The sequence below is a fragment of the Physella acuta genome, unplaced genomic scaffold (assembly GCF_028476545.2).
Source record: "Physella acuta isolate Inbredline_101_S28 unplaced genomic scaffold, ASM2847654v3 ptg000443l, whole genome shotgun sequence".
In the NCBI taxonomy this organism is placed as follows: domain Eukaryota; kingdom Metazoa; phylum Mollusca; class Gastropoda; family Physidae; genus Physella; species Physella acuta.
The window spans coordinates 238,187-310,275 of record NW_026731962.1 but is presented as its reverse complement, the minus strand read 5'-3'; the positions used below and the strand labels follow the sequence as shown (position 1 = coordinate 310,275).

Genomic DNA, 72,089 nt, shown 5'->3' with positions numbered 1-72,089 from the left:
ACAACGTGACCTGGGTGACCTCGTTAAGAAAAAAGAGTAATGGCGCGAGGGAATGAATCAGGCATGCGGAGCGTGGGCTAAGTCCACTCCTTTGGCCTGTGTTTTGGCTAAACGGAATTTCCCACTTCACTATTTTACATCATGGGTGACTGGCGGTACCAGTCTGCCTTGGCTTAACTTAAAGTTAGATATAGATAATAAAAGAGGATAAACATTAAATGTAAATTTCTACCTAGATCTAGATATCTAGATTAGATTTTAGATCCTTCTCTTTATTCTATCTATAGTCTATAGTATTCTATTGGCTAGTTTTGAGTTGTGCAAGTCTATTGTTTGCCGTAAATTTTCTTTTGGATTATTGTAACTTGACTTGATCATTGGGAACTTTCAATATTTGTATTCACTTAATTCTATTTGTATGTGAGCAATTATTTTCTATTAAGTAGATCTATTTCTACTTTTTGAATTGTGCAGCTGTGTCTACTCTACTAGATCTAGAATCCACTAGGATATGCCTAGATTCTATTAATTTAAGACTTAAGAATACTGTTGTGTTATGTACTGTACTGATAAGGATTTGACTATAAATAATTAAACTTCGGCTTTACAATACAGTACTACTAAAAGTAAAACATTTAAAATACAATGGATTTACCAAAACTTTCTCACAACTTATTGCCACTACCGGTTAAGGAAGTAGTTAATACACTACGAACTTCATATAAATTAAACAGACAGCGGTGAGTTGTATAACATGATTTTCTGTTATTATGATTATATATACACGTATATTGGCTATAGGGTAAATATATGTATTTAATATACATATATATATAAAGTATAGCCTATAGGGCCTACCTATCTTTAATAATAACCGAGCAAACACATCAACTTAGATTCGAGGGTGAAACATTGCCATCAGTTGGCACTTCGCAGTTAAAAACTTTAATGAAATATATGCAGTTTAAGATAAACAGTTATGGCTGTTCATTTGTACTTAAAAGTATTTTATAGTCATATTTTGTGTCGAAATAGATTATTTACCCATTTCTATTCTTTCCATAGCCCGCGAAGATTATCCAACATCTATCCTGAGTATTCACAGAAATATCCAGTCATTCCATTAAAATCAAGATTGGCTCAAACTCCGTCAGGTGTGAACTCGTCACAGCCATTCTTCCCACCTGATTATGTGCCTATGACTTTAAAAGTGAGTAATGAAATTTGTTAAGCTGTTTTATTTAAAAGATAATGGGCTTAAGTTGTATCTGTTTACTTCAACTTAGAATTTTGGTTAATAGTGTGAGGACAGTGAGTTGACATTTTAAAACTGGGTTGTGGGGGGGGGGGGGGGTGGAGATAGACTGTGAACTATATCTGTTTTGAGAAATATACCTTGAATATATTTTAGATTTTCTAATTAAAGAATGAAAAATTGATCTAATTCTATATTCATCTTTCAATCATCAACAGAAGCCTACAGCTACAGTAACAAAAATGGATATGTTTGTACCAAGTCCTGGGCAGATAAATGTTACCAGCCCAAATACATCAATCTATGAGAACGACAGAGTTGATAGAAACGTTTATTGTAGAAATACCAGACCTTTTTCAAACCCAAGTGTTGAATCTGCACTTTCAGAAGATATGGGTAATCTTGATGACAAAATAGAGGACAGTACACTCCAGAATTTGTTGACACCAGATGTCATGAACACACTGCAAGCTGGTTTAAACTCTACGTCTGAACTGTTTTGGTCAGAAAAACTGGAAAATACGCCATTACATGAAGGAACTGATGCCTTTGGAGCAAATGCCACCCTGGCTCAGCTTAACCTTGAGCCGGACTTGTCTTTTGTAAATGATGTTTTGGGATTAGACCAAGATGACAGCAAAATGGGCTATTCACCTTTAGAATTTTTGTGCAATGAAGTGAATTCAAGTAGTTGTCATTCTGTGTCGTCAAATACAGCAGATTGTTCTCCAATAAATGTCATGTGCCCATCTGATTCAACAAGGAGATTTACCGCGTTAGGTAGCTCTAGTGTTGATCATCAGAAGGATTTGAACAATGTCGGACAGACTTATGTCACAAGCATTGGTCCAGTTAAACACAACTTCCCACCTCGGGCCTCACAGCCCCCACTGATTGGTGTTGTGGCGCCTGTAAAAAAGACAAAAGAGGAGAAATATATTTCCACAAACGATAATGACGAATGTCATAAAGATCTCCAGTCGCAGTCGCCAAATCTCCACAAGCTTCTCTGTAACCCTTTTTCACAGACAGTCAAGTTAGAGCCCCATAACTCTACAAAGTCCACTTACACAACCCTTGTTGAGGTACCTGCACAGATTGTGCCATCCTCTGGTGCCCCGAAAAGAACTAGCAGTGGTCAGATCAAACAGGAACCACTCTCACCTGGAATAGAGTTCAGGCCTATGTTTAAACAGGAACTGTTGGTAAAGGAGGAATCAACTGAAGAGAAGTGGAAAGACATTGAAAACTTCATTCACAACCCTGATGAAACGCATTTGATGAAAAAGAGAAGACGTTTTGGTATGTATTTCCCCCAAATATTTTTCTAGATTTTAATATAAGTCTTTAAAATGTTGGTAGTGTAACCAGCAACTTTATTTTAATAATTTGTCAATCTGGTATTGTCAAACCCAGAGTCTAATATAACACACTATCACTGGTTATAAACATGGGTTTTCTCATGTTATATATGCATTTAATTTTTTAGCACTTATTAAGGATCAGTTTCTAGGAACCCCCTCAATGAGACTTATTTCTCTTATTTACAAAGAGTTTAGTTTACCATCATATTATTTTTAACCAAGTTTTATTGGAGGTCAGATTTGTGTTCTATTACTATTGTATTAACAAAATTTTAATCAATGGGATAACCTCATTCCCAATGGAAATGAGTAAGTTGATTAAATCATGTAGTGACTCAGTCACTTTAGAGAACAGTGAGTCAGTACTGTCTTGGGGTGAGTATGGCTGTATTGATTCAGCAGCCGGCGCTGGTGATGGAATCGTGAGCCTACTATTGATAGGAATGGATTTTTTTTAAAAAGACTCACAACAAGTTTTTACAATTTCTTACTACAATCTGCTAGTAGTAAAAACAAAGTCAATACCGGTTCGCGAACGCAAGGTCAAGGTGTCTCGTGTAATAAAAAAAAAAGGTTTCTGTCTGGTAACCTTTCGCTGTTTACAACATCCCACTTTTTGTAACCCTGACCTTGATTAGGTTGATTAGGTTTTCATCGATCTTGGCAGGTTTTATTGATTATCATTTGTTGACGTCTTGTTCGATTATTTTCTCTCCAAGAATAACAATTGATTTTGTCGGGCTTATACAGAGTAGCCCTACCGGTTAGGGAAGGAAAACACCAAATACGGTCACCACAGGTCATTGTCCTTACGTGATTCTAGGCTACTGGTCAGCCAGAAACATTTTTTCTCAAAATAGTTATTACATTCAGATTAGGCCTACTTTTTCTTAATACTATGTTTTGGCGATGGAAAAGATGGCGATAGATCTAGCCACTTCAAATGTTTTGTGTGATACAGCGGGAGGACAAGGAGTGGTGTGGTTAGGAGTAGACTTTGTACCCTAGGTGTTGATTCTGTGTAGGGTCGTGACCTCTGACCCAGTTTTACACACCAGTGTTGTGAATGATTCAGCGGAGAGTAGCGCCCCCTTTCCAGTTGTTTTGTAAGCGAGTTAACTACAAACGGTTAACCCGTCCACGCACGTTATAAAATGCTGCTTTATATTGAGTTTCCCTCCACCTTATTTTTTTCATTGTTCAGCTTAGTAACCAAGTTCATAAACAATTGTTAAAAAGGTTTAAACTCAGGTGTATAAACATCACCATGATAGATGTATAACAGTCACTAAAATGATCGATCTATAAAAACTGTAGATTGTAATAAAAAGTGATCATTTTAGGTCTACTCTACATATTAATTGTGACACAGGTAAATGAAATAACAAATATGGATATTTTTACAGGTTTGACGTTACTTAAGGCTGTGAGGGGGGGGGGGAGATCTGTTTTTTTTCTTCTGCCCGTTTTGCCAAGAACCTTGTAAATACATAGATGAACCGCTAAAAAATTAATTTAAAAAAAAAAGTCTTTTGTAGAGAGTAGCAATGAAACACGACCCCCATGCCCAACCCTTGAAGTTAGGCCTAGCGGTATGTTGTTGACTTGTACTGAGCATACCTAGTCATTTCCTCAATTTTACCACTCCCTACTCACAGCACACCCCACACTCTAGGATACGAGCTGTTTTTTTTTTCTTTCTTTTTTTTTTTTTACACAAACAAGTAGCCCATCTGAGTTTAGGGGTTTATTAATCAAGTTTTAAAACTTTAGCGAGAAGAGGATTTATGTGTGCTTTAGCGTTTAATCTAATGACAGATTAAAAGCTTTTAACGAAATAGTCTAATTCATCAGTTTTCCGTTAGTTTAATTATTTCGTTTACCGGCGAGATTGTAACAGATGGACGTTGTTAATTGCCCGATGTGTGATAGATTCAAGTATTTAGAAGCGATTTCACCCAGTACCGGTTGGGATTTAATTTGTTCTAGATCTATCACTCCTTTCGCTGAGACCTAGAATCTAGATCTTCGTTGTGTTTTTAGTATTTGCTATAAAAATTTTTTTAAAAAATATGAGCGATCAAGGAAGAACAAGTAGGCCTATGTATTTGTAATTAACATCCTGGGAATATATTCATATGTATATAGAGAATAGGTGAAAGGTCATTCGAGTTGACGGTAGTTGTACATTATTCGTGTAAGGATTACGGATGAACTATTCCAGTGAATACAATTGAGGAAGAGGAACTGATGCGTTGAGTGTTTGGCATTACTATAGAATTCCAGATTAAAATTTGTTCCTGGATATTAAGATCCGTTTTGGAAATTCTCCCTAGCCTTTAGAATTTCCCATACCGCCGTCGAGCTACATTAGATATAATTAAATAATAAATACGCTGTCATTTGTTTATGTTGTTAATGTGGCGTGGGTTCAAAAATTGATAGATTGTCAGATGAAAAAATAAAGCGGTAAACAAAACCAGATGGACACCGCCGCTACTGTTTTATTTGATACTTTTCCCGTTCTTGGGAACGATATTTTGTCAGTATTAAAAGGTAACAAAAGTGGTTATTTTTCTTATCAACCTTGATGCCCCCCCCCCCCCCCCCCCCCGCTATAGTCGCAGTAAGAAATAAAGCCTATTTTTATACAAGTAGACCAAACAACTAACCAATATTTTATTATACCTGGCATAGTTCGTACTCACGAACTTAACGATGAGGGGAAAAAATATAGCGAAGATAAATTTAGCACAAACCTTGATCTAATAGGCCCACATTCCAAGACAGTTTTTTTAAAAAGTTTGTGTTTATGTAAACTAATGCTTGGTTGCTGATAATACTTTTATATTATAATATTAAATTTATATTTCCAGATTCAGGCAGTTCTAGTCAAATATCTGATGATGATGATGAATGCTCATCTTCATATGGTGGTAAAGATGAAGATGGAAGTGATGATGAGTACTCAGATATCGGTAAGAATAAAATCACATAGAAAATTAATAATTCTGATATTTAGAGAATAGTGTTAATATTATGTATCTTTTTAAAGTTAACACTTGAACTAGGATTTATGGTTGTTGACCTAATTTTTTTGTTTGTTTAGATGCAGACATTGTGGACATGTCCCCTACTGAGTGTGAGTCCCTCATTGCCATGGGCAAAAAACAAAAACAATACTTCTGGCAGTACAACGTGCAATCAAAAGGCCCTAAAGGAACAAGGCTTAAGCTTTCAGTGGAGTCACCGGCAGACCCCCATGTTTTGAACGACTTTGAAGACCCAGTGTTTGATGAGTGCAACACATCCATCGCTGGTATCCGGCATGGCGGGAAGGCAAGAAAAGGTGACGGCAATGAGATTACACCCAACCCCAGAAAGCTGTTTATGATTGGACATCAGTTGATGAAACTCAACCGTCAGATCAACGCTTGTCAGTTGGGCTCAGACGTACCAACTGCCAAAAGAAACGAGTCACGGAAGGAGAAAAACAAGCTGGCGTCAAGGGCATGCAGGTTAAAGAAAAAAGCCCAGCATGAAGCCAACAAAATCAAGTTGTATGGACTAGAGCAAGAACACAGTAAGTTTATTTTTACATTCAGTTTGAGAGTAGTTTTATGTCAAGGAATTATAATCAAATTTTTTTGAGTTAACAGAAATACTCAGGAAAATAATCTGATACATCTGTGGTGCAATATCACAGTGCTTTTTTAATGTTAACGTTGTTTTAGTTTTAAAATTTTTAGTGGCATTTATTTAGTCATATCAAAGTAACAAATGTATGTGTTAGTAGGAACATGATTTTGGAAAAAAAAGTTTGAATAAAGAAAAGAAGTCAATAAAATTACTGATGATAATTTTCTAGTTTTGCTGCCTACAATGTTTCCCCTTGAAGTGATAAACTTGTTCATGATGATGATATTTTTCTTCAGGTCAGCTGAACACAGTGTTGCGATTTATCTGGCCACATATTCGTGACCGGGCTCAAGTACTACTTAATCAGGCAAAGCCTTTCTACCCATGTAGTCCACTGATGACTATGATTGAAGAAAACATTAACCAGAATTACAGTGAGTATTTATTTTATTAATTTTGGCTTAACTTATTAAAAAGATTTGTTTTTCTTTGGAAGTGACAAAATAAAATATAATTTTCAAATGATACATTTTTCTAATGATTTTTCCTTCCTTTCCAAATAGAAAATCTGATTGCTGGCAATACAACGGACTATGTCAACTCAGTCATTTTGAAAGTAGAAAGTGGTGACAACAATGGAGGGTTGACAATTAAAAAGAACAGAAAAACATGAATCTCACATGTGACATTTAATAAATAACAGCAACATAGCCATGGCTGTTTTGTAAACACTCTTATATAAACTGATTAGTTAAATAACTCTTGTCTCAAATTATGTTTTTAAACCCCTTTGTATTAATAACACAGTTTTTAATGTTTAATTACCTTTTCTTCTGAAGACAAAAAATTCTGTTTGGCTTTTGAAGCTTTTATTTTGTGCCTTACCAAAAGATTTAGGTTTCAAACCCTACCTTATTTGACTCTGAGGCACAGAATGAAAGTGCTCTCCATACATAATACATTTTACTGCCACCAGTTTTTTCTAAAACATCTGATAATATTGAAGAACTAGAGCATCCGTTTTATTTTGTCTCTGCTGTTTGAAAAGAAATTTTAAATTATGTTTTTATACAAATGACAAACTTCATTCTCAATCGTCTTTCAATTTTAAAAAATGACTCTTAGTTATTTTTCAAAGAAGGTTTTTTCAAAACTTTTAAAATTGGTTTATTTCTACTTGTGGCATCATATATGCAGCATAAAGACACTTGACACATACTAAAGCATGCATTTCATGTAAATACATTTACAGCTTTTTTTTTATACTGTGCTCAAAAGTATGTGGACAACTAAACCATATTGTTAATTTGATTGAAAATGATGGTTACTCAAAATATTTTTTAAATAGCCAACGCTATTTAGAAACTAAATGATCTGTAAAAAAAAATTGAAGTTTTCTGTTGATCATTTACAAAATTGTATTATTTCTAGTATGCATTTCTCAGGCATTTATCACTATCATTCCTTGTAATTTTCAGTTTATATTTTCATTATTTTGTTTCCTACAGTACATTCTTCACAGTAAAACATTCTATTTTTCTCCACAAAAGAAATCCATTTAAATCTATTATGTAAATATTAGTCTAGTTGCTGTGTGTTGTTTGAGTAGTTTAAAGCTGAACTTATTGTACATTGAGTAGTTCTGTGTTATTCAATGATAGTTGTACATAGAAAGCTGCTACTCCGTGTTAATACAAGTATTTTTGTAGTAACTGTAAGAAGCTGTTGTACAAATAATAGAGCTAATTTGTTAATTTTGTTTCTTCAGTATTATGATCATTTGTTTCCCAGTAACCTCGTAGTTATTTCCCAATATCAATGTCATAGTTTTTTTCCACATCACTTGAACAATGTTAACAAGTCCATGATTTACGTAAAATCTACATATCAGTGTTTTGTGAACATTTTAGAAAATTTCTGTACTGTCATGCAGTATCTTATTTAGTTATTAATCTTGGTATCTGTGATATCCTTTAAAACTGATGTTCACTGAAAATTTTACTGCCAAAAACTTGAATCCTACTCTGATAATTTTTTTATAGTGATTTTTTTTTTTCTATACTCAACTTTTCACTAAATACTTCTTTAAAATTATTCATTTTAAAATTTACTGTAAATAATTAACCATTATGACTTTTTAAGTATTGTTTGAATATTTGTAAAACAAAGTCATAGGTGTTGTTTATGCATTCATCAGAATGTAATTGAAACAGGTGTAGTTAAATATAGTTGTAGAACAAGAAGTTCACCCTGTATAATTTCATTCTCATTTGTCAATCACTGTTGAGACTACACATTGTACCTTAAAATTAAAAAAATTAAAAAATTAACTCAAACACGATTTATAAAAATGTTGAACAAAAACGACAGCAATACAATAATGATTTTGTTTATAAGTTATTACTGATTTGACATTTTTTTGCTGTAAATAAAGTCTTAATGAAATACCGTCATTGCCTTCTGGATAACCAGCCATTTTTATGACTATTTTTGAGTATTTTTAAAGTTTGCTTTGTGAATTACTATTTATTGAATGGCTTTAAAGTTTTTACTTTTATTATAACTTTAATGATTAGGTACTTGTGTGGTTTTAATCATGTAATATTTCTCGTCACCAATTATGTGTTTGTACAAAAGTGTAAATAGATGTCACATGCTGTTTTTGTAAATACAACAAATTGACTTAAGAATATGAAAAAGACTTTCTGAATTTTAATGTTTAATAATAGTTACAAAAAATACAAATTTTTGTGATCATTTTTCAGTTGTTATATTTAAGAAAACCTGATGTGATATTATATTGTTGACTATTTTGTGTAATAAAGGTTAAAAATTTATTTTGTCTTTTATGTATATTTCTTGTGTGACTTTGTTGTTCTGTTTGGAAACTGACCAGATAGAGTTTAAAACTAATCATCTCTATAAAAATTAGTTATTGAGTGGTAGATAAATATACAAGCTAAGAGTATTCAAATTACATCTATTCAGATAAGACTAACAGGTTAAACAAAGCATTAGGATAGAAAAATTATAAAATGGAACACTCCTAATCCTATATTATAGAAACGTCCAGGCTAAGTTAAAACAATGATTATGTAAGAGCTCTTGGACATAGACAGAATTAAACTGAGTGAAAGAACTCAAATGTTTTTAAAATGTTTTATTTTAACCCTATGTTAAGGTTAATCTTTTGTTTAAATCATACAAAAGTGAGCCAACAATGAATCCAGATTATTTTTGTTGCACTGCACTGTGTGGTCTACAAAATGAGACTTAGCCTATTTACTATTTTTAATTTACTTCCTACAACCTTGTATACAAAAAACAACATGCAAGCCAAAAGTGGCCTTGCTTATATTTATTGCTAGGCCTAGTTTGCATAGGTGTAGGAAACATGTCAAAGGGCAGTAAGCCATTTGTTGAACCTCACGTTTGGAAATAGTAATACTAATACTAAACTAAGTCAGTAGTTTTCCGTTTAACAATTACATAGTTAAAAAAAAAACTCTTTGAAAAATAACTACGTAATGTTTTAACAGCATAGATTAGAACCATGTGGTTTTGTAGAATGAATACTTATGACATCCCATTACATTTTGTTTTTAAGTAGGCCTATTGTTCTGTAGGCTTGACCAATAATAATAAATAAGATACACGTGTACAGGATGAAGTCTGCATAAATTTTAAACCAGAAATGTGGAGTACCGGTATCGCTATCTTGATAACGCTTCTTTAATCAAAATATGTTGACGAACAGCCAAAAAAAAAAACCCCCCACAAATTAACTACTAGCCAACCCGGCAATATAGGGAATTCCCCAGCTATAATAGAAAACAAACACAACAACCTTCGTGATTGGCTGTTAATTGTACCAGTCTCTTTTCGGAGGTTGAACCATTGTTGTTATGGGAAATTCTAACTTACCTCTTGGAATTTTTGCTATCATTCTCAATCCCTAAACTTAAAAGATATTTCAGTATAGTAAACAAAAATCTAATGGCAACGGTCTTGATTAGTCATGCTTTTCTATTATAATAGTTTATTAAATAATTGTCAAGATAATGTTCATGTATCCCCAGGTTATTTTAGTGTGACATTTAATTTGTCACGAGTGATGGATGCCTGTGCTTACTTAACTTATATATATATATATATATATATATATATATATATATATATATATATATATATATATATATATATATATATACGAAAAAAGAAAATATATTTTGAAATGATTAAGAGAAGGTATTGCAAAAAGTGATTAAATATCTTTACACTGGATCATTGATCGGCCTATATAGTTCTACAACTTACTATTTATTGTTCGATCGCTTCATTAGGCGATTTTCTAAATGGAACTTTGTGACCTTTAATCAACAACGATTTATTTTCGTATGATTAAAAAAATCCCTAAATAGATCTTATGACAGTGTTCATAAACTGATTACTATTATAAATCTGTGGAGCTTTTTTTTTATCCACGGGTGTGTAATCCAACTGTTACAAATATAATAAACGATGTTGTATATTGTTGCATGCATTTTTATACGTGAAGCAGCTTATATAAATTCTAGGTTATTGTGTATAATGGTGCGATAGACGCACATTACTATGTTCAAAACTTGCCGTGTTATTAACAACCACCAAGATTTATGTAGTGATTGATACATTCTGGGCCCGAATACACTTGTGTGTAAACAGACAGACCTCGAGTAACCGACCCACAACCAGAAGTACAACTCACCTTTGAACTAATACGTGCTATAGTTTATTCAGCGTTCAAGGACAATCGGGATGTGATGTCGGTATACGTTCAAACGAGAGGGGGTGGTTAAACTGTAACTTATAAAATAGAAACTGTAACTTATAAAATAGAGTGTACGTGTTTTTTTCAAGTTGCACGTGATGGATTATCAATTCTACCCGTGATAAGATGTATTTATTTAGGTATATTTTTAATAGAGATGACTGCTTTATTGGCTACAGTCCTTTAGAATGAAATAACAAAAACAACAACCCTATGAAACCACACGAATCACTAACTGGCAAGTCGACGCTAGAGGGACACTGGCCAAATCGAGATAAGCCATGTTATTGTTAGCTACGGTGACTAGTTTTAGGGGAAGAGACGAGTTGTGTACCTTGTTTATTTCAACAAAGGGGTCATGGTTCAAAATAAAATCTTCAAAATATGGACACATTCATCGTTATTCCATCCATACATTCATAAGCAAACAATTCAGCGTCGGCCCTGTTCCTGACTTGAATAAGTTGCCCATCAGAGCTGGGTGGACTCAGGGACGTTCTACTCACTTGGACCCGGATTTGAACATATAAATTAAAAAATAATTTAAAAAACATCTTGATAATCTCATAATAAGCCCGGTGTTGCCAGGGTAACAAAGATAATTGCAATCATAACCAAAGTGAGAATGTTGCATACTTTATAAACATAATATGATCAGTAATAGTAATTTACAGTGTCATTGACATTCGTGACAAAATCATATAGTCGATTGAACTTTTGGATTGCCAGTTGACAATCGTTTTTAAAAAAGCTCAAATGATATGGACAAGTAACAAGGCCATGTGCTGTGTGTAGTCCTAAGGGCTCGGCCTAGCTAACATTTTCGTGCACAGTGCTAGGCAAAAGAAAATGTATCAAGTAAAATAAAAAAAAAAGACATTATTAAAACTCGGTGAGACACTTAAGATGGTGGGGAAAAGAATGAATGCGTCTAATCGAGTAGCCAGAACATTGTAGGCTACCCCAGCTACGGAACAGATAGAAGTCGAGATAAAGGTAAAAATTAAATAATAATGTTTTAAAAGTCGAAAACATTTCACAAACGACTAACGGAAGTTTATACACAGTTACCGTTCCTAGGCCAAACGAATTCCACAACAATGGCTAGAATGGTAAATTGAATTAATTTAACTGTATCTTTAACAATCCGTTTGTAAACGTGATCATCGATCACTATATTAAAAGTTTTGCATATGACATTTATATAAATATGTTGAAAATGTATTTATTTGTTTATATTCATTACTATTTTTTTAAAGAAAAAATGCCGGTTACAGGCAACCAAATTCTAGAATATTCCCATAGAAATTAATGAATAACCATACAAAAAAAAAATCATGTTTAAACTACATAGAAAAATTACTGGCTGTGGGGTAGATCTATGTGTAATCTAAAGTTCTACTGCTCTAATATATATATAAATAAATACAACAGACTAGAAGTAAAAACTGGTAGAAGCTCATTTCATTCACTTCACTTTCCAAGGGGGGGGGGGTGTAAAAAGTTTGCAGGTGATAGTGATAGATCTACTAATAACTAAAACATGTTTAGGGTAGATTGTGTGTTATAACAGTGTCTGATAATCCCACAATAATGGAATCATGTTGAAACAAGCAGTAGTGTAAGTCGTAAGATAAGTAGTCAAAGGCAGAATAACCTCTAGAGTAAAGTTCCGCGTGAGATCAAAACCTCGGTGGGATCACATTCCTGTTTATCGCTTCGTATAATATTTGTTTGGATGTTTTATACGAAACTACCAATATCTGCTGTAAACATGTCCATTTCTAAATATATCCAGGTCAAATTCTTTTGTTTCCCTCCTTCTGGAAGACTAGTTTTTAAATTTTCAAGTTTCGAGGTATGACGTCGTTGGCCATTCTAGTTCCCCCCTATGAAAAGCACTAGGTCCCGGATGAGATGAATAAAACCAACCAATCAAAGCTTTTATAACTAGGTTAACTATAAATAGCTTCTATTTATGTGCGGGACACTGAAAATACTGTAGTTAAGGCTATTAAAACAATCTTGGAGGTGAAATGGGGGTGATCCCAGCTGGGGTAACGATTTTTGTGTTTTAACCTCGCTGGGTACACCTACGACTTGAGCTAGACTAGCCTAGATCTAGATGCTCTATATTTCAAGCTAAGCCTAGAATCTGTATACTTTCTATTTTTTTCTGTTGTTTTAAATTATTTCAATCATCTACCTCTTCTAAATCTAGTTTGTATCTCTCATCCAATCATATGTTAAGCAAATGTTAAGTTATGTCATGTTAGTGATTGTTACGTCCCTTTGTTATGATTGTTATAGTTGCGTCCCTTGAGTCATCACTGGGTCATCCGTAATGTGTAGTTAATAAATTTAATTAACATGTTTTTTATTTAGTTTTGCAATCTATTAATTAATTATACAATCAACAACACGTTTAAATGTGTAAAATGTTAATTCAATTGTTAAAATTGGATCAAAACGTAAAAAATACGCTAGTGATCCCAAGCAGGGACAGGTGATCTCAAGCAAAAAAAAAAGTGGGAAAAGTTGATCCCAAGCAGGTTCGTCACTAAAACATGAATATCTCAAATACTATGTGTATGAATACAAAATACTTCATGCATATTAGAGTAGAATGGCAGTGGAGTAATAAAGTACTTTCGGTTTGTTTCTGTGTGAAACGGTTACAAAATAGCGCCCGATAAAAATCGGGAGTTTGGAATTTTTCGCTATGTGTGATCCCACGCGGAACTTTACTCTAGATCTTGATCTATCCCTTCTTAACATAAGTATGATAAGATTAAGGCTCAACTTCTTACCCAAACCCTGAGCCAATGAAACACTAAATGATCTTATTAGATCTATTTTCGAATACTACTTCTAGCACCCTCGTTTTGTAAGAGTATTGTCAGACAAATAATAATTTTAACACTTTTAATGTATCAACTCCTTGATCACTTCTAAAGTACTGCCTATTACACCAAAAGAAGCCAACTCGCAGCTGGAAAATAGCAATATCAAACCATTTTGTAGCCTTGGTTTATTTCGTGGGGGGGGGGGGGGGGGGCCTCTATGAGTTGAAGGAAAACAATCTATGACTACTTGAATTTAAATAAATTGAAACCAGTGTTTCTTCCGGCCTTTTTGCTTTGGGGAAGGGGGGGGGGGTTGCTCCACCTGAGCTGCCTGGAAGAAACTGAGACTATAGAGTTGCTCTTTTATTCTGGCTCAACTAAAAAGTAATCGATTTTAAGACAAAAACATTAGGATTACATAATTAGCATGAACACACCAAATACAGACAGACTTTAAGAGCTTTAAGAGTAATTTTTTTTCTCTAGTTCTTGTTCATGGTTGGATCTGTTTTAAAAATTTTGTATTAGTGCTAAATTTTGGGGTTAATACAATCTCTTATATGTTTTAGAATGCTCCAATTATTCTCCTGAAAGAAGGAACTGACAGCTCTCAGGGTAAACCTCAGATACTTAGCAACATAAATGCTTGCTTGACTATTGCTGATGCTGTTAGAACAACTCTTGGGCCCAGAGGAATGGACAAGCTTATTATTGATGAAAAAGGTAACATTTTATAAAGCACCAGTATTTTAGTGCTTCCTTTTCCTTTGTCCTTTTTTTTAGCAAATAAGAGATGCCAAATAATTTATCTGTCATATTTTAAGATGAATGTTCAACATTATAAAAATATAATCATACTTCTGCATATTCTGATATTTTTTTTGTCATGCTGACATAGTTATAATGTCTTGTTCTACTTAAATATATAAAATAACATTAAATGATTTTGATCTTGTAACCAGGAAATGTTGTGATCTCTAATGATGGTGCTACCATTCTTAAAACATTGGACATCATACACCCAGCTGCCAAAACTCTGGTTGACATTGCCAAATCCCAAGATTCTGAGGTATTTATATCCTATTGCAACTATACTATTATTTTAAAATGAAAAATTTCTTTTACTAAAATAATGGAAATTAAATTTGGTATTAACTCATTCACTGCTAAACCCTATTTCAAAAACCTTCACTGGGTCCTAAACTAAGAGAGACAACTTCTGTTTCTTTGGGGATGAAATCTCACACATTCCTTTAGTATATTTAGTAAGTGTGAACAGTCTAGAAGCACTTTTTGCATGAAAATATAGTAGAAGCACAAACTGCAATAATGGCTTTTTGCATGAAAATATAGTAGAAGCACAAAAGGCAATAATGGTGGTGTGTCATTTTGTAATAGGTTGCATTAGTAGTGACAGGGGTGTGTTACATAAGTAGCAAATGAGTAAAATCATTGTCAGTTGTATACTTATATATTTCTTTTATGTAGGTTTATAAATATTTAAAAATAAATGACTGTATGAAGCCATTATCTTGTAGGTTGGTGATGGAACAACTTCAGTGACGCTTCTGGCTGGCGAGTTTCTTAAACAGTTTAAGCCATTTGTTGAAGAAGGTGTGCATCCACAAGTCATTGTGCGTGCTGTACGCAAAGCATTAGCTATGGTGAGCTGATTAAAAACTTGCAAAAAAATATAATCTTTTAATTTAAGAACTTTGATGTAAGTGTTGAATCATTTATCATTTGTACTTCCAACAGGCTCTGAAAAAGATTAGTGATATTTCAGTTCACATAAAGAAGGATGACACAAAGTAAGCCACTCTTTTATTTTAATAATTTGTATAGGAACAGATTTTCATAAATCTGTCTTTGTTTCATTTGTGCAAAGTAAATACTATAACTTTTTTTTCTTAGAGAACTGAGAGAACTTTTAGAAAAATGTGCTGCTACTGCTTTGAGTTCCAAACTGGTTGCTGGACATAAGGAGTATTTTTCTAAAATGGTTGTTGATGCTGTCCAAATGTTGGATGATCTCTTACCTCTCAACATGATTGGTATTAAGAAAGTCCAAGGTGGTGGACTTGAAGTAAGAACTTAACTGTTTTACATGTCTATAAAATGAAAATATTTTCTAATGTGTTGCAGGCTATACTGGTAAGAATAGATTCAATAGGTTTTGTTTGATGTCTGTTACATTTATTTCAGGAATCTCTTCTTGTTGCTGGAGTGGCTTTTAAAAAAACATTTAGTTATGCTGGTTTTGAAATGCAGCCCAAAAAGTATCAAAATCCTAAGATTGCTCTTCTGAATGTTGAGTTGGAATTGAAAGCTGAAAAAGAGAATGCTGAAGTTAGAGTAGAATCTGTACAGGTAAAAATAAAACTTAATAATACATTTTTTAGTTATTGTGGTTCTAGTTTTCAAAATAATTGCTTGGTTGTTCTTGGTGTATTTTGTAGATTTGAATCTTAACAAAACCCTCCTTCTTATCGAGGAAATCTTTGATAATTTAATTTCAGAAACAATAACTATTTTTTTATTTGTAAATTAATCATAATTTAAAATATATTTAACAACAGGAGTATCAAAATATTGTTGATGCTGAGTGGAAAATTCTGTATGAGAAACTTGACAATATTCATAAATCTGGAGCAAAGGTGGTTCTTTCTAAACTTCCAATTGGTGATGTTGCAACTCAGTATTTTGCAGACAGGTAAGGCTGACAAAGTTCAGGATAAGAAATAATTTTTCTTTTTAGTTAAATTGTATACATGGAAGAGCCCAATTACTAGCTCTAGTTATTAATAAGTAACTGAAATGATTTTAAACTTAGCTAAGGAATGATAAAGTGGTGTGTCACTATGATATTATGACTCAGATTTGGACTTTGGAGATTTTTTATAAAGTAATAAAATGAGTAGTATGCCTTTACAACATAATTTTTTTGGTTTAATTAGTTTAAAAAAATGTATTTAGCTTTGTTTCATTAATATCATTAGAGATATGTTCTGTGCTGGGCGGGTTCCAGAAGAGGACATGAAGCGTACCATGAAAGCTTGTGGTGGTTCAATTCAAACTTCAGTACAGAACCTTACTCCCGATGTTCTTGGATCATGTGAATTATTTGAGGAGAACCAGGTTGGCAGTGAAAGGTAAATGAAAGCTGTTTTATTCTTTTTTTTTTATAAGATCCATGGGTGGTGGAGATTATAAGGCTAATATTTAGTTCCACATGAATAAAATAGAAGAAATTCATTTTGAATAATTGTTGGCACATTTTTTTGTTTATTATGTTTGAATCAAAATATGTTAATTTGCTAATAATAGGGTAAGATCTTTTCTGCTATCTTCAAAATCATCCGAGCATCTGTTATGTGGAAATGAATGTATTATACATAGTTTAGGCATATCAGACTTACATATGAAATATTTTGGGATTGTAGGACTTGTGTAATGAGGAGGGTATACAGCTTTTGTGATAATACGATTTGGATTGTTGTCACCCACAGTTTTTTTTTATTAATCCCTGCATTTTTATTGTCTTTTTTTCCTTCAGATTCAATATTTTCAAAGGCTGCCCACAAGCAAAAACTTGCACTATTATCATCAGAGGAGGAGCTGAGCAGTTTATGGAAGAAACTCACAGATCTTTACATGATGCTATAATGATTGTTAGAAGAGCAATGAAGAATGATTCTGTAGTTGCTGGTAATTAAACAATTTTCCAGTGTACCTTTTTTTTTTTGAGTCCTTGAAAAATAGTTATACAAACCTGAGTGCAGTAGTTTATTTAAAAGCATGCAAATTACATTTGAGAGTAACAGTTCATTTTTGGGGTGACCATTTCTCATTCCTTTTTGACAGGTGGAGGTGCTATTGAAATGGAATTGTCAAGTTACCTGAGAGAGCAATCGAGAACTATTCAAGGCAAAGAACAGCTTCTCATTGCAGCATATGCTAAAGCACTAGAAGTTATTCCTAGACAGCTGTGTGACAATGCTGGATTTGATGCAACAAATATTCTTAATAAATTGAGACAGAAACATGCAACAGGTAAGAGCATTATTTTTAGTTTGAAAAATTTGAATAAGTTGGTACTTAAGTTTTTAAATAGAAATACATTAGTGCATTATTTTTAGCATTATGTTAATTTTTAATGCCACATGACTAAAAATATTTGTTATAAAACTTGATCAGTAGTAGCCATAGATCTTAACTTCTATTATTAGACTAGGTGTAGTTAGCTCTCTAGTGTGAAAACATAAGTGAACAATTCTCTTCTGTCAACTGGCTGTTGAAGAAAGAAGCAATTGCTAGTATTTAATCATGTAAATCTCCCCCTTTGTTATTTAATATAATAATCTTTAAATAAATATTTTTATAATTAATTTAATATCTAATTAAATAAAGTTTACAAATATAATGTTAAATCATTTCAGGATCAAGGTGGGCTGGTGTGAATATCTTGCAAGAAGATATTTCAGATAATTTTGAGGCATTTGTTTGGGAACCTGCTGTTGTGAAAATTAATGCACTAACTGCTGCATCTGAAGCAACCTGTCTTATTCTATCTGTTGATGAAACCATTAAGAATCCAAAATCTGCACACGATGCACCTATGGGTAGAGGTCGTGGACGGCCAATGTGATCAATTTTTTAATGTATTTAAATAAAATTAAACCTCATTAATATTGAGCAAACTGGCCAATTTTATTTAAACATTTAAGGAAAGCAAATTCATTCCTTGTTTTGCTGCATAGTTTGCTCATCATGCTATTTCCTTTTATAATTGCTGTTGCTTGGCTACAATTAAGTACATTTAACTTATTTCTAAATGAATGAAACCACTTTGTGATCAACTATTTCATTTTCATTGCCAAGTGCAGGCATTTAGAAAGGAAACATTTGTATTGTTTGGCTAATCTGGATGAATTTTTTTTAACTAAAAGTTTAAGTTCTATGCATGGTTGAGTATGTATTAAAGTCTGTTTTATATATTTATACATCTTCGTTTCATTTTCCATTTCTTAATTAAACAATTTTTAAAAACACCAAATTGAAGCCCTACAGAGATTACTGTAATTCTTTCAATGTTTTTTTAAAAAAAAATAATTGAATTAATTTAAAGGACTTGAACACCAAATAAAGTTTATCAATATTTAACTCATTTGCTAGCAATGTTGAACAACTTAGCAGTTAATATGAAACAGCAATAAATGATACTTTCTTTCATCTGATGTACAACAAAAAGTCCAATTATTATCAGGAGTTTTATTTTCTTCAAATCAACTTTTAGAACAATAACTACACAGTATGAATTATACAAAGGTATTATTATAGGAGGGAAAAAAACATAAAGTTATTTTTCTCAGGTTACAAAGACTTTGGCAATAGATAAAAAAATTAAAAAAAAAAAAAAACTCATCTTGGTAATATTAGCTTTTTATCCAGGTATGCTCAGCAAAGTTTAAATTGCCTTCTGATTCAGCAATGGAATGCTTTAAAAAAATTCTACTTTTTAAAATATTTGATGTTTTAAGCACAAAGGGAAAAATGCATGAATGATGTTTATAAACAAGGTGTAAATTAGGTTTTATATATATACATTGAACAACTGTCTTTAAAAATATCCACTTGCTTCCAATTGTTGTTGACAGAGACTAACTACATTTAGGATCCATGCAGTGACAAAGTATTAGCTGTAGGCTCATAATAGTTAATGTAGCTGTTAAATGCATCTAGTTCTAACATTCTGTAATAACCTAGTACAAGACAAGCAACAAACACAAGATTAATAACTTGCTATTTCATCACTTAAAGTGTAAATGCTCATCACAAATGTTTTTTTTTAATACAACATAGGCAGATATAACATTTAAATGTTTTACACATCCCAATCCAATTTTTAAAGTCCTTTTTATAAAAGAAATCAGTTTATATTTCTTTCATACTAGTTTAAAGGCCTACATAGATCTTAGTTGACATGGTGTATATAAATTCAACACAATTTTACAACTCACATAATCATAAAATATCCTTGTAAACAAGATGAATGCAAAGTGTTATAAATATTATATTCAAATACTGATAATTTACTAGACAAAAAACTATTCAAAAAATTTTTTTTTTTAGCTTTACTTAAATCACAGGTTATTAATTATACAGATTGTTTTACTTTTAACATAAAAAATTTACTAGCTCATTAAAAACAATCACACATACCAATAAAAAAAGTATATTTAAATTATAACTTTCATATTTCAAATTCATTAATAATATCAATCTCAACATAAAACAACATAATACCTCAAAATATTTAGAGAAAACAAAAGATGAAAACAATTGGCAAAAATACAAAACAATGTAAGGTTGATAACATGAAAAATGTGATCAAGATGAGTTAAACTTATTTTTACTCCCAGAAAAATCACAGTTTAAAATTTGAAAATTATACCCTGAATAAAAAAATTAAACCATCAAATATTACATTACAAGCATGATAATGATAGCAAATTTAATCATACAATTTTAACCTGAGGGCAAGTGCTGAAAATGGACATATAGATTTGAATTTGATAATAGGACAACCAGTTGCCGTTATGATTGACAATAATGCTTGTTTAATCAAATAATGTTATTGGTCAGATTTACAACATGAAATTTATAACTTTCAATAGCAGATGACTTAAACAATCAAAATTGTTCCAATTAATAAAAATAAATAAATTATCCAAATATTTTTTGCATCTTAAGTATTTTTGAGCTATTAACACAATGAAGTTAAATAGCACCATATGTGCTCATTCTTCTGTATTTAACTACATTGGAGCCCTGAACTCTTTTTCCTTGTATTATTAGTCCAACACTAACAAGAAGGAAGAGACAGAACAGAACCATCAGAAGAGCAAAAGTAATGGTATATATTGTGACCTCTGGATAGTCAGCTGGATAGAGGTTGCTCTCATTAAGGACAAATCCTAATGTCCAACCAACCTCTGTGGCAGAAACCTGTTAAAATAGTTTGATGTGAAAATTAAAAGTCATACAAAATTACACCAGCTTTTGGTATTGTAAAACTGTATTACACTACAACTGTACCAACTAGGATAAAATAGTTTTAAAGCTTGTGCTTATCTAATGCAGAGTAATAATACTTTGCTCAAATACATCTTTTTCAAAATTGACTGACAATCCCACCTTCTAAAACTGAATCTAACCAGATACACTAATGTGTATTTATGTAGAAACTTGTACAAAGATTTCAATTTTCAAAACCTACAAGTAAAATATCATTTATCTAAATTTTTCCCTTAATCATTGCAGAAACTTTTTTATGTAAGAATGTGCAAAATTGTAAAATTATGTCCCTTTAGTGAAGCTGATTAAAAAAACCTTTTTAATATAGTGGTATATAACACCATTTGGTTGATTTTTATAAAAAATAAACTATACAAAACTCTACCTTTTCAACAAAATTAATTCCCAGCCAATCAGAATCAGAAAATTTGAATCCATCATATAATAAAAGATTGATGTAGCTTGATTGCAAACAGTACCACATTAGATTTTGGAGTTCCTGCTTTGTCACATTAAGTTTTAGCAACTGAAAATAAAGTAAAAGATGTAGCTGCTAGTCCACACTTAATTTTGTGCTTCTAAAATTTTTGCTGAGACAAAAATAAATAAAATCATATCTGGTACTGAAATGAGAATGAAGAAAACTTAATTTAATTTTAGTGAAAGAAGTTAATGCTATATAAATAGATTTAAACACTAAACAGTAATGTTGATGGAGATCTGACAGGTATTAAACTAGTATCATACCTCATCCCAGGTTGAATTGCAAATTTTGTCTTTGGCACTGACAAATCTGCTATGTTCAAAGGATGATGAGTTACTAGTAGTAAGATTCAAAAAGCTTGAAACATAAAAGTAACTGGAAAATGCCTATAAATAAAGAAAGGAATATGGATAAATTACTAAAATTTAAAATTAAATTCAGTGAGCAAATCTACTGTTTTAATTTTTTAAAATACTGACAACTTACATAAAACGGGCCTGATATTTTAGGCTGGTAAACTTCATTAAATGAGCAGTCTGAGTAAGGGCAGAATGAAGTATTAAACAGTGTAGTATTTAGAATACTTTCACAAGCTTGTACATTGCTGCGTCCCATAAATGTGAAGTTCTTGAGAAACAATTATGAAATTTTGAAAAATAAAACACTGATAAAAACACATGATTAATAATAATGAATAATTTTAAAAGTTAATAGATAAACAGCATTTTATTAACACTGATAAATGGAACAGAAATATCTTATCAAAATAAAAACACTAATAATGTGTTTAAACCTCAGCCAGGGAATGCATTTAACAATTTTAATAGTTAGCAGAGTGAGCCAGTAATCATAGTTAAGAACTTTAGAAATTGAGTAATTTTCACATACCTGCACTGTGTCATAAAAAGGTAATCTAGTTGCAGCAGATTTGGTGCATGGAGAACCAAATATTTCATTATAAGACATGGTCACATTGTAGCCAGTAGGTAAACAAGGGTGCTCAATTTCTGTGGCATTTGTAGCTTTACCCTACAGGTATAATAATTATACAAACAGATTATGATTACAGTTCTAAGTTTAAATGCATTACACAAGCAGTAGCAGACTATGGTTGAAACTGACTATACATACAATAATATAAGAACGGACTGGATAAACAGAACATACGTTACCTTAACTAGTGCAGCCAAAATCTGGTTAGTTACTTCCATTACACCATAGCATAAATAACTGTGTGTGTAAACAGTATAGTTGTGCCCAAACAGCCTGAGACTAGTGTTGTACTCTGAAGGCATGCTTGCATTGCTATCTGGTACAAATGTTATTTGTGTTGAGGCTCCTCCCAAATCTAATGCACCAATGGTTGGCACAATTGTAAGTGAAAGTAGGTCTTTAATCCCTGGACGTTGCTACAAAACAAATGTAAAATTTATAAAAACTACAGTAACTCCTTAACTGAGATTTTTTTTAGGTTATTTGTATCATAATTAATTTAAAACAAAAATCAACTAACTTACAACTTTGAAAGCATTAGCAACATAATTGCTGGTAATCCAGGAGAACAAGCCTTCCTCTGACCCAGAAATTATTCTTGCAGATGTACCAGGTGAAGTAAATTTGAAAGAAGATGATGTGAATACCTTACGAACTGATTCAAGGATGGCTTCACTGGCTTTTGGATTGGAAAGACTGAAATTAAATATAAGATATGAATTTCAAAAGCGCAATAAACTGCAACCAATTTTGGTTCTTTATTTTACCAATAATCTCAAAACCAATGCTTTTGGTTGAATGATTGTTTTAGCATGCTCGCTAATAAACCTATCGTGTATGATTATGGTAACAATGTTATACATTTTGAACAGTTTTTAAAATTAAAATTGTCACATGTATACCAAATAAAGCTTACTTTAACAATCTCATTCCAGCAGTAGCACCAAGATATATAGGTGTATCTACATGTTTGTTTGCAGGGACTGCTACTTTAGCTTGAGATATACATCTCTCTAGTGACTTGCCAGCTTCGTCTGGGTTATTTGCAAAGTTTGCAATACCTGCTCCTGAAAAAGTAGAATTTAAAAAAATATTGCTTGATTTCCACATTAATAGACATTAACATTTGTTAATAACTTTTTGTAAAAAAAAGTTTAATTCTGATTTAATACAAATAATGGATACCTACAACATTTAATTTTTATCAATTTTAATAGTAAAGCAAGGTATACTAATGAACCTTACAGTAAATGGGGTAAGTGAAGAAGAGTTCACCTGTTTTATTGACCTCAGCATATGAATGAAAAGTGCAGTCAGCACTATGCTAAGCCTACTTTACTTTCCCTAATGTGAGTGATGGATCATTTAGAGCTGGGTGGACTCTTGCACCTCACATGGACTTAGCCCCAGATCTGAACTTGAGACTTTTGGGTTAGCAGTTAAGTTTCTAATAAAAGGTATTTACTAACCATCAGCAGCACATTTTTCTCCTGACTGTACTGCTACTGCTGTTCCATTTAATTTTGATCCTTCCCATTTATATATAAACATTGCTGTATGGGTGGAACCAGCATCAAATACAATGGCATACTGAAAAAACAAAAGACTATAAAAATAAGCATTTATTTTTTAAAATAGTTTATTTTGTTTATTAAATAAAGCAATACAAATTAATAAGTGAATTCCAAATAAATAAATAATTTTCAAGAACAAAAGTAAAATGAAATGCAAAAACAAACAAACAAACAACTTACATCAGTTATAGGCTCTGAATCCTTAAATCTGATGACACAAAGGGCCACAATACCCACTGTTCCTATAATAAAGCTAACGAGAGCCAGAAACCAGAATGTATTACAACGACATGGTGTTGCAACCTCCACATCTGTAATGGGATGAAGAAATAAATAAATCTGAAAATATATTTATTTTTAATTAATGATAAAAATACATTTGAGCAAATAATGTACTCAATTGTCATGATGGTTAACACCCGGTCTGGAAGAATTGTTTTAGAATCTGAAATTAAAAGCTGCAATTTATATCCCTTTATTTAAGTACATAAATTAGTTCTAATACACTCTTGAGTATAATCACACTGATTGAAAGTATGTAGCAGGAGCAATAAAGATAATGATATATCCCCTATAAAAAAGAAATTAAATTTATTATTTCATAGAACATACTTTCACTTGTCCAATGAAGGAATGCACCATCCTGCACACCAATATGACTTAGTATATCAGTGCGTTGCAACAGATCATGTCCTTTACTTCGTAGACAGTACTCTGGTTTAAGAGGAGAATTAGCTTCCCTACATAGTTCTCTAAGTAATTCCTCAACAGTAGCATTTGGTGAAATGCGTAGGCGAAATCGTCCTTGGGGTTCATCAGATGGTAGAATACTTTGCACTGTAATCTCTATTTCTTCCATGATAACATCTAGAATGTTGAATTATAAAAGAATAAACCTTAAAGCATTAATTCAAGTTTGTGTTGATTTTACCCATTTTACATTAAGAATACTTGTATAAAATTTTTAGCTATAACAAAGTTTCAGATATCAGTATATAATAGTATATTTTGAAAATTACAGTAACTAAACATTTTTTATTGTGCTTAAATAAAATAAACGCAATTTTCTTTTTTGCAAAATTTAAAATATCTTTACGTTTATCCAATAAGCAGAAATCATCAACTATGGATTGTACGACCTCTTACAAAAATTCACTATAGACTCAACAAAGTTGGTGATATGATTAGTATTTATTATAGATCTAGTCGGTGTTGAGTAAGCTAGTGATCACTTACAACAAGAGTTCAAACATTGCTCTTGTTTCAACTTACAATGTATGAGTGAGAATGAATTTCTGATGTAAATAATTAATACAACTACAACACTACCATTTAGCTTGTGTTTTACTTCACTGCAAATACCTCTAGACTGACTAGCGTCTGGGATAGATTTTGTGTAGGCCAACTAGATCTAGTCCTAGATCTAGCTACAGTAGACTAGCTAAGACTCAGACTTCACTGAGACTAGCTAGGCTACTTAACTTATTTTTATATTTTATTTATTATGACTACTACTAGATTCTAACTAGAATCAAGATCTTAATAAATAAGATACAGCAATAACTCACTTATCTATGGATAAGCCGTAAATAATTAATATACTTTAATGTATTTTGGAACATTAAAATAGTATGGGTTAAATTTGTGAAAGTAGCTCATAAACAAACACGGTATCAAGAAAGAAGGGATGGCATTATTTTCCCTATTTACACCTATGTAGCCAGGTATGCTGTAAATGTTTACATTCTGAAAATCTTTCAAAATATATGTTGAAAACATTTTGATTAATAACTAACAAACAAAATGTAATAGAACTATTTCGAAGTATTTGAAATATACTATATTAATGCAGTCCTAATGCATGCTTTTTAAAAATATAGATTAGTTAATATAAACATTTTTGTTTACACACTAAAACATTTATTTACAAAAAAAAATACATATTTTATTAATTGTAATTTTAATGTATGAATACGTTTTTATCGAAGCCGAGAATATAACATAATTTTTTTTCTAAAAAAAATGAGCATATAAAGCATTTAAAATTTTTACAGAATTTTTAAAAATATAATTTTAATTAAATTAAAAGTTAATAATAATATGGCTTACCAGGCAATAACTTAAAGAAGGTGGATCTCTTGGTGTAAAAATATGTACGCATTCAAGTGTGCAATGCGAAACAAATAAACTAGGCTTTAAAGTCGTGTAAACGGAGTATTGCATTCAAGACGCTGTCGTGATATTTGTGCTTTTTACATTAGTTAAAATAGTGAAGGATTAAATATTTCAAGATGTTTATAACTTTTGAGTAGTGAAACAAACTTTCTTGAAAATTATGCTGTTTATATGAATGGATTATGATAATAGCGTGACGTCACAGTCTAATTACAAGGGGGCAATATAAAAACTATTGTCGAAGTTTCTTCATGTAACGCGATATTGTTTTTTTTTTTTGTGCGACAAATTAATGGAATGGAAGGTGGCCAAGTCAAGGTATTAAAAATATTTAGATCTAGATCTAAATCCGAGTTTTAAATTGTTAATTAAAAAATAATTTTTGAAATAGATTTCGCGGAAGCATTTTCTTTGGACGTGTATTTATTGAACAAGTGACCTAGATGCGAGTGTCGATTATCAGATTGTTGGTATTATATTCACATGCATGCGTTGGCCTGTGACTACGGTGATGCTTTCGATTGTGAAGTAGATTTAAAATGTCTTTTTTTCAGTTTGAGGGGGCTCCTTGCCTTCAACATTGTAACTACATCTTTTATAAAGCTTTCAAATACAAATTAAACGAACTTTATAGAATATTGGCTATTGGCGATTTTTTCTTCTTGAAAATATTACAAGAAATTGTTTGCATCGGTGAAATAGAGCTGTTGTGGGAAGACAAGGCATCGAATCAACTTTTAGCGAGTCTTAAATTATATTTTCGACCTGAACATACACCCGAAGGGAGACATGATGATACTGGAGAGGTAAGTTGTATGAATTTATTTTAATTATTTTTTAAATTATTTATTAGTTTTTTTTTTTTTTTTTTGCTCTCTATTAAAAATAAAAAAAAAGACAAACAGTAGATTTTAGTTTAGAGTTTAGAGATGATTAAGTTACTTAGGTCGGAATATTAATTAGATTTAGAAATCTCTAGAGTCTAAATCTGGATTCTAGATATAGATCTAGATCTAGATCTAGATCTAGATCTAGATTAGATTAGATCTATTACTCATAAAAATAAAAGTATTACAAGGCCTAGTCTAGATCTATACTAGATTCTAGATTCTAATTAATTACTTAAATTACTATAACTGTTACTATAGTTTAGTAGGCCTATAGTATACAGTTAGTGATTTTCTAATAGGTCTTACTCTTAATCTAGATATAATCTAGATCTAGGCCTAATTATTTTTATTATGCCTAAATTCCCAAGCAAGGCATAGAGTGGGAAATTCTCTTTAAAAATAAATACATCTTTAGGCCTATAGATTTCTAACCCATATCTAGATCTAGATTGGAATCTAGCACCGAATTACCAATTTTATTTAAACAATTTGTTAGTAATTTAACTGGTCCTAATTATTTTAGTAATAATCCAAAGTTTATTTTTTATTACATTAAAAGGCTAATCTTTGGATATTAACAAACATTAGGCCATGATATATGCCCCTATATTATAATTTTCAGTTTCAAACTTTCACACTTAAATTAATAGCCTATTAAAAAAAATAATCAAGATCTTTCAATTTAAAAAGAAAAATAAGGGAGTGGTGGGAAGAGCAATTCAGTTTATTTTAAATATTATCCCAGACCAGGGGAAAGTAAATTACAGTGTGATTTATTTGGCTAATAATCATTTTCTTGAACTTATTGAGCTTTTCAAATTTATATTTGTAATCTGTCTTAAATTAGAGTAATACTCAATTAATGTTTCCAAATAAACTTAATTAGTCATCATTAGATAGAACGATCCTTTTTAAAAGCATCGTTGATATGCCCAATGTGTCACTTCAAGTGTGTTAAACATTACTGTGAAGTATGTGTGTTCCCACCTCTTTCTAACATTGTCTTTATGTACTGTAAACTTTATTATTTTTATTGATTGTTGGGGGTCGGTAACACTGAAATACAGAGCAAACACAAAGAGAATATTTGACTGTTCTAATTTATGTGCTGGTGTCTCTTTACACGCGAGATAGGGAACGAAAACGGTTGGTCATTGAAAACACCGTGAAACTATGTAAATGAAGAGTGTAAATCGTAGCATAAGCCACCGACCCCGCCACACTTCCACCTTTCCCTCCCCTATTACCCCTCTAAGCCTGCTTGCTGCCTGCTGGCGTCTCTGCTCGTGGCTCAAACCGTGTTATGGGAAAAGGGTACTAACGAAATAAATAATATTTCAACTATATTTAGCGTTGCTTAAATTTGGGTTCTGTGTTCTAGTCTTAATGGTATCCATTCGGTACTCTGTTAAACTGTATTTTTATCTACTGTAATCCTCCTAAAGAATGATCTTAAAAAGATTTAAATAGTTTTAACTATTTGAAAATTTTATTGATTTATTTCTTGCTTTATCGTAGCCTTGTTTTTACACGGTGCTCGCGTGCACTGGCCTAAAATTCAATACCCTATCTAAAACGCTGTTATAAAGCTTTCTAGATAAGGTACTGGATCGCGACTGTATATTGTGCCATAATTATTGTGGCAGATGCGAATTATGTATTACATGAATATTTAATCAATAATGCGTTTTTACAAGCGTGTAAAAAAACCTCTGTGCTAGCTCATATTAAACCGATGGGGAGGGGGGGGGGGGGGATCTAGTTGGATGGGATGTGATACTAGCAAGTCGGAAGTGACTAATGTATTTGTACAATTAGATCACGTGAACATAAGATTGCTTGCAATTTTGAAAGATACGTTTGTAACGGAGCTTTTGTACACATTTAAAAATAGATATAATTTATTTCTTCTTTGTACCGGCCCCTCCCGGATTTAAAAATAAAATTGAGTGGGCCTATTCCTATGATTTAAATAATTCAAGAGGTGCAGATAATCAATAATATACTGTAGGCCCGTTGCTTGATTTGTTTAACGTGTAGCGTCATATGATTATTAACAGCCCGATAATAGAAATATTTTCCATCCACTCACAAGTTGACAAGGAGCCATTATAGACGCTGATCTAGATATTAATGTAGTTAGATGGAGAGAACATAATTTTAGCCGTAAGAAGCGGAAGGGAAATTAAGTTATTTTGCAGCCTGTTAAATTGGTATTTATTGTAGTTAGTGTGTGTAAATGCGTATGGAATTTTTTGTTTCGTTTTCTTTTTCTTTTAAATAAAAAAAATCAAGTAGATTATTTAAAAAAAAAACGTCACTTGATTATTTAAAAAAAATTGTGAACATAGACTTCAACAGAATTCAATGTACACACAAACAAAAGTTGAAGTTGTTGGCTAGTGTGAAATAAAAAAAAAAGAATGACACCTTATAATAGCGATACTGATGATCGAATACATGAGGCGACCATGCATTTATGGGGGAAAAATAAGGTTGCTAAATAACGCTGTAAAATTACATGAAGAAATAAGCACTCGGATAATTTTCAAACAGTACAATTTTCCCCCTTTTAAAAATGCAAGTTTCCCACCATCCCTGACAGCGAGTTCATTTCAATAACGCGTTAAAAAATGTTACTGCTGGCTAAATATCAGTACAGGAGAGACTCGTCAGTGTCGTAGACACCGGCTGGTTATGATAGTGCTCCGCTGTGCTTGTGGGGTGGGGGGCAGTTGGTGGCTGAGGGCTGTGTGAAAGTGTCTTTCTTCTTCCTGTACATGCATGACTTTTCTTCCCAGCTGTTTCGCGTGGACTTGGGGGGAGCAACCCATTTTTCTTTGTTGTTCTGCGATTTGAAACTTCCTTTTTTTTAGAATAAAAATAAAACAAATGCAAAAAAAAAAGAGATTACACTTTTTTTCCCCAAATACTCAATTGATTAAAAAAAAAAAAACCAAAAAAAAAAAAAAAAAACAACCATCTCATGTATAAAGAACCTACTTGGGATGGGGGGAAGAAGATAATGTAGAGTGGGTATCAGTAAATTGAAATATACACTCTATGATGAGATAATTTTTTTTCCCCAAAATTTGTGCTTAATTTTTTTTTTATTAAAAATCGAACTTGCAGTGAAAAATGTAAAAATAATAATTCAGCAGTTATTCTAGTTATTCGCCACACAGCTTGCATAATCTTGAGATGTTTATTCTTTTTTACGTGTGTTGCTTATTCGCATTACTCCAGTAATAATAAGATCCACGTTTTAATTTAAAAAGAAAACAGGATGGGATTTTTTTTAGGCTTAGCCTAATATTAATGCCGTCGGGTGCGTGTTGTTAAAAATAGGATCCAATCAATGTAAACAACATGGTTAGATTCTAAGGCAAATACGTATTCACATACATTTATTGCCATTTCTAATCCAGCACACAATAGCTTGGCCTAGTCTCGATTGTGCGGTTTAAACACGCCTTATCGGTGTACTATTTATAAAGAGGAGAGAGAGAGACACACACACACAGAGGGAAAAAAAACAGCTCAGTAAAATGATTTTAACCTCGGTGGCGGATCTGTTTAGTATCCTTTTCATCGCGACTCGTATAACGAAAAACCTGTGGAGTCGTTGTACATTGGGCTTCTTTTTTCCCCCCTCCCTCTCCCCCTTATCCTCTTACTACAAGACCAGTCGAAGTTAATACAAAGCGTTTCTGCTTTATTGCCTAGGGATAAAATAATATTAAAAAAATATTCCTCGCCTCTCTTTCTGTTTTCTTTTTGTAACTTGCATCCTGCTTTATTAAAGAGATAATAAAACATTTATTTGCGGAGAAGATTTCTAATCTTCAACAAACAAATGCAATGAAATATTTCAAGTGATTTTAATTAGCCTGAACTAAGTTTTCTTTCTTAAAAATGAATATTATTGATTTTTCTCCCCGATGTTTTGAAAGAAAAAAAAGGGGGGGGGGCTTTACTGCAAACCAGCTTGAAAATAAAAGCTTTCATATCGGATATAAAATAACAATTGCTTAGTAGCTGTTATTTGTGTTAACACAGCATTCAGTTTTTAATGGAAATAATGGAATCGCAAATACATTTGTGAAGCTATCGTGTTTGAACTACGCATTAGGGATAAAAAAATAAAATTAACAAGCGTTGTTTGTTATTTAACATCGGGAGTCTATTAGAGCGAGCGAGTTATCTAGAAATTGGAAAATGTACTTTGTTGAGTTGTTGCATGCGGCTGAATGTCAGAGCACACGTTAATGCATCGATAAGAAGAAATAAACCACGATGCCCCCCCCCCCCCTCCCCGCCCGCCCGCGCGCCCCCATGTACTGTATTATGAATACATCGTTAATCAACTGTAGATTTAACACTAAGAGAAGGGACCTGTACGGCGAGATAGAGAAAGCGAGGGAATTTAGGTTATTATGGGAGATAACCGTAACCTTACGGTCACTGATTTTTGTTCTAAAAATAAAAATTGGCGTGTCAATTATAATCTGGTACAGCTTACTCAATTCGAACTAGTAACACGGCTAAATGTAGATATTGGAATACACACTTGTTTACAAAATATTCGTAGTTGGTGTAAATGTTTACAAAGTAATCGCCGAGATCGACCCCCCCTCCCCCCTATTTTATTTTTCTTTCTCGAGCTACACGCTAATAGTCTCGAGGCATTTATCTAATTACTTTATTTATTTCACGTAAACAAAGAAAGATGGTGGCTGGTGGTTTCGCCCAGATGTAGCTTGTTGGTATATTTTTTTTCATATCATGAATAAAATAGTTTTACCGATTCCCCTCTCCCCACACACCTATAACCAAGATTAGCTGATTCCCCTCCCCGACGCATTTATTTCATATAAACATTTTCTTTTTAAACCGTTTCCTTTTAAATTAAGGAAGAAAAAAAAACGGTTTCTTATGCGATGAAGGCAAGAAAAAAAAAAGCATGGTTAATGTAGCATACAGCTGATGGGTGCAGATCAATATTATTATGATAAGAGTATCCCCTCCCTCCCCAACGTACTTGACTAGCTATCCTATTGATCATAGACCGACATCCCTTATCAAGGGGTTTGGGTTACCGACAAAACTTGTAGGGAAAAAAATAGAATTTCGAATTACAACTTTATATTCTCGCACTCGCATGTCTAAATAAATATAAATTTTTATGTTTAAAAAAAAAGGGGGGTTTGGCTCTGTTGTTGCGCTTCTATTCATTCTAGTTTTCTGCGATGGTTGTAAACACGGTTTTAGCGTTGAAGTGGGTGCTCGCGTTGGTTACTTTCACGCTATCGATTTCATCAGCTGTTTCCTCGTGTTTGATGAACGCTGAGGGTAACATTTGTTTCAATGCTTCGTCATAGCAGACCCAAATACAAAGTACCCCCTTTTTATTCAACCCTTCCGTCTCTCCTCCCCCACCCCCTTTGGAGAATTAATTTTAACTGGATTATATTAAAGAATGTATAGTTTTAGCAACATGTAATTAGCTTTAATTTAAAAAGAAAAACAACTTTCTTGTTTAGAATGTAGATTATGAATGCATTTATTGTCTAACCTTTCTTTTTTCTCCCATTCCGGGTGTCAGTATTGTAAATGCGTGTTGGTCGAATGGCCGTTTGTATTGGCCATTACTGTCGACGTTCTCCAGAACTGTCATCCGTCCACCGGATTACGCCTTGCCTTTCAATTTGTTACGGAAACAGACAAACGTTGTTTATCATCTTTTTGACGACTTGCAACTTTATCAATTAACCCAATCCCCCCACCTCCCCCGCCCTCCAACCCAAGGTATTCGTGTGTGTGGTTTTTTTTTGTTTTTTTTTTTGCTACCGACCCATTTTTATTTCCCGCGCAATGTCTGCGCTTCAGGCCGTGAGCCAAAATATAAATTTTTTTTCAGCCTTGCGTGTACGTACGATTACTTTACGATACGTTTCTTCAATAGAAAATGCCAGAAGTAATCTATCTGGACGCTGGACATGAGGCTAATGAGTTGTTCTTAAAGACCTTCTAAGAGCACTTGCGCTCTACCCCCATGTTTGAGGTTATTGATTAATTTAGTTTTGTCTTCTTCGTGTCACGCCTCTGTCATTGATTTTTAGACTTCGGTCAAATGAAATTCAGATCCGGAAACGTGAAGGAAAAATTTAAGGTGATGGTTTTTTTTTTGTTCTGTAAATTGGTTTATATAGAGGTATATCTTAAAGTTCTCATTCAACCTTACACTGTAGCTATTGCGCCTTGACCTCTCTGTTAGATTGGACTCTAATACTAACGGCTGGTCGTACATTTATGCACTCGATGACCTATTTCATCGGTAGTACCTAAAACAACCTTGCTCGATGATTACATTTTTCAGGTGTCTGGTTAAAATGATCCTTAATTTTTAATGACTCTTGACACTTTTTGTTTTGTTTTATTGTCTAAATCTTCGTTTCATTTCTTTTTCATATATGTTAGTGTGTGTGAGAGATAGAGATAGATAGAGAGGAAGGGGGAGAGAGAGATTAAGTATTCTAAATACAAAGGCCATTAAATTTTCTTTTCTTCTTTCAATATTTAATTTCCCGAGTTGGTGTCAACTTGGTTCGACCATCTTAAATCAATGCCTCACTCTGTGAAAGAGTAGACTCAACAATTACAATTCTTTGAAGCCATATAAACACTATATTCATTAAAACATTTCCTTACATTAGAATGCTGTCGCCACACTTTTCGATGCTACTATAATTTTTATTTTATTTTGTGTTTAAAATTTGATTCATTACAGCTAGAGAGATCAATCAAATCTGGATCTAAAACGCTATAACAATTCCTCTGGGTAAACATTTCGTCTAATTCAAATCGTGATTATGAAAAACTACGCTGTCACGCCTACTCCAGTAGCCTACTTTTTTTTTTAATTAATGAAAAACAATTTGTTACGAATGGTGTTTTTAGCAGTAGAACCTACTTGTGTCAGTAAATTAATTAAGGGTGAAAGGATACAAAATGTGTCTGATTTAGTTTTGACTGGCTTCATGTCTTGTCCAATTGATTTATATTTTATCGTTTATTAATGACGGATCTTCTAGTTAAGATCTAAACGCGACCCATATGTCTGTTGGAGTTTTATGGTGTCGTCTTGTCGAATTGATATATGTTTAATCGTGTACTATGGCGGATCTTCTAGTTAAGATCTAAACGCTGCCAACTTATAACTAGTCATGATAATAGTAATAAAAGAAAACTACAAGACGCCAATCAAAGTTCACCGTCAGTTCTTGCCGCTGAGACGAGATCAAATAGCTTGTACAGGCAACTGAGACATTTAACACGAAGTCGTTCTCTCCATGATCTGGAGGGGGTGGGGAGAAAAGCGAAGGGAGGGAGGAAGGGTTTAACGAGAGGGGGGGGGGGGGGAGGAGCACGGATATTAGGTGTAGTCAACGTGAAGCGGGTGTACAGTGAGTGTTTACCCAGATAGGATAAGATAAGGGTCGGTGGGAAATTACGGACATTCATTAATCTGCACGCAGTTACCGATTCTAGCTAGCGTACACATACACACACTGGTATATCCTCTCGCAGCAGTATCCTTACATACAGACGGAAGTATCCTCATACACACATACTGTTTTGGTCTCTATATACTAACTGTAGTAATCGCATACTGCTATCAAAATACACAGTGGATCTCACACGCGGTTATAGGCCTATCTTTAGTCATGCGCTTACTAACGCACACACAAGGTTCTTCTCGTGCTGTTTTATTTATTGATGGCAATTTTTAGCCTAGACGCGCACAAAAATGTAACCCCGTTACAGTTTGGGTTAAAAAAAAATGTAATTTAATTCTGAGTTTAAGTTTGTTATTTGCTTAATGATGCGAGTGTGTTGACTTACTGTAAACATGCAAACGCGATACACCTTATTGCTTTAAGTTTGTACCAGATCTATTTATAATTTTAAAAAAAAGTACTTTTCGATTATCAATGATAATCAAATCCGTAGTGTCGCAGATAATTGTATTTTATACTTCAACCCCAGCCTTATCTTAACCTTATCGACGATACCACCGATATGATTATGGGGACTACTTTCGGCTTAAGTACCTTAATTACTACTATTATTATTATTAGGTCCCCCCCCCCTCTCCGAATCAACTGAATCGTGCACGTAAAAGGACACACCAAGGACACTAGCAAAATCCGATCTGTTTCTTGTGTTCTAATAAAACATGAGACGTGTAGCATGGGTCACGTGATCGGGCCCTTCTGGAACCCGTGGTGAAGTACGTCCAATATAGAGCTACCAGAGCTACTAGAGCACGCTGTCCCTGAACAAACGTCGACCATTGGTTGAACACACGTTCACAGTTGACTGGTCGATTGTTCAGTTTTCGATTCTTATGCTACACTTGCCGTATTTACTCTCATAAATATTGCAGTGATCGCAAATAAACGCCATCTTCTAATAAAAACTGCGTTAAAACTCGTTATATATAATAATGCGAATGGAGATCGTTATAGGTATAGAAAAAAAAGCTTGTGTTACGTTAACGTTACGCTTAAATTAGTTTTAAAGTACAAGGATTTCGGTTAATGTTGAGAGAGTGTTATGTTTAAAAGAACATTATGTAGGAATTAAGCTGTCCATTATATGCGCGACGAAACTTCTTTTTTTTTTCTCTTTTAAATTGATCTTTACAGGGGAAAAAAACCTTTCTGTTCCGTCGGTCTCTTGATTGACGATTGCTTTTGTTGAAGCTTTAATTAAATTTCAAACAGCGCTATTTTTATTTTTATTTGTTCTTTAAAGCGCCACATCGGTCGTTAATTATTACAGGGAATTTTCTTGCGTGTGTTGAGATGATGGTGTTCTCAACGCTACTGTAAATATCTTTTTTGTGTGTAAATATGTTTATAGATTTTTTCCCTGAATCACACAGAGACTGCGCCTAATGAAAACTGCTTCCGTTAGAAATAACGTCCGTTTGGGGCCAGCCAATTAAAGCGTTTTATTATTCTGAATTTTTAACAATAAATATTATGTATATATGTATTGATCGATTATTTTTAAGAGTACTGTGTGTGAGGATTTTATGCGTATGACTGGTGAGATGGCGAATAACTTGGAAGCATTGCTAAACAAATGGAATTACTGTAGCCATTGTTACAACTGGATCGCGTCCCTTGAGGAGGAGGTAAAGCGCCACTAAAGAATCAATAAATCCCGTTAAAAAGACGAAACCCACTCAGTGACACATAAACGCATCCTTACTAGAATACAAGGGGAGAAGAGTGTTGGGTGCATTTGTGGGGGGGGGGGGAGTTTTTTTTTTAAACCGTTGTCTTTACCACTCCTGTGTGTAGTAAATGTTTGATATCTTACAAGTGCCCCGATGCGCACTATACCAGCGGTGGGTGATTTGAATCCTTGCATTTAATGTGTTGGGTAATAAAACAGGACGCCTGTGATGGAGTGTATGCTGCCTAGGGTTTTGATTGATTAGTGTCTGCGGACAAGTTCCCGATTTTCCCTTTAAAACAAATCACACTCAACAAAATATAACGATGTTGGACCACAAAAGATTCTCTTGTGGCGCAACTCTTTTCTTTTCAACAAATTCAATTACCAGAGTTGTTTTCAAAAAAATTGTATTCCCTTTGGTTTTTCCTCCCATTTTTTTTTACAATTTTAGATAATCCCGCACGAAATAATTAATAACGTGCGCCTATTATAATTAACATTAATGTAAACACAATCAATACTTTTTAATGCTAAGACTTAATTCAGCCCCCACAAAAATGTTTATTCGTCTCAAACGGTACATACAGTGTGCTATTAGTTTAATTTCCATACAATATCACTTGTATGCATATGTTAGCCTGCAACAAGCGGCCCCCGATCTCGTTACAAACAAGCGCCATAATTCTGTACACTTGAATATCGATTGGTACATTTACTCTTGTAATTGTCCAGACTAGTCTGATTTCTCCACCCTTCAGTTGACTGTGCAGTGTCCTTTATAAGACCAGCTGTATGATTTGGTCAACCCTAAGTTTTAAGATAAACTAATGTACAATGTCCTTTATAATACCAGCTGGATGATTTCGCCAAACCTAAGTTTTAAGATAAACTACTGTACAATGTCCTTTATAAGACCAGCTGGTTGATTTTGTCTACCCTAAGTTTCAAGATAAACTACTGTACAATGTCCTTTATATTACCAGCTGGATGATTTCGTCAACCCTAAGTTTCAAGATAAACCACTGTACAATGTCCTTTATAAGACCAGCTGGATGATTTCGCCAACCCTAAGTTTTAAGATAAACCACTGTACAATGTCCTTTATAAGACCAGCTGGTTGAATTCGTCAACCCTAAGTTGACAGATAAAACTCCGTACCTCATAAAGCTAGGAGGTGGATTTCTCCATTCAGTGGGATAAAATCGCAGTAATATGTACATGAAAAGACCAGTTGATTTTTGTTGTCAACCCTAACTTAGCAGAGAATCTAATGTACCTTATACAGGTAGTGTGTTGATATCTCTACTCACAGCGATATCATTAATGTCAAGTGTATCGTACAGCGCCAGTTGGTTGATGTGTATCAAAGAACATCTCGCCCGTTCGATAATTTTAACAGCTTGTGCCTGCCTGCTTACCATCAAGCTCTTTGTCCACCGTGGGCTTTTCCTTTCTGCCATCGACCATGTTTTTGTCTCCAAATTGTTGGACTGTTGATGTCTACTTACCAGTTTTATATCAATGCATTGAAAAAAAATTAGTATAAAAAAGATGTCGGAAAGCCGTTTGATAGATTTCGTCGTAAACAAGGAATTAAAAAAAAAGTTAGTGTGTATTGTTGAACAGCGGTGTCTGGCTAAGTGGGCCGTGTTTGATCGCTGTAGCGTGAACAACAGCTAGCCTGAGCTTTGGTGATTAATATGGGTTGTGGCATAATGTATCTAATGGAGCTATGGGCGACACACGACGTGCGGAGCTGCATTTAACAATAGTTGTAAATTATCGGAGAATACAAGCTACATATACTGTATGGCAATTTGTCCGGGCCGTTCTGTAGTGGCTGGTGGGCGAAGAAAGATCATATTTACAGTAATTAAAGTTTGAATACATTTTTGTCAAGATGAATAAGCCTTTTATAAGCACAGCTATTAACGATTTGATCCATAGCTTTCCTGCAAAAGTACCAACGCTAGGTATAGATAAAATAAAGAATACGTGTCTTTATGATAAGCAGCTAGATATGGAAGTAATTTATGACTTTATCTAGCCTCCGACACTATAAAGAAAAAAAAATATACATCTGTTTATAAAAAAAAATGTTTAACACATAGCAAGTAAAATTGAATATTCGAGTAAAAATGTCAAAGGTCACGGTCAATGGTCATGATGGCAAAAAAGGTGACACAGATGTGTTGTGCCGCCATTGAAAAACGTGATCTTCTCGTCTTTCTGCCGTCAGTGAAAGAATGTCGTTAAACCACTCCGGTGATAACCCTCGTTTCATCCCGGCTCATCGATCTGCACCATTGGATACGTCTCTAGCCATGCCTATCTCTAATAACCGCTTTGTCAGAACGCGACTTGGAACTCTCGTGGAAGTGGAGACAAAAATGGCCTACATTATTTGAAACATTTTTTTTTTCTCCTCCATTCTAGCTCCCGGCAGCTTGCTCTGTTTATATGAGCTGTGGAAATGTACCAAGCATCCATTCGCTCTAATCTTATTCGCTGTTAAAAATAGATTAGTCATATAATTATTTTGTATGATTTCCTACTTATTGATTTTTGTTCAGCCTGCAAAGGCTGTTTAAATAATTCATTTCTTTTCAACTTGTATGGTCATTGTTTTATTTTTAAAAACATTTTATCTTACTTATTTGAAATCATATACACCATTATAAATGTAATACACTTAAAAAACACCAAATTAAAAACTAATAGTCTGGAGGAAAATAAAGTGTGTGTGGAGGGGGGGGGGGAAAGGGAAGGAAGGGGCGTGTTTGAGGAAGAAATAAAAACAAATTCTTTTATCATGTGTAGGCTCATATATTATTGTCTTGCTTGTCGTTGCTGGTACCAGCCAGTCGGCATTCTCTCACCAGACAAATAACAACTCATTGAATCAATATCTAAAGCCTTAGGAGGTACACAAAAAAAAAAACAACAATACTTCGTATTAGTCGATCTGGCGGCGTTAAAAATAACGTTCTCGGTAAGATTAAAAATTGCAGCCATATTGGAAAATGTGCTGAAATAAACTGACGGTAAAAAGTCAAGCCTTGAGTTCCGTAATCTGAACTTTAAGAGTTATCCCTCCTTGTCTATCTTGCCACAAGCTGTAAAAGGCCGCATTTGTTTTCACATTTGTGCTAATCGCCCCATCTATTTAATTACGCTGACACGCGTACACTTACCGTTGTTGAACTGTATTGAATTATTGATTGGGTTTTGATGTTTGCACCCATGGCGCTGTATTTATGACGTGTTTACCCAGGTTGCGATGAAAACAACTTAAAATACTAATTGTATGGGGTTGTCGTGGATACTGGGGGGAGATGTTGGCGTGCAGGCATAAACAAGTTTGAACGCTGCATCCGATTTGTGTATGGTCCGTTGTATTTGTACAAAATATTTACTTCAGGTTATTGTACTTCGATTACAATGAGAGTGAACAAAATGTAAGTTTATTACACGGCGACTTCTCTTTTTTTAAAAAAAAAATAGAACAGTAAAGCTTAAAAATAGTTTCCTGCACGGTCATAAATTCAAAATTCCCATCAAAATATATCAGACCTCTTTTGAATAAACATCTATTACATATATTTTTTATCTTTAAAAGTATGTCATTATGTCGGTAGTTGTATAGTGTTAGTTTCTTACATTATATTGCAAAGATTGCTTATAAATATGTTGATATTAACCTTTACTTATAAAGAATATAGGTACTCTTTTCATCACGAATAGAGCCGCAAGTTTCAGTATTAGCTGACATTTTGCTATCGTTTTCTACTCACAACCTTAATATTCGGAAAGTTAAGAAAAAAAAAGCAGTTAGACCAAGTAAATGGAGCACTGCCATAAATTATCCCAAAGTTTGTATTTGAAACACGACTCTTCGCCTTTCCCGCATGTTGTTTTATCGAAAAAAAAAAAAACCAAAGTGGAGCGTACTGATTATCGTATGCTACATGATAGTTACACAACACCATTATTAGAAAATTTGCGGGTAATCTTTCAGAACACAGCATTTATTGACCTATCGATTTATTGAGTTCTCTAGGCATAGTAAGGAAATCTTCAGGACAATTTTTTTGTGTATTCAGGGCCTGATTTCAGCAAGTGATAAGGTTCATATAGTATTGTTGGGTTGATTCAAATAAGTGATATAGCTAATTCCTTACTAGAAATTCGCAGATTTAAAATACGATAAAAAACAAACAACTTTACACTTTGACTGTGTCATATATAATTCAGGCATTAGATAAATAAACATTACCTTACAATAAGCTTAATTGAAATAATAATAAAATAAACTTACGTTCATTTGCGATATTAGTAATGTACAATTTATGTCTTAAAGGTGTGATGAAAGAATCTTCAGCTTTTGTATTCTTTAAAATAAAAGACAGCATTAGACTGTATTAAAAAGCGTACAGCTTGAGTTATTAGAAACAGAATGTAAGAGAGCAATTAAACGTGCTTCCGGTTTCCAGATCTATTTCCATGTGAACATGGGATGAATTAGTGACTAGAATCAGCGTGACGAGAATTGTGCACAGTCCATGTGTACTTTAGGTTGGATCCAGCTGTCGACCTATTATGTCTACATTAGCTATACTGTGCTTTCTCTTAACATCGTACTGTGCAGTCTCTTAACGTCGTACTGTGCAGTCTCTTAACGTCGTACTGTGCAGTCTCTTAACGTCGTACTGTGCTGTCTCTTAACGTCGTACTGCGCAGTCTCTTAACGTCGTACTGTGCTGTCTCTTAACGTCGTACTGTGCAGTCTCTTAACGTCGTACTGTGCAGTCTCTTAACGTCGTACTGTGCTGTCTCTTAACGTCGTACTGTGCAGTCTCTTAACGTCGTACATACCAATAGACACGATAGATGCCTCGCAATTCGACCATGTCCGGTTAATGTTACAAAATGTGTTGTACTCCTTCAGATCTAAAGGTCCACGGGGATGACGCGATAAAGTGGGGTTAATCGGCTTATTTGACCTCAGCTCAAGACGGGATTGTGTGGTCAGCGCCATGTCAGGTCGTTTTGACTTCTCTAGACTCATGTTGTCATAGGGGCTGGGTGGACTTGGGGGACATTCTATCCGTGATGCTGGGTACCCTATCAGAGCTGGGTGGACTCTGCTCTACCGTGATGCTAGGTGTCCCATCAGAGCTGGGTTTAATCAGGGTATTCTACGATGATGCTAGGTACTCGATTAGAGCTGAATGGACTCGGGGACATCTTGTGTCCAGTAACCAAGCTAGTGAATTTATAGACAACGCCGACTTGTGTATGTTCAATAAGACCGTAATACAGAGATGACAAAAACATGTTGCTGTCCGGTAAATATGACACAATGTGACGTTCTCCAGTTCCCCTTTAATAGAGATGGACAATAGATCTGACACAACGTCTAGAGTTTCTTATTTACTTTTCTTTGAATGTTGATTGGATGTAGACACTCCTTACATGCGGTGTATTTATTTTTTTTAATTTTGTTTTCTCGCTGCAAAGAATAAATCAATAATAATTAAGACGTTTTTTTTCCTCCACCATACAGAAATCTACATAACAAATTTATCTTTGTTATTTGATTGTCAAGTAAAATGAATAAAAGTTATTTTTGTCGAATCGTTGGCCGAATTCCGTCGTCTGTTCTTGTCGGCGTGGGTATTCATTATATGGGTAAACGATTCGGCAAGTTTGACATTGAGGCCATGACAAAACTGATATGGTCTGTTTATCTTATAGAGTGGGGATATAGTTGACTGTCCTTGTATAGTGTAATAGAAGTGGATTTTAAAGGTTGTTCGGTGGAGTAACTGGGTTTCGACATTCATGTTTTTATAGGGTTATGTTGGTTGGCGGATTAGCGTGGGGTTTGACACTCCATGTTATACGTATAAAAATGATTGATCAATTAGCATATTTTTGTTACACTAAAAACATCCTTCGTGCACAGAGCCGCCATTACTTCCCACTTCATTTCCACGTTAATAAAATCGAATACAACATAATGCGAATACTATCAGAAGTTCTGTTTACCAAAAGTGTAACACGATGTCTTAATTGTAATCAATTTATTTTCAAAGCTCTCGCCACACTGCGTGTTGTTTTTTTTTCAATCCCAACCGGAGGAGGAGGGAGGTGCGGGGTATTTTTCCCCGCTTGATTACCTTGGCGTTTAAAATATCTATAAAATCGTCCTTTATTCCCCCATTTCCCCCCACCGATGGGTTTACCTTCGGGAACTCTAGCCAATGTTGTCTGTGTGGAATAAATGTCATCGATGTTTTAATGGATATAATAATGCGCATGGCGCCGTCAGTATCCCCCCACCTCCCCTCTTAACAAAGCTATTGATTGGGTTTCACAACATATTATATGGATTCCAACTGAATGTCTTAAATGTCGACAGTTTCTAATTGCTGCATTGAAATTTAATGGCACGGCTTTAATTCCGCCACGATTGGGTTCAGACCTGCGTCGCCATGGCAGTTGGCGTGATCCGACTCCCGAGAAAACACGGTCTTGCCGTGATTCGTTTCAAACGGACAGCTCCGTCCCCTGGCGAGCGCCAATACCGTTTGCTTGTCAAACTAACTCTTTCTAGCTTTGATGCTATAATTGCTTCCTGCTATTGTACTCAATAGTAATGCTGGGCTTTAGTAGTAGTAAACAAAAATGTTTGTTAATTTTATATATATATATATATATATATATATATATATATATATATATATATATATATATATATATATATATATATATATATATATATATATATGTATGTGTGTGTGTGTGTGTATGTATGTATTAAATGTTAGCCTGTTTAGCGAACAATATACTCTTGAAGTAATTCTGTAGAGTATAAACACATAGTGCGTCAATCAAAGACCGTTCAATGGCTACCACTCCAGGTGTAATACGTAGATAGCAGTGTAGTGGCAAGCATTTAGCACTACACACTGGGAGTCAGTGTTAATTTAACTCTCGCGGCCCAAGCTGTTGACTTAACGTGTCTAAATCTAACCTTTCATGGGCCTGTTCACTCGAATATTTGGCTTCATGTACAGTAGATAAGGACTTGAATGTTGCTTTTTTTTTTTTATTTTACTGTAATTATTAAACCCACATGTAAAATGAAGTATAATCTGTGGTATTTTCTCACGGGGAATACATCAATAACTAAATAGTTTTATGCGTAATTTATTTTATATTAAATTATAATTTTAAAAATATTCTTGTTAAAACGAGATAATATTTCATAACATTCCTTTATATATTCGTAAAATAGGCGACTAGACAAGCGACCTTGTATGTACTGCATAGAAAACAGTGTATATCAGTAAACAAAACCCGTGCACGAATACATTATATGTCCACGACGTGGTTTTAATTTTAATTATTTCCTCTCGGCTTTAATGGGGTGAACGTAACGTTTCAGAGCTAGCGCGACAAATGAAATGGTTTAATTGTATTACCAGGCCGTATATGTAGCACGGGGTATTGTTCTTAGGCTGCTACACTGTGGTCACATGTGGTGGGGTTATTAGGTTTCATATCGGGCACGCTGACACCGGTGTGGTTATAGCCACATCGGTCTTATATCGGGGGGCAACATTTTGTACGTTGGTTATTAAGTCAATCTAGCCCGGCTTTACTTTACGGGAATTGCACGTTTTTTTAAAAAGGCCACATTCGACATTTGTTAAGAAGGCTACAATTTTAAATGGTGATTAAATTCACACATTTAATTTGCCTTGGTGAATTTTTGTGATTTGTTTATCTTCATAAAAATGATTAATTTAAGTATTTCCCTCACTGAGTTAAAAATGGTCCCCTGTGTATCTCATCAGGTCAAAACTCTCCTTAAAACTGTCGTAAGTTATCGAATTTTCCCGAAGCTCCTAAACAGACACGATTAAAACCCACAATTTCATCCCTCCAAAACTACCCCGCTGAGCCCCTTTGTTTGTTGGCGAAAAAAAAAAACCCCAACTTTGAGCTATTGATTTTCCCACATAAAAACAACCCCCGACCACCGTCGTGTTTTTTTATGCTATTCACTGTTGTAAGTAGATTTCAAAGTAAGATGAGTTGAATGTACACGTCTCTCCGGTGTATTACTGATTTCATGTGCTATTGATTGGCGGGGCTGAAAATAGATCCTTAAAGTGTAGCTATTAGTGGTGAGCTCAGTCGGCGCTTAGTGAACTCTTACTTGTCTCGAATTACCGACATGGTCTTTGTGAGGATCAAATAATTATATACACATTTATAAATGTGCGTGTATAATCTATGTTTATAGGTATACTCACATACTTATCTACATATATAGACATACACACACTTATATATATATACATATATACACACACATATATATATATATATACATATATATATATATATATATATATATATATATATATATATATATATATATATATATATATATATAGAGAGAGAGAGAGAGAGAGAGAGAGAGAGAGAGAGATGGGGGATGAGTAAGTTGGTACACTATCACAAATGACTAAAATATTTATGCTGGTGTAATGTAAGGCAATTATTGATCAACCCATATAAACCTTAGTTGTGTATCATATGCTTGCTCCGGTGAACAGCTTATAAAACAGCGGTGTCTGTCAAGCCTATACTTTGTGACACAGCTACAGTAAGTTTTAAGGCAATAACCAGACCGTGAATCTAAAGGTCAACACTATCTTTTCAAACCAGAACTAAATACATTTTTTAGAAGAGATCCGAGTAACGCTACAAATGTTCTATTTTAAGGACACTCCGGATATGAATTTAAGCCGATTTTGTAAAAAAAAAAAAAAAAAAAAAAGGGATCGTCTGTTTTCGTTTAATAGTTAAAAATATGATTTGCTTTTTATTTTCTTGGTGTCAAATTTGATCCATTTAAAAATTGATTTAGTAATAAGCTCATGTAGCAAGATTTTTAATTAAGAAGTGAGGCAAAGTTGGTATAGTAAAATAATCCAGTACGCAGTAAGTTGTATGAGTGATGAACAGATAGATCTAGATGGACATGTATTACTTACCAAGCGGGGATGAGTATCGCGCTAACATATCAAGAATACATTACACAAGTGTGGAGTCAGTTGATTGCGATTAACTGATATATGGACATGTATTACTTATCACATGGGGATGAGTATCATGTTAACACATCAAGCTCACATTACACAAGGGAGGTAAAAAAAAAATTCCATTTGCTCAGAAAAAAAATTCCAGCGTAATTTGTTTCTTTAGCTGGAGTTATCGTACCTGGTCAAAGGTTGGCAGCTTCCAATATCTATCACCCATATACCAATAATTGTATATTTTATTTTTGCAACGCTGTAATTTTCTGGTTAATGTTGTATATAAATGGGAGATAACAACGTTTCAAACGAGAAGCTCAATTTTCTTTTTTTTTTTCTTCTCTTTTTCCCGCAATTGATTTTGATAATTCAATAATTGCATGAAATGAAAAGGCTCTGTGTTTGTAGGCAGCTAGAGTTGTCGGTCGTGTCTGTGTGAGTGCCGTATGTGAGAAGCTGAGAGTTTGATACGGGAGATAAAAACAACAACCTTCAATCATATGGTTAGAGCGGTGTGTGAGCGGGCGGGCGGCAACAGGACGTATTGATTGCCTGTTAGAGGAGGACAAAGAGAAAAACACGACGGGTAAAATGTTTCGTCCGCAACTTGAGATCCGCACCTAAGCGGTCGACGCGCAAATATTTTAGCGTATTAATTTTTTAAATGGTGGTATGCAGTTGTTTTAGATAAATGGGCTGTGGGATGAGTTGGTCGTTTGAAGTCGATATTTTGTTGTTTTGTTTAGTATGCTTGTATAAAGGATAGTTTCTTAGCTATAATTCTGCAACGATCGCACTTATCATTTAATTGGGGTAAAAGTGGGAGGAGTTGTCTTGATAATGGAATATAGTGCCCGTATGTCCGGCTGTTAAATCAAACTTGATGTAAATACTAGCAGGTGGCCCGTCAAGCGTCCAATGTTCGTCTTATTTTAAATATAAAAAATTGCGAAGATTTCATTAACCTAACGGGTAATTAAATAAACTAATAAACTAAATATTTTAATGAGCTCCTTGTTTTTATTAAAAAAAATCAACGACGTATTCATAATTTAACATGTGTCCATTGCATAGGATTGTTTTATTGTTTCACACTTTTGAAAAATTATCTTAAAAAAATAAACCAGACATTCTAGTCGTGTCATTAGATTATTCGAATAAAACTGTGCGTTTATACAGAACAGTATAGAATAATTTCTAAGTAAAACGTTGTGACAAGGTATTTGATTTTTAAAAATAATATGGTAAAGGTTCATAAACCAGAGAAATAGCCCACAAAGAATCCATATATAGTACACTCAACCGTGTGGGTTTTTTTAAATACTGTAAATCAAACCTTCATGATTGCTTAAGACATTTTAATTATTACACAATGCGAGTCGTACATGGAGAAACGTGCAGGCTAAATATAGCCCCGTCGCTGAGTGTTTGTGTACTTTCATTGTTGCACAATCGCTTGACTGTACCTATAGGTAACACAGGGACGCCGTCCTGCGATGTTGCTGTTTATAGACGGGGGAAATATGTGCAATTATCTTGAATGGAATGTCATGATTAGCTTTTATGTTTTTTTATTTCTTCCCTGTACATTAATTGCTGCAATAATCTGAAACATTTAAGAAAAAAAAACCCTGTTAATTTAATAAAGCTCCGGAAAACAATTTTAGTTCTGATGTCCTTACTCTTTTAAAAGTTATTTTGTTTTGTCAGATCTCTCTTGAAGCTGGCATTTTGTCGAGCTGGATGGCTGAGAGCGCTCTTGTCGCCACTCTTGTCAGAGAAAAACGTGCGTGTTCGCGACTCATCTCAGCAACACGCACCCCGATTATTAACTAATCAGGAAACTCGTTTTATGATTTCACCTTTCTCTTCCCGCCCCTCCCACTCCACTTCCCCGAAAACGTAGATCTACGTAAATGACACACTGACTAGGGATGAAAAGAAACAATCGCCGCGGTGTTAGTGAGGAGAGGAGGGGGGGGGGGGGAAGAGAAGGGGGGGGGGGGAAGAGTTAATACTGACTAACGAGCGTTAACACGTAGGATGGACCGGGGATTAACAACCTTGGATTAAAAGAAAATCAGTTTACACATTGGATATCTCTCTTGATGTTAATTGATTCAGGTGCAAAAATCTAAGAAAAAAAATTAAAATGTTGATGAATCACCACTTGACTGATATTAATTTGGGTTAACTTTGTTTATGTGTAATTGGTTAAAATAAATTTCTTTTTGTCTGATCGTGTATAATTTGTAAGATAAATTTGATTTAACCCGAATTCTACACAGCGTTTTATTTAGGTTAATTTGATTCATAAATAACGTGCGCCTTCATAATCTTTTAGCTGGATTTTTGCACTGTTTTTTTTCTTTGTGAAGGTTAACTTTGTTCCTACATAATTTATTTCACAGCATTTATGGTTGACTTGACTTCTACACAAGGTGTTGTCTCTGTTTGAAATAAAACGTGTATGCAACAATGGCCCCTTTGAAAGCAAATATTGACACGATCTAACCTTCAGCTAGTATCGATTAGTTAGATACAGGCTAAAACATACACACATTATTAATAGTTCATGTCTCATAACTCTATTAACGCTGACATTTAGATCCCTTTAGCTGTAAGGGCTTGGGGAGGAGGGGTGGGGGGTGGGGTGAATAAAAGCTGAAAATCGAATTCAATTCATTTTTCCCCCTTCACGTTTATGAGCGTTGTTTACATTTAAAATGCATTGAACCAGCATACAGCAGAATCTGTTTCTCTATATTTTCTTTTAAAAACTGATAGTAAAAGTTTAAAGCCGAATACTCGGAATAGATTGGCTTCATTAAACCAGCATACATCTATTTCTTTTTTTTTTTCTGTTTGTTTGTTACTGATGGTAAAAGTTTAAAGCCGAATAGATTGGTTTTATTGATACAGCACACCATGTTCCCATAAATGTCGATCTGTGGTGGGCCCCGACTAACATACATTACCCGCTCACGTTGGATTGGGCAGGGACTCGCTTTTTTATTTGCTTATTTACATGACTAAATACACAAGGGGTCTTGTACACACTGTCGTGGATTTTTTTTTTAAAGCTTACTTTCTGACTAAATGTCTGTTTTCGAAAGAATAAATACATTTTTAGCTAACATGGTATTAATTAATTTAAAAAAAAAAACAACTGAAAAACATGTTCATTTTTCTTTTGATATCATTTGAACTGTCTTAATGAAAGGAAAAATTCACTTAAACATATAGATTTATTAAACGTGATAAAATGAAATGTTTTTTATGTTTTTTTCCCTTTGTAATTAATTTCCAATGGAAAAAAAACACTGTCAGAAGATAAGGTAGCCATTCAATGATTAGGAGACGAAATTAGTTTCGTGTGCGAAACACTAATATTACCTCGGTAATAACTTGCAACCAAGGGGATAGACGGCTCAGTCAGGCTTAAAATGGACCTTTCGTTAGTCTTTAATATCGATTTGATGGCATTATAAAAAGAAATGTCATAATCGTTTACATTAGTAACGATATGCACTTCACTAAAATTATATATATATATATATATATATATATATATATATATATATACGCCCACACACACACACACACATACGCTTTTCGATTTTTGGTGCGAATAGGTCGCAATGATATCATTACACTAACAAGTAGCCTCGAAGGGTTTATCTATATCATATCAGACTAACGTGTATTTTTTAACCAACAAGATTAACGTCATTATGTGGCATATATGAGTCGACACCAGGCGCAGTTCAATGGTCAGACAGTGCACTTGTACCCGGGTCTTAGTGTAAAGCCGATCGGTTATCCAGGGACAAGCCGTGAATTCTCGCCACAAAAACCCATTTGATCTACAGGGTAAAATAGATTACCATCGCTGTTGGTGAATGCCATTAAATTGTTAACTTGAATGAACCTAGAGCCGGGCGTGTGTGGGGTAAATGCCGAGCACGACGCGAGGGAAACAAGATTGATTCTTTCACGTGAGTTTGGTGGCCGGGCTTTTCAAAAAAACATGATATATTCAATTAGTTGGTAATGATTTTTCGATGTACTCGGCCGGTTTCCATCCCATTTCGGTTTGCTAGAACATCTTGGATTAATTGAAATACATTTTAATTTATTTGAAAATAAGGTGGGAACGAGCTTCCATAAACTTTTTCGAATATTATTATATAACATCAAGTGTTAGGATGACACTTCAAGTGTAAATGGTCTGTAGAACGGCTAGGTTAGCTTTATGATAAAACCGCTCCTTTTTCGAGAACTCAGTTCTTAGAATATGATGCTTTGATAATAAATTATATTGTATAAATTGTTAAATTCTATATGTTTTGAGAAAGCGGAAAAAGTGAAGTACCTTTTCCGGTTATCGGAAATCGCTCAGACGTTAATGGAAACCTAAGAATAGGATATAATAATTATATACAAAATTTCCGTCCAACTCACTAAAACGGTAATTTAGTTATCGTGTTCACAGATAGGCAGACATATAGACTACATGCACGATTTAGAAACTTGGTTTTTCCGACCCAGGAAGGTGTTGAACGTCGAGATTTGTCGAAATCTCAAATTTTGATTTTTTTTTTACGATTATAATACTTCCTCTATTCGCCGTATTTGAGAAAGTAATAATATGTTAAATCAACCGATATTTAGGTTTTATTGATGGTCTGTCAAAGGAAAGCTAGGCTAGACTGGTCGATGTATTGAACATGCGGTTTTCCTTTTTATGAAGCACTTTGATATAATAAACCTTGTTTATTAAATAAATGTCAATATTTATTGAAGCGGCCTTTAAGATACAAAGCCCTTTCTTGTTGGTTTTCAAAAGTATCGTTTTTCTATATCCCTGTTTGGGTTTTTAAAAACTTCAAATCAACTTAAATTAGTTAAATTGTCCATCAAAATTGTTACATTTTTTTTTAAGTTTAAGAAAATGTGTAGTTGATTTGAAAATGCTAGTCGAGCGATCACCCACTTGTATGAAGAATGACCGTCTTCTGTGTACCGACTTGTGAACCGACTGTGCTCTCTCTCTCTCCCCCCCCCCCTCCCTAACTCCCCCTGCAGCACTTTAATCTTGTCACTTTTAGAAACTACTCTCGCGACTAGCGTAGGGGGGAGAGAAAGAACTGAAGTTCTGGGGGCTTTTCTTTCTCAGCTCGCCAGGTCCGTGACCCTATGACGATGAATAAATCTTTGCAGGCTTGTTATCGGATCGCATGTCCGCAAAGAGGGCGGCTTGAAATACGATTTCTATTCGGGAAAAAAGGGGGAGGGGGGGGGGGGGGTAATTTTTTAGATTTTTACGTAGCTTAGTATAAATATAACAACTTATTCTACTTGGTATTGTATCCGGGTATGGCGGGTTAAATAGCATTGTAACCTGGATACATTAACGTATTTAAATACAAAAGGTTAGCGGCAGGTTAAGCGTTGACTTGATAATATATACAGCACTTGCTTCTTTTGTATCGGCGTGTCTTTAGAAATGTTAGTTCAGTGTGTTGTCTTGATATGTAAATACAAGTCGTAAAGGCGGACCTGGTGTCGAGGCTATAGGTTTTGTGTGTGCGTGTGAGAAAGAGAGAGGGGGTGGGGAGAAGAAGAAAGGGGTGGAGAGGAATCACGCACTCGTGATGTTGGTCTGGTAGATATTCTATTTATTAAATCTGACTTTTTTTCTCTTTAAGTTAACACTAATTAAAAATAAATGGCTTTCTACGTGTAATTATTATCATTGCGAAATTTTTATTCGTTCTTAACGCGTTATTTCCCCTTTTAATGACGTACTTTGTCATTCTCTCCCCTTCTCTGTGCTATCTTCCACCACCACCCCACCTCCCCCCGCGTATCTCGACAATCCCTATTATATTTAACTGTTTATTGTGCTCAACGCCAATCCTTCTCTGTAGTCTTTACACAAATAGTTTTCTTTAACAGCGAGTGATTTGGTAATAAGCACACGCTGGGTTTTTTATATTGATGCCAATGAAACAAGGTATTTTTGTTTATAGTAAGAAGAAGGAAAAAAAATCCCTGTACATGCGCTCAAGCGGTTTCTTCATTCATCATCACCCGGCCAGCTAGTTTCACTACATGTGTTACGGGAGGTAGTGTAGCCCAACCTTGGTTAGCGCCTTCTCTATCTGCACTGTGGCTCGGACTAATTTTAGAAACGTTAGGTACCTGCCACCCCTCGCCGCCCGGAATAAAAGAACATCTCTATTTCCAGTTTTACGCGTGTGTGTGTGTGTATTTTTTTTTTTATATACCGGCTGGCGTACCCTGGTTATTTCTTGTACCAGACTCTCCCTCTCTTCGCTAATAAGCTTACTGAATAATAATGACATTTAACTGTAACGTGTCGAATATATTAGCTAAAGTTGGGCTTTAGAGACCGGTAGACTAGCGTTTAATCGGTACATTCATAGTATCGTACTCAAGTATGTAGCAATAAATTATCGACATTTTCTTTATACAGAAATAGATAACGGACTATATATATATATATATATATATATATATATATATATATATATATATATATATATATATATATATATATATATATATATATATATTTATATTTATATATATACAATGTAAATCAATACGAAATAGAGAAATAAAGAAATAAAAATAAAGCTAGTCAAATGGGATATTAAAACTAATCTAACATTCCATTTTCTATAATTTTGTTCTCTTTAAAAAAAAAGAAGAAAAAAGAACTAAAGTTTTAAAAAAAACAACTGCAAGTTGAGTCATAGAAGAATCGTCATAAGGTTGCTATCGTTCCTGAAGACGCCCAAATTGAACGTACACGCGAGCACATCCGCAGATTTATATCTTGTAAAAACACTCGATGTGCTAGTAGAGGTACCTTTTTTTGAGACGATGAGCACTTGATGCTCCAGCGAATTGAAGCTCACCATCTACATGTACCTGGTGAGGAGTTGAAGCTTTGAATTGTAGACAACACATAGTATCGAGTGAAAACAATCAGCTTTTGTTTGAATCATGCATGCTATAGGCTCGTGTTCTCCGCAATCAACAGCTGGTGTTGCGCATGTCTATGTTCTTGAACACATTTGCAATTATATTTTAGTGGAGACAGCTCGTGCTTTAGTTGATTCTGTTTCAAGATATAAAAGCAGCAGAAGGGGTGGGGGGTGAGGGGAGGGTAAGAGGAGATGTCTGAGTCAATTTATTGATTATGTTTTAGTTAAAGCGCGTAATTCTTCTCGAAGAAAGAAAAAAAAAAACGAGAATTTGGAAAGGGGAAAGGGGTCTGTCAAACTTGAAGCATTTTGATGCGCTAGAAAGTATGGGGGGAAAACTATTTCACCAGTTTGATGGTTCAACTGTTCAAGTATCGATCGAATGGCATTATGGGCGTTTTTTTTTTCTAAGACGGGCGGCGTTAGGGGAAAAAAAAACAAGTTGATGGATCTGGTGAATTTCGTGAATCGCTCTGTTTTACTTAACTTGATTTCCTTAGCTTAAAAAAGATCTCCCGTGCATGTTCATACATCATCAGCATGTTATTTTTACACGTAAAAATATCTCCTATTCGCGTTGTCTAATTCTAGTTATTTAATTAAAAATATATCAAATACATCTTTCCTTATTCTGATTATATATATATATATATATATATATATATATATATATATATATATATATATATATATATATATATACATGCATTTATATCTAAATAAATTATATATATAATTTATTTATTTCCATAATCAGTGTTAATTCGATCATCCTTTATTCAACATTCTTCTGTATGAAAATGAAATAGAAGTAACTTTTGCCGCCATAGCCACCACGGAATAAGATGTGTAAATAATTGCTATCGAAAGATATTTTTGGCAACTAGCCCACACTAAAGAAAATATATTTTTTCGACTATTATTATGTGATGTGATCTTGTCTCCCCTCTCTTTCTCCCCTTGTTTGTGTATCTGGTTTAGATCACATTCCTTGTTGTTCAACTATTTATATTTTTTTCTTCCCTCTCTCCTGCCTCCTCTCTCTCTCTCTCTCCTTTCTTTGTCTCTTTTTGAAAATATCTCCGGGTGATAAACCTGCATCTGCTTATTTAAAGTGCAGGGAAAGGAAGAAAGAAGAAGGGAAATCTTGTAAAAGCAATCATGTGTCTTAATTAATTCTGTTTTTACTGCATTTTACTTTGCCGAGAGGTTTTTTGTTTTTGTTTGGCTGAATCAAATTTTATCGTATCCATTTCACGTTTCTTTTTAAAAGCTATATCAAATTTATCGTATCCATTTCACTTGTTTTTGTTAACGACTGAACCAAATTTTATCCTATTAATTTAAAATGTTTCTGTTTTGCAAAAACTAAATTGTATCGTACCCATTTCACATTTTAGTGCTTAAAGTCGAAATTCTAGGTATTCATTCCATGTGATTTTGTTTGCCTAAGATTCAATTTCAGCGCACTCATTTCACATGCTTTGTTCATGTACACTTTTATCGTATCCATTTAACATTTTTAGTTAATTTCACATTTCATCATACTTATTTCACATGTTTCATTGTTCAGATACACTTTTATCGTAGCCATTGCTCATATTAAGTAAGTAGTTCCTGCCATATTTCATCGTACTTACACGTAAAGTTGTTCAGATACAAGTTGATCGTATCTATTTCACATCCGGTTCTTACAACTTGGACTGAAAAAATCGTACCCACCAATGAACTAGCTTGTCACATTTCGTACCTACCAATGAACTCGCTTGTCACATACCACTAACGATTTCTTTGTTGTATAGTTTCACTATGCTGTTTCATATATATTATGTTAGATTAACATTGCCATACTTACTTCACCATAGAGTTCTTGTTCTCTCTGGATCGTCGTGACTGTATAATTCTGTTTTTATTTTACCGTCTCATATTTACTGTAGAGCTTCTTTTCTATCTCGGCCATCTTTATTGTGAAATAATTCTATTTCGAGAATTATTTTTCTTGCTTTATCGCCTCATTAGGTTTAAAGAAAGTATATGCTTGTGTGGGTAGGGGTGGGAGTGGGAGTGGCTAGAAAATATACACATGCATCGGTGAAATATGTTTTTAACAAAATGTTTAGAATTTGTGACCGAATTATCACGAGTTATAATATACACATACAGCTGTTCAGGTTACTGGTGGGTGGTCTAAAAATATCGGTCGATACAAGTCCCTAGAGATCTGTACATACTGATATCTTGTTGATAGTTAATGCAATGAATGTTGATCTATACATTCTGATATCTTGTTATAGTTAATGCAATGAATGTTGGTCTATACATTCTGATATCTTGTTATAGTTAATGCAATGAATGTTGGTCTATACATTATGTAATCTTGTCGAAGCTGTTCCTTTGTGTGTTGATCTCCAGGCCTACATTTTGATATCTTGTTTAAACTTAATGCATTAAACCTTGATCTACACATCCTGATATCTTGTTTGCATTGAATGTTGATCTATACATTATAATATCTTGTTTAGAGTTGTTGTTTTGAATGTTGATCTACTAAAATGATACATTCTGATCACTTGTTGAAAGGTAATGCATTGAAATGTTTCCTCCCTTTATCTATCAACAATACGTGAAGCGTTTGTTACGGTGGTGAATACAAACCCAGATATTTTATTTATTATTTATATTAATAGCGGACTCTTTTTTTGCACTAGATGGAGAAAATATAATTTTTCTTTTTTTAAAAACATTTGTATTGTCAACATGAAATACTAGTTATTGCAAGGATGATCTTCTCGTGTTTCTTATTTGGTTTATATTTACTAGCACGTGAAAATAAACAATAGCCCCTGATTTACTTAATTTACATAACATGTACACAATAAACAATTTTAATTTACTTAACACACGCACACAATAAACAAGTTTAATTTACTTAACACACGCACACAATAAACAAGTTTAATGTACTTAACACACGCACACAATAAACAAGTTTAATGTACTTAACACACGCACACAATAAACAATTTTAATGTACTTAACACACGCACACAATAAACAATTTTAATTTACTTAACACACGCACACAATAAACAATCGTTCTTAATTTGCTTGGTACAACATTTACCCAATAACAAGTTTTTATTAATATATTTAACACATCTACACAATAAACAGTCGTTCTTAAATTACTTAGCACAACATGTAAACAACAAACAATTGTACTTAATTTACTTAGCACACGCACACAATAAACAGACGGTTAAAAAAAAATTCTTGGCAGCCCGCTGTGCTGTAAAGCCGCCACTCCGGGCAGGTAGAGGACGATAAACAACATGTACATTCAATAAGTCGCTGGGACAAAAACACGGGGGCAGCACAGGTTGTGTTGTCGAGGTGAATAATCATTAGAGCGGCTTACCTTAGTGGCCGTCTTTATGATCCTCATTTGTTCAATCTACAATCGAGCTTTCTATTTTATATTCGTTTTAAATAGGGCAAGTTATTGTTTACTTTAAAAAACCGTTTGAATGATGGCTTTTTGTGTGCCTGGGTAGAATCAATGTGTCATGAGATTTATGTTAACGATTTTTCCACGAGTCGTTCTTTAAGAAAAAAAACAATGAAGACCCTATCTGAATAGCCGTGAATTAAAACGAAACGAATCCAATCAATGTAATTGGTCATCTCTGTCCTCGTCGGACGTTACGTTCTGCGAGATGTCGGCCATCGATCTGATTACTCATTTACACTCGCGGCTTTCATCACGTGCTCGACTTCATACCAACAAGTGCACTACGCCGAAAAATAAAGTACAACTCACACCCCTCCCCACTCCTCTCAATAAGCCCACACACACTCTCTCTCTCATCTTCCACTAAACGAATAGGCGAGTCTCCGCTGTATGTAGTTTTTAAAAAAAAAATGATCTTGTCGAAATGATCTAGAGTTATTGATTGTGAGATGTCTTTGTTAAATAAAAAAAAAAGTTGGCTGGAGAGTAGGGGGTGGGTGGGAGAAACCTCGGCATTAATTATTTTGTTCACATTTAAGTTGCGCGCTGCGGCATCTTGCAGCGGTGTCGTATTGATTTTTATGGCCAACCCAAATTATCATTATGCAGTACATAGATTTTTGTTGAGTTAAATGTCAACTGGGTTCTATCAATTTCATATTCTTATTTAAGTGCCGCGTCTATCTGATGGTGTACGCGTGCATTATTTAGCGGTTACGTACACAAGTGGGCTGGCTGCAGATGGTGCCTGATACATGAGAAGTAGCGTCGGCGCATAATTCAATATCTGATGTGTACATTCGTTTTATTTTATTTTAGCGGTATTGCTCAACAGTAATTATATATGTATACATTTATATATTTATAACATGCACACTTCATTTTTATTAGAGATTGTTCAACACATTTATTATTCATGAAAAATGTATACTTTAAAATATTTAAATAACATGCATATTTTGCATTTTTTTAGAGATATTGCTCAACACAATTGTTTATTTTAATATTTAAAAAAATGTTTAAAAGCGTTGCGGGTTGAGAAAGCGAAAGGTCACGTTCGACTTGAAGTATTTGCCTTGAGCAGTAATATCGTTAAGGTTGTGGGCAAACAAAAACACACAAGACACTGCTGGTAAAGCGTAAACCAACACAGGGGGGCGCGCTGTTTGCCGGAGTGACGGCCAAGTGAATTCTTGACACGTTCTTCAAATGGGGGATTTCTCTATGGCAATGATTAAAACCCTATTTTCTGCCGTGTGATCCGCACCGTGACCGGCATGTAGCGCTAGGCACGTTCTTGGGGGAGGGGGGGGGGGGGGCGCGAGGAGAATGGGGTGCCATATATGATATGACCGCATAATATATCACAAGTGACCATATCAAAAACGTGGTCCCAATATATCTGCCAACCATGCTACATTTTCGAAATTTATTTCATGCTGAAAATGTTTAAAAAATACATTTTATATATTTATTGCTTGTATTAAAAATATTTTATCGTTATTACAAAAGACACGATTTGAATAAATCCAGCACATCACAATTTTATTTTATCGTTACCTAAATCTAAATACAGAATACACAACACATAGTTTATTGCTTTATCATAAAGTAGATTAACAGATTTGCCTCCCCTTGTATACTGACAAATAACGCCTACTCGCAGCCGTTCGTGTTTTTTTTTTCCTTTTCAAAACGTTCTTGACCCAAATAGATTTAGCAATTTTAATGTTTCTAAACAGCTTAGCTATTGATTAATATACGCAATTTGAGGGAACATCCGAGTAATGTTAAATTATTATTTTCTCGTTTCTTTAAATAAAAAATTAAGGAGTGTACATCACGCTATAACAAAATAATCTGAATTAAAAAAAAATTAAATAAATTTACAAGCAGCCATTTTATTCTCTTCATCTCCTGATCCTCTCCAACGAACGAAAAAAAAAAGCGAGGGGTGGGGAAGCATGTAGTGTGTGTGTGTGTGTAGTGTAAATGTATTTGGTTCGCCTGTTTCGTGGGGCCGAGATTTATCTGTATTATTTCACACTGGGGCGAGCTGCTAGCAATCAAACAAAGAGCACGCAGGTTGTTGAAGTCAAATCACTGACAATATCAGACCCACATTGGCCCTACACACCAGTTTCTCCTTGTTATACCGTGGCGTCTGCTGTGTACTATTTGGTTATCATCTGCCGCTACATGCCTCTACATTATATATATATATATATATATATATATATATATATATATATATATATATATATATATATATATATATATATATATATATATATATATATATATATATATATATATATATATATATATATATGTAGACCTATAAATATATGTTTATACTTTATAATATATGTTTATAATATGTGTTGTAAGATATTTATAAAATAAAATGAACACACAATTATACATGAAGTAAAATACATTTTACATACATATATTGCATACAAGTAAAAATTATTTAATTAGGGGCAATAATGAGGTGTATGTTTATATAAATTATTAAATTTATATAGTGTTATACCTTTTTAAGTATATTTAGAAAAATTTTCTGCTACAACAGTATTTATTTAACACATCACTGTACGAGACGGTAGGAACATCTATACAAGGTAATTGGTTAAGATAGAGTTTAAAGTGTACACAAAGACGTCAGATCAGCCACTTGGACCCATGTTATTCTACATACTTCCTGTGTTGAAGCAGGATATGTAACACGGTATGGTTAAACAACTCCTATCAGTGCGTGGTAAACTCTCGGGTTAAAAGTAACTGTGTTTAATGTGTTTAAACAGTTTCAGTGTAAGGGGTGGGGGGGGGGGGGAGGGTTATAATAGAAAATACATTTATTAAAGAAAAAAATTATTTATAGAATGATAATGTTGAAAAAAAATTCTTATGTAAACAAGTCACGTTTAGTAGCGAAAAATCTTGTTTGTTATGTCAAATAATTATTTCAATCGATTTTCAATCAAACATTGTTAAATTTAAAAAAAAATCTTTATCTTGTTTTGTTGTTTGCATATGATTCGTATAAAGAAGGAAACAACCTTGAGCATTAGTTTGGGAAGTTAAACGTTTTTATATACTTCAAAAGTACTTCAAAACACCGTTAATGAAGTCGGTACTTTTCCACGTCGGAAATATCCTATTTAAAATTTAATCTGCTTTATTATCTATTGTTTACACCTGCTCCTCCCGAACCCCCTCCCCCCGTGTTAGTGCAATCTAAAAGACAAACACGCACGTAAAGGGAAATAACTTTGTTTGCCGTCGTTCAGCTCCCCATCTCCCCCAGCCTACAGCACTAAAAAATTTCAAGGCAAAACTGGCATTTAGGTGTCATTTAGTTTTCTCTTCGCCGCCACCAGCCCAGCCCTCTAACACATGTTGCGGGGCGACTTACAGCTACGCTACCACTCCCCCCTCCCTCCCTCCTTGACTTAGTTCTAAACCGATATACCAGTTTAACCGGATAACATTATAGGACGTGATAAATACATACAGAACCCGCAATTAAACATTGTATTCGGGTACAGTTCTTACATAGTTTGACAAAATAAAAAATAAAATCGAGAAATAATGTAAATAAATAAAAAAAATACGTACATTAAAATACTTTAAAAACAACTAAAATGTAGTGCTAAATGGATAACGTAAAAGCATTCGGTTGTTTTAGTTTTAGAGATGAAATGAAGAACGAATTGCCCCGCTGTTTATCTTTGCCTTTGTCCATTCTACCATTCGGTTTCGCCTTTATTTTGAGTGATTGCCAGAGGCCCTTGTCGATTTGATGGTTTTTCTTCTTGTTACATATGTGTTTGTACCGGGTTGAAAGGTGACTCAAAACTCCATTATTTCTTAAGGGGCTCCTGAGTTTACAGCCTGTGATTTTGTTGTTGTATGTGTGAAGTACTCTCCAGTGACCTTATAGGGATTTAATTTTCATTGAAATAACAATGTTGGCTATAATAGGAGTTAGATTTAAGTTTTATCTTAAATTGTTTTAAATTTTCAATACACACGCATATTCTTGTTTACCAGCGTAATAGAAAAAACAACAACATTGCAATGTGTTTATTTGATAATCAGATTTAAATTGGCCAGCTCGCCCCCATCGGTTAAAGCCTTTCTTTCTATCGAGCGATCAATATTTAGAAAGCAATAATTGATCCCCCCACCCACTTGATGGCCCGTACTCTTGTTTCGCGGCTGTGGTTAGACAACATGGCCCTCGTCCTACCATCGCGCAACAAAGCCAGCCGGACACACGAGTGATTATTTATTGATAATTTCAACCTTCTGACATCAAATATCATTTCTCTTTCTTGTGTACTTGTTTTTTTTTTAATCCACCCATTTTTATCCCTCCTCTTCCTTCTAATTTCTAATTCCTTCTAATTTCATTTAGCGAACGGTGTATGTACTAATTTAGTGCGTACGTAATTGACGTTGTGGTTGTGTTAGCTCCTAAGGGCAGGTTGTTAAACTCTCCGTGGCAGTTGCTACCGTTAAAATTGATAAGACCTGTGCTCAAGTAGTCCAAGTATATTACACGTTGTTGCGTTTTGTTTATCGGCCTACCTTGGCCTTTAAGATAATTGGCCGGCAGAGAGGATAAGGGATCCATCCTGATTGAAATAGGCTTTATTGATAGGGCATTTGTACTTTAAGAGGCCGCGGCTGCGCACAAGTGATCTACCATTTACAATGCGATTTGTAACAGTAGACCTGGTCCAACGAATGCCATTGCTGTGTGGCCTTTCCAGGTGCCCGCTGGAAGTCTTCATTAAGTATTGCTTCAAACTAAATACATGCAGATCCCGGCCTAAAACGTGTACTGTTTGTACATGTAGGAATAAATGGGTTCATCGGGGGAAAAAATTAGGACGAACAGCGCTTTGTGTTGAGGAAGATAAATAACTGTAAGGATCAGATACTTCAATCCGGTACGGTTCTCTCCCCTTAGCCTATTTGTGTGCGTGTGTGTGTTGCGAGCTGGGTCATGCTTGAATAAAGCCAAACATTTGTAGCGTTAAACATTTTATGGCGTTTTTTTTTTCTTCTCTCTCCCCCCCCCCCTCCCCGGGCCCATCACCACCCTTATGTCGGATGTTGTGGGGATGCAAATCTGTTTTTGTCTTGGGTTCCAGGCATTAAACATTAAACACGTATACATCTATCTGTACTCAATATACGTTATACCCCCCTACACACATATATTGGTTGGTTACGAAGTGTGTTAAAATGACAATATATGTTAATAATAGATCTGATTAAAAAACCCTGAGATCAGTGTATGAAACAATAATATTTTAAAATGTTATCGTATTTAAAATGTTTAAAACAAATAATCAATGTCAGTGTGTGTAGCTAACTGCAAGCTTTGAGAGTAAATATTTGAAAACACTCTTTGCTTCAAATTTCGCCGATAACGCTCTAGTTGAAAGGTTGACATTTTTGGTTGAGATCTGTAAGCGTAGCTAAACGTCGCCATGTTTTCAAATATCGCGATACAAGCTGCCTTCTCTCCCCTCCCGCTTCACCCCTCTCCCCCCTCTACGTCCTCTCTAGCCGTCCAACAATGGTGTGGCGTATGGTAGAAGTGGTTAAAATGTCGATCGTGGAAGTGAATTCGTGGCTAGATATGTTAGATATTAAATGTAAAGTTAAAAAAAAATAGCCAACAATATACGTTTACAATATTTACATATTGTTCTACCTTATGTCAATGTATACAGACATTCAATGGCCAACAAATTATATTTATTTTAGGCCTATTTATTTTAAATGAATTAAACTGGCCTAATAAAACAGTAGATAGCTTATTATAAATATATTAATGCACCACAACCCTCCATACACGTAACAAAATTTGGATTATACTAAGTTAAACTCGCGAGGAAGGGAAACACATTCATTATCAATGCATCGACAAAGAGCTAGTTATTCAGCTGTTTACGAATGTAGGGAAAAAAAAATCAATTTCAGTGTTGAAGAGAGGGGGTGGGGGGTGGTAGTATTCAGATGTAAGCTGGCAGGTGGAGAGGTATTGATTACACCCACTGGTCCTCAAGGTATCCTTACATCTATTTTATTTTAAGTAACATTTCAAGTCCTGTCATGTCCTATTTTTATTGTTTCAGAATGCATGTATTTTTAGTTGTGTTAAATTACAGAAGTTAATACCCTATGCGGTGACACAGCATTTGGTTTAGTTCGTGGATCAGGTTATAAATATAATATATTTCTGTAATCTCGACATACATCTATAGTCGAGGCTGTATACTTTTAATTTATGTTGAAGTGGAAAAATAAAAGGGGCGGTGCTATGAGTGGCATTCTTCAGTCAGCGAAGAATTGAATAAAAAAAACAATAACCCCCCAGCAAGGCTTGTGTTTACATCGTTAATTTGACAACACATAATTAACATGCCTAATTCAGCGATCAGCACACGCTTTTTGCACGTAGTTAAAGCCAGCAGACGACACGGCCGGTGTCATTAACATAACTTTTAGTGCTTGGCCCTTTTTATATTTATGTTTAAAAATTTCTGTTGTCGTTTCTTTAAAGAAGGGGGGGGGGGGGGGGTACAAACTTGCTAGAAATCGAAACAGAAAATGTAAAGAAAAACATCTGAACGTTTTAATTGTGCAATTAAAGATCACACTTTCTATGAAACAAAAAATACATATTCATGAACACACGTCAAAGTTCACAGTAATAATAATAAAAAAAAACCATCCCAAAATAGTAGGCCTACACGCCGGACGGGTTAAAGGCATTGGTTAACGTGTGCGCCCCCCTTTTCCCATTTTACAAGATATAAATATAAACATATGGCCAGGATTATTTTTTATCGTTTGGCACAAATCTGTAGCAGTAACAATACACAGACGATATCCACAAGGGAGGTCATCCATTTTACACTCGTTAATGATTTGTCAGGTTTCCATCGCTGTTAAAGGAAGCAAATACTCGGCCTTGATGCCAAAGGGAAGGTTCGGGTATTTGCCCCCCCCCCCTCCAACCCCTCCCCTCACACGCCAGTATTGTGTATATTTGGTTTTAGGCTACTTTTTCAGCAGTCGAATTTTCTGTTATAGCTGTGTCGCTGCCGAGATTATCTTATAACAAGTCTCTGATTTGGTGGTGTGTGTGTGTGGGGGGGGGGGGGGGGGGTGTTCGATGATGAGCGGAAGTAATGAAATAATTGAAAAAAAGATATGAAAATAGTTAAGAATTCTGATTTATGTTGTGGGGTTTAAATATTTTGAAAAGTAATGCATTTTAATTTTGAAGTACTTTTTGTTTATTGTGTTATGGTTTTAAGTATCTACCTTTTATTAACTTTTTGTTAAAATGTAAATTCATTATATTTATAAGATTTTAAAATAAAACACCAGCCCATTGTTAGCAACTTTAATGCATTACTTATTGACATTTAATTAATATATATTTTTCTGAGTGTATCATTACTTATTAATTGTAAATTTCTGGTAAAATACATTTTACCAGGAAACTCAGCTGAAGCTTTCAAGAACTAAGTTCATAGGTCATATAGTAGGTACTTAGGGCAATACACTGTTGACATAACATATGTGAGCACTTGGCTAATATATTTGTTTGCTTGTCTTGCTACTGTAGGATGAAGTGATTGCCCTAGGTGAGAGGCTGGTGTTGAAGTTGGAGGACCTGGTCCCACTGATCCAGAGTGATGTCAAGTGGACCTATGGCAGCTCAACTCAGTGCGCCCTCAAAGGAGGGGAGCTGGGCAGCAAGGTGGCCCAGAACAATGGGGACAGGAGGAAGGAGGTGGACTATGTCAAGGATGGTTGTGATAAGGGCAAGAGCAGCTGCCCTGGGAGGCTGGGCTGTGGCGAGGGCAGGAACGGTGTCCTGGTGCAGGATGAGAACGGCATGAGCAGAACCTGCACGGTGTCCATAGTCAAGCTGGAAAACCAGGACTTTGAATCTGGTATGAAGCATTTGCTCTTGTAGTCGTGTCACTCAGACAATCATTTGCTCTTTTTGTACTGCCACTTAGCTCATAATTTGCTCTTGTAGTTCTGTCACTCAGATGATCATTTGCTCTTGTAGTCGTGTCACTCAGACAATCATTTGCTCTTTTTGTACTGCCACTTAGCTCATAATTTGCTCTTGTAGTTCTGTCACTCAGATGATCATTTGCTCTTGTAGTCCTGTCACTCAGACAATCATTTGCTCTTTTTGTACTGCCACTTAGCTCATAATTTGCTCTTGTAGTTCTGTCACTCAGATGATCATTTGCTCTTGTAGTCCTGTCACTCAGACAATCATTTGCTCTTGTAGTCCTGTCACTCAGACAATCATTTGCTCTTGTAGTCCTGTCACTCAGACAATCATTTGCTCTTATAGTTCTGTCACTCAGCTGATCATTTGCTCTTTTTGTACTGCCACTTAGCACATGATTTGCTCTTGTAGTTCTGTAATTCAGATGATCATTTGCTCTTACAGTTTTGTCACTCAGCCAATAATTTTCTCTTGTTGTACTGTCACTCAGCTCATAATTTGCTCTTTTAGTCCTGTAATTCAGCATATCATTTGCTGTTATAGTTCTGTCACTCAGCCAATCAGTTGCTCATGTACATGTCTGTTTGATATTCATCAGTTTCTTTTATTCTACCACCATTTTAATACGTGTCATTCTTCTTCTATTATTCTGATATTTATCATTTTCTTCTGTCTCTTGGTTTCATACAAAATCAATAAAAAAGCAATTTAAACTTAATAGCCTCTTAAGACAAATTATCCAAACTACAATATATTTAATGAACACTTTCAGTTAAAAATAATAATTTTAAACTTGTTTTTAAACATTTAATTATTTCTTTTCCTTCTAATGTAAGCAAACACTCTTGAAACCAATTTATTTATTTTCTAAATATTTCATTAGAAAAAGTTTCATGTGTTTAAAAAAAAGCATAACATTTAATAAGAGAGTTTTGCATTCAGTTAAGAAGTTTATAAAATTATTCAAGCACTAAATGTATTATTTTTATTTTAAGAATTTTTTTTTAGTCTTTAAAATTTAAGTGCATTCTCTTTAATTAAAGATTTGCTTTCATAACAGTTTTTTTTAAAATATATAAGTATTGTACATTTATATCCTTTGCCAGATAAAGCTGTAAGCGGAGCTGCCAATGTGGCAATTCTTAGCTACCCCAAATATTGCCGTTACAGAGCAATGCGCAGACGACTAGAAGGCTGTGAAAATGAATGGCTGAACCTTGCCATTGTTGTAGCCATTGGTGGGTTTGCTGGTAAAACTCCAGGCTGTAAGGTGATGTTTTGTAAGGAAACATTTGAGCAGTCTGAATTAGAAACACTGGAGATACGCATGGACCATATGTGTAAGCTTTGTTTTGTGGAACATCAAAACATTTAAATAAAAAATACAACAATATCTAAACATTTTCAAATAAATATAAAAAGTTTATTTAGTTATGCTGTGGTAAAATAAACTCTAAAATGAAAACTGAAACATATTTTGAAAAAAAAAAAAAGAAAATTTAGCCTGCAATGCTGTAAATAAAATATTTAACAGTATTAACCAAGGGATATAATTCAATTTTTTTTCTTAAGATGTTTTAAGATTAGTTAATGCATCATTAAAAAAAAAATCAATTTAAATGAAGTGAAGGTAATAAATATTAAATATATTTTTACACTGACACAAAGCTGTGCTTGTTTTTAGTGCAACCTTTTGAAAATTGTATTTTAAATTTAACAGTGCCAGTTTTGAAAAGTCGCCCTAAGGCAAAGAAGAGCAAGCAGCTATCAAGGAAAGATTCTCAACAAGACTCTGACAGCATGGAAGAAATGTTTGCTAATGTAACACCCTCAATATCCTCATCATCACGGGTGAGATCATAATACAGTAGTTTAATTTTACTCGCACTGATAGCAGAGTATATTTAAATGTATGTGTGTGGCAATGATAATATTGAAAGTGAAAGTTTTAAATGTTCAATAATTTAATGGTTATGTGTTAATTTTTACATATGTATGTAGAATAATTTACTGAATTGTTTTATCATCCTGCAATTTTTAAAGCCGAGGCGATCAACTGAATCTTCTGATATCACCGAGGAGAAAGTGAGTACAGAGGAACAAGCTTTCCTTATTGGGCTGCACAAGTTCATGCACGATGCTAAGATGCCTATTGGAAGAATTCCTTCACTAGGTTTTAAACAAAGTAAGTTTTTTTCTTTTAATAAGTCTATATCACTCTTCTTAATTTTATAATTTGAAGTGTTTTAAATGAAAAGCTGGTTTTAAATACTTAGCTGTCTGTAAAGAAAATTACTTAAGAATTTTAATATTAATGTAAGATAAAATACCAGTTGCATATTTTCCTGCAGTTATTTTTGTAGGTTTCTAAAGTTAATGAGCCTCCAAAAGGTCAAGTTCACCGTAGAAAAATTGTTTTTTTTTTCAAATTGTTTTATTTTACAGTAGATTTGTTCTACTTTTACAAGCAAGCTGAAAAACTAGGAGGGTATGACTCTGTAAGTATCTGTATGTTGGGTCTGTGCATGCTGTGGTACGTGGGCTAGACACTAGGGGCAGGGAGACGTCAACAGGACCAGAAACATAATAGGATATGGCAGTGGCATGGTCGATGGTAGAGCTAGAATATTTGGAGTTAATTAACTATGTTTGACAGTATTATCTAAGCACCCTTTTAAACCTTATGGTCCATGGGACATCTGAAGTAGAGTTGGCCTGTTTTAGTGCCATCAGTATATAAAGGGATTTTGTGGTCAGACACTACAATCTGCCCTAAAGTACACTTTTAAACTTTATGGTCCATAGGAGCTCAGCATATAATGGGATAGTGATGACAACACTATAGCCAGCGCCTTTACTTTCCCTGAGTCAGGTACCCATCAGAGCTGGGTAGACTCTGGGACATCTTAATGACTTGAGACTAGGATACAAACTTTAGACTTTCGGGGATGTAGTCAAATGCTCTCATTCAACCATGCGGTCTCACTTTCCTTCTCTAACAGGCTACTTAAGTAATATCTTGTATTTCTGTGACAATATTTTTGTTGCCGATCATAACTGAATACTGTTTGTTTTTTCTAGATAACACACAGGAGAATGTGGAAGCATTTATATGACAAGCTCGGGGGTAATTCAAGTAATACCAGCGCTGCTACCTGTACTAGAAAACACTATGAAAGGTAAAATATTAAAGTAAAACAAAATTCTTCAAATGATTTAATTAAGGGAACTAGAAATATAATTTATTATCTGTTTACTTGCTTGTAGGCTACTGCTGCCTTATGAAAGACATCTTCATAAGATGAAGGTCATCAAAGCAAAGAAAAAGCACCGCTACTTGCAGGAGACTGATGCGAGAGTAGAACAGGTGGACAAGGACACTGGTGATACTAGTCAACAAGAGGTTGGTTTCAGTGTTTGTGTCATTTATGTAGTCCATAATGCTGTATGTTGTTCCACTGTTGGTGTCAGCTGTGCTGTATGTTGTTCCACTTTTGGTGTCCGCTATTCTGTATGTTTTTCCTGTGTTGGTGTCAGCTGTGTTGTATGTTGTACCTGTGTTGGTGTCAGCTGTGTTGTATGTTGTTCCTGTGTTGGTGTCAGCTGTGTTGTATGTTGTTCCTGTGTTGGTGTCAGCTGTACTGTATGTTGTTTCTGTGTTGGTGTCAGCTAGCCTGTATGTTGTTTCTGTGTTGGTGTCAGCTGTGTTGTATGTTGTTCCACTGTTGGTGTCAGCTGTGCTGTATGTTGTTCCACTGTTGGTGTCAGCTGTGCTGTATGTTGTTCTACTGTTGGTGTCAGCTGTGCTGTATGTTGTTCCACTGTTGGTGTCAGCTGTGCTGTATGTTGTTCCTGTGTTGGTGTCAGCTGTTCTGTATGTTGTTCCACTTTTGGTGTCAACTGTGCTGTATGTTTTTCCTGTTTTGGTGTCAGCTTTGCTGTATGTTGTTCTACTGTTGGTGGCATTGGTTGTCCGGTGCAGTATTTTTTGCTAATCATGTACACCCAAGTCAGATTTTGGAATGACATGTAATAATGCTTCAGATACTTCATGCTCTTGTCAAAAACGGTGTATCACAGATAATTAGTAACACCATGGGCCTAATGCATATTAAAATCCTGAAAATACCTGAAATACTTTGACAGATAATTGACCATTAAGGGCATGTCTTGTGTTGAAATGCCTTTTGACACTGGCCATTTCTTTCAGAGTGTAGAGGTTAAGGAGGTGAAGGAGGAAATATGCCAGGAGAAGGAGGTGAAGGGAGATAATCCTGAGCCTACCATTAAGGTTAGTGGGTGAAATCATGGCTCATGCATCCCCATTTCACCTGCATCATTTGGCTTGGGAATATTAGCTTTCACTCATGGCTTGTACATCATTTCAGCTGCTGCAGTCTTAGCTGTATTCTTTTATCTCAATGCTTGGATAGTCTGTTTTTACAACAGCTATCTGCTATAAGAAATTGATGAATTTAGTATGTCATGTTAAAAATTTTGTGGATGCTTAGCTTGTTGTTTACTATTTACTTGTTATGTTAAACATATACTATTTTAAAAAATAGTTTTTTAAAATTAAACAAGTTATAGGTCAGATTTTAGCAGCTTCAAAACTAACTCTGCACATGGAGACTTTTTGTTGCATTATCGTTTGTCATTCTCATCTCATGGAGAAAACTTTTATCTAACACTTTCATTTTGACAATACATAGTGGTTGATTCTCAAAAAAATTAGTACTAATACAATAAAACTAAATGAGCTTTACCTCTAATCATGTAGACTATTTGTCGAAATGAAACTTAGACTTAATAACAATTTGCTGTCTTAGTTTTAGGTACTTTTTTAAATGAAAAAAAAAGATTAAATTATTTTTGAAAAAAAATTACTGTGGAAGGATTTGAATATGTGATGTTTTATTATCCTCCAGAAATTATCAACCAGATTTAATTTTTCAGCATGATGACAGTAGATTTTATGATTGCTTTTCCCCTTAAAATTAAATCTATTTTTAAATAGCTGAAGAAAACATTTTGTCAATTCATTCTATATATTCTTGATGAGTTCATTGCATTGAATACCTTTAAACATGTTTATTAAAAATTTTATAATTTAATTCTTTTTAACTTTCAGGATGAAATAAAAAGAGTAAATGAAAATGTATCCAATGCAAACACCAACGAATCAATAATCCGTAAAGAAAAACTTGTGGCTGGTATGACAGAACATTCCAAGCAAGAGTCCCCTGTAGAAACTGAGGTACTGGAGATTCCAGTCATTCGACACTGCATTGCTGGCAACAGTGCTTTCCCTGCACTGGAGCTGAAGAGCTTTGATGGGGCCCTACCCTACTCTCATATGGAGCAACTTCACCAGCAGGCTCTCAAGTCTTCAACAATGTCAGCTGGGGCTGCCATACCAGGGGATAACAACGGCATACCTTATGCAAATATGATGTACAGGGGAGGCTTGTTGATGCTCCCCCCACAGATGATGCAGCCACCTTGGGGTATGGTGCCCACCCCCAACTCAACAGCTCCGGCATTGTCGCCTCTTACCAAAATGGACTCTGGATTCTTTTCACCCACTGGGACCAATGATCCTTCTATAGCAGCTCTCTCACCATCTTCAAAGTCAAATCAAAACCTTGGGCATACAGGTGGCGCTTTACCCCATGACTCACATTATAAAGCTGGAAAAATGTTCATGTCTCCCCAGACACAACAGCCATCGTCTTCAGGCAGCTCTGGGCCAACCATACCAAAAGCTGCGCATGTAAGCTCGCCCTACAAACCTCCACCATATCTGCCCAATGACCACATTCAGCAAGTGCGAGGCCACAGCAAAAGTCTATCTCACCATTTCAGCACCAATGATATACTTGTGAACTCTAGTCAAAACTTGGCGCCTATTTTGCACCCAACGCCCCCGGGCCACAGACCACAGCCTCACCTTCCGCCAGCTCCACTGTCTATTTACCTCCATCCAACATCAACAAATCCATTCTCTCCACTCCAGTCACCAATCACCAGCCCGCCGCCTGCAGCCCACAACCAGCCTCGCAAGAGACCATATCCATTTGATAACGCTACAGCACCTGCCACAGCTGTTTTCCCCAGCCCTGACATTGTCTTAGACCGCATCAAAAGCTCCACAGGTCTTCCCCGCAGCAATGCCGCCATGGTTCACCCATCCAGCATTAGACAACGATTCGATGATCCTCGGCAGATACTGAGACAGGCACCTCAGTCGTTTTCTGCCAGCCAGAGCTCCCCAGCTGTAAGAAAACAGCCAGCTCAACAGACAATGCATAGCACTAAACAAGATAGTACAAGGTTGAAGAACTCTTCTAGGAAAAATGTTCAACATTATCCTCCCTCATTTCCTCCTATGCCACCATTAGAACTTCAGCAGCCATACATGCACCAGGGCCATACAAACAGTAAAGTGATGGATCAGTTGCGGTCCCCCAATAACTCTAATGGATTATTACCTAGCCAGCAACAATCCTCAAGTAAAACTATGCCATCCCCACATTTGTCCAGCTCTGTGGCCACCTCAAGTAAAGATGGACGCCTCACCTCAGCATTATTTGGTACACAGTTTACAGCATTACCCAGAGTAAGAATATTTCTTTTTTACATTCCACATTGACAGATTAATTCAAGAAATAACGTACTATGGTTAGATTTTATCAAAATCAACGAGGGGTAAAAAGACAAAGCATTAAATGCATAAAAACTATCCTAAAATAGTTGTCTTATTTTTTGTTTACTAAAAGATTTTTTTTGTTGTTTACAAATTACAAATGGCAAGCACGTAAACCAAACAGTAATATCTATAACTTTAGCAATTTAAATTCAAAATGTTTTAAATTCTATGTTTTGATGTCAAATTACAAAATACCTTAAAAAATGGAAACATGTGAAAAGGATTAAACTACTATTTTAAACTTGAAATGATTTAATTTCCACAGTCGACCAAGTCTGAGCACCAAAGCCAAGCAGTTCACATGCCAGAGTCGCCCTCTGCTCTCTCCATGAATTCCCAACTTCACCCAGCATTCATGAGTCTTTACATGCAGCAAGGGGCGCAGGCTCCTGTACCAAGCATCAACCAGCCCATTCAGATGTTGACCTATGCCACGCCTGCCCAGTTGGCTGCGTATGATGAGATGGTGCGTCAGAATGGATATGGTGGTTTTCTAGCTGCTGGCCAAATGCAGCAGATAAAAGCACCAAAGAAAAACTGACTATTACAAAGACATTAGAATTAATAGTAATGTTTAATTGGAAAAGTTTAAAGATTTTTCTACCTCTTTTTTTTTTGGTTGGTAATTTTTTTTTCACTTGTATATTTGAGTTATCTGCATTTTACTTATGGTTGTTACTGCATAATTTATTTTCAAACATGAAATTTTTGAAAATTTCTTAAGCAAACTAGGTCATCCTTTAAACTAGTAGCCATTTTAAAACCTATTCCCATAAATTATTTTTTAAAAAATAAGTCAACTGTAGAAGTGCTTGTAATAATGAAAAGGAATTCTTTGAATCATTCTTTATAAAAATATGTAACCTTTGCTTTCTGTCAATTTAAGGAAAAAATGTAAGATGTCAAAAATGCACCTTGGTTAAATAATTTCCTACTCATTAGCATGTCATTTTATAATTGTAATGCATTTTTGTTAACAATCACAGAAGTTTGTAAAAAAAAAAAGTAGGGTTATGTAAATACTGATTGATAGAGGTCAAGGACTAAGCACAGCAAGTAGTCTAGGGTCATACTGCTGTGAGGTTAGTTCTTATGCCGGTGATACGAACTGTTTGAATCTTGCTTTGTGATTCCTGGCTTGTTTTTCTACTCTTTACTGTCTATGTACATTCATCTTGTTTCCTGCTACAGTTGTTGACATTTAATCTATTAAAATATTGATTTGATTTTAAAAAATAGCCTTGTACATGTATCTGGATTGAATTTTGACACATTTATGATAACATTTTTTGCTACCAAGATAAAAA

General features: G+C 34.5%; 4 protein-coding genes across 5 annotated transcripts in view; 3 read left to right on the top strand and 1 right to left on the bottom strand.

The window, feature by feature from the left end:
* Nucleotides 1–9,095, top strand: part of LOC131943141 (uncharacterized) — a 9,589-nt gene extending 494 nt beyond the window's left edge. The window contains exons 1-7 of one of the 2 annotated variants that reach the window (XM_059303145.1): nucleotides 530–740; nucleotides 1,066–1,210; nucleotides 1,474–2,557; nucleotides 5,496–5,597; nucleotides 5,729–6,202; nucleotides 6,555–6,692; nucleotides 6,822–9,095. In XM_059303145.1, coding sequence (XP_059159128.1) covers nucleotides 646–740; nucleotides 1,066–1,210; nucleotides 1,474–2,557; nucleotides 5,496–5,597; nucleotides 5,729–6,202; nucleotides 6,555–6,692; nucleotides 6,822–6,931 — 2,148 coding nt within the window. In that variant the 5' untranslated portion in view covers nucleotides 530–645 and the 3' untranslated portion in view covers nucleotides 6,932–9,095. Of the gene's footprint in view, nucleotides 1–529; nucleotides 741–1,065; nucleotides 1,211–1,473; nucleotides 2,558–5,495; nucleotides 5,598–5,728; nucleotides 6,203–6,554; nucleotides 6,693–6,821 lie in introns of those variants that run through there. The other variant, XM_059303146.1, reaches the window with a different exon arrangement.
* Nucleotides 9,096–12,096: 3,001 nt separating this feature from the next.
* LOC131943146 (T-complex protein 1 subunit eta) lies at nucleotides 12,097–18,913 on the top strand. The gene is made up of 12 exons (XM_059303150.1): nucleotides 12,097–12,180; nucleotides 14,484–14,637; nucleotides 14,877–14,983; nucleotides 15,453–15,578; nucleotides 15,673–15,725; nucleotides 15,829–16,000; nucleotides 16,120–16,284; nucleotides 16,494–16,627; nucleotides 16,914–17,066; nucleotides 17,471–17,622; nucleotides 17,779–17,967; nucleotides 18,354–18,913. Exons 1-12 carry the CDS (start codon nucleotides 12,169–12,171, stop codon nucleotides 18,560–18,562), a joined length of 1,626 nt encoding a protein of 541 aa, XP_059159133.1. The 5' UTR covers nucleotides 12,097–12,168; the 3' UTR covers nucleotides 18,563–18,913.
* Nucleotides 18,914–20,104: 1,191 nt separating this feature from the next.
* On the bottom strand, nucleotides 20,105–25,757 carry LOC131943147 (ectonucleoside triphosphate diphosphohydrolase 1). Its single transcript, XM_059303151.1, has 12 exons — nucleotides 25,611–25,757; nucleotides 24,655–24,909; nucleotides 24,223–24,353; nucleotides 23,938–24,058; nucleotides 23,385–23,535; nucleotides 22,993–23,164; nucleotides 22,648–22,884; nucleotides 22,364–22,504; nucleotides 21,962–22,102; nucleotides 21,739–21,861; nucleotides 21,377–21,517; nucleotides 20,105–20,922 (listed from the first exon to the last, which is right to left on the bottom strand). The coding sequence occupies exons 2-12, from the start codon at nucleotides 24,899–24,901 to the stop codon at nucleotides 20,695–20,697; spliced, it is 1,833 nt and encodes a 610-aa protein (XP_059159134.1). The 5' UTR covers nucleotides 24,902–24,909; nucleotides 25,611–25,757; the 3' UTR covers nucleotides 20,105–20,694.
* Nucleotides 25,758–26,185: 428 nt separating this feature from the next.
* LOC131943135 (AT-rich interactive domain-containing protein 5B-like) lies at nucleotides 26,186–71,565 on the top strand. The gene is given in 12 exon segments (XM_059303142.1): nucleotides 26,186–26,746; nucleotides 26,749–27,023; nucleotides 63,669–63,999; nucleotides 65,180–65,413; nucleotides 65,794–65,924; nucleotides 66,117–66,258; nucleotides 66,519–66,571; nucleotides 67,155–67,252; nucleotides 67,341–67,476; nucleotides 68,284–68,364; nucleotides 69,205–70,692; nucleotides 71,048–71,565. Coding segments are annotated over 12 exon segments (3,291 nt in total). The 5' UTR covers nucleotides 26,186–26,700; the 3' UTR covers nucleotides 71,324–71,565.
* Nucleotides 71,566–72,089: the final 524 nt, after the last annotated feature.

Bases quoted from the DNA above. Each gene is read 5' to 3' on its own strand.
- LOC131943147 (XM_059303151.1), bottom strand. From the start codon at position 24,901: ATGGAAGAAATAGAGATTACAGTGCAAAGTATTCTACCATCTGATGAA. The intron at 23,165-23,384 runs GTAAGCTTTATT...ATTTAATTTCAG, and splicing joins GCTGGAATGAGATTGTTAAA to TCTTTCCAATCCAAAAGCCA. The intron at 21,862-21,961 runs GTAAGTTGTCAG...CTTTATTTATAG, and splicing joins AAATATCAGGCCCGTTTTAT to GCATTTTCCAGTTACTTTTA.
- LOC131943146 (XM_059303150.1), top strand. The intron at 14,638-14,876 runs GTAACATTTTAT...TCTTGTAACCAG, and splicing joins GCTTATTATTGATGAAAAAG to GAAATGTTGTGATCTCTAAT. The intron at 14,984-15,452 runs GTATTTATATCC...ATTATCTTGTAG, and splicing joins CCAAATCCCAAGATTCTGAG to GTTGGTGATGGAACAACTTC.